We start from the raw sequence: 72,089 nt of genomic DNA on the forward strand, positions 1-72,089 counted from the left end.
GAGTATAGAGGGAACATCTACAATAAATAGCATATATATACTGCACCAAAAAGAATTACTTAGGTATGAATCTAACTAAATACATATGAGACCTAAGTGACGAAAACTACAAAACTTTGGTGAACAAAATCAAAGAATAAGTAAATAGAGAAATATCTCTTGTTCATGCATAGGAAGACTCAATGTTGTAAACATTTCAGCTCGTCCCAACTGGATCTATAGAGTCAACGTAATCCCAATCAAAATCCCAGAAAATTATTTTATGAATATCAACAAACCGATTCTAAAGTGGGAATCAGTTTAGATATGGGAAGGTAAAAGACCCAGAATAGTAAATTCAACATTGAAAGAAAAGAACAAAGTTGGAGGACTGAGGGTATACTCATTTTCAAGACTCACTGTAAAAATTTACACAACATTGTAAATCAATTTCTCATTTTTTTCTAAAAGGACTTACTGTAAGGCTCCAGTAGTCAAGACAGTGCAGTATTGTAGAAACAACTGACAGATCAATGGAACAAACTAGAGAGCCAAGAAGCAGACCCCAAATAAATATAAGACCATGCATGAGCCCTAATGTAAACTATGGATTTTGGGTGATTATGATGTGTCACTGTGGAGTCATCCTTGGGAATAAAAAATGCACCATTCTGTTGAGTGATGCTGATAATGGGAAAGACTATTCATGTGTGGGAACAGTAGATATATGGAAAATTCAGTCCAGTTACATACTTGGTACCTTGTTAGGGGATACTCAAAAACTAGGCTTAGGGCTTCTCTGATGGTACAGTGGTTAGGAATCTGCCTTGCAGTGCAGGGGACACTGGTCAGATCCCTGATCCCGTGTGCTGCAGAACAACCAGCCTCATGAGCCATAACTACTGACCCAGCATTCTAGAGCCCAAGAACAGCAACTTCGGAAGCCCATGTGCCTAGAGCCCATGCTCTGCAACAAGAGGCGCCATTGCAATGAGAAGCCTGCCCACCGCGAGGAAGAGCAGCCCCCACTCGCCGCAACTAGAGAAAGCCTGTGCTCAGCAACGGAGACCCACCACAGCCAAAAGTAAAATAAATAAATCTTTAAAAAAAAAAAAAAGAAAAACTGACTTAGCTGCGGGATTATTAACTTGAATGTCTGAATGTGGCCTTTCCATGTAGTATGAGCATCATCAAGCATGGCTTCTTCAGGATAATCAAGACATCTAGCACTGTGGCTCAAGGCTCCAAGTGTTCCAGAAAACAAGACAGAAGCTGCATGGTCTTTTATAACCTAATGACTGCAGTCATGCAGTATCATTTTATCTTTGTCTTTGGTCAAAGAGTCACAAGCCTATTCAGATTCAAGAGGAGGGACCCTAGACCTCATCTCTTGATGGCAGAAGTGTCAAAGCATTCATGACCATGTTTCAAAGCCATCACAGACTCAAAAGTCCCATTCCAGGTCATATCATAATTATATGATACTTAGTTCTAGGGATTTATACATTATTATTACTGAAGAAAGTAGGAAAGAGGTAGGTAACTGATACAAACTTACTCTAATAATGCAGCCTTAAAAAATGAAAGCGTATATAACTCAAAGACATTTTCATTTGAAACACAATGCCAACCTAAGAATATTTTTAAAGTCAATTCATTTAAAGCATAAGATGTTTACACATTTTTGTTCTTAATGAGAAATGTACCTAAAATAGAGTAAAAGTCACAGCAGAGACCAGTGCTGAAATTGTTGGCATCTGAATAACAAAAGGACAAAGAGATGATGGATGAGAGTATGTATATTAGCAAGTACCAAGCACTGTTAATAGCCATTTGCCTGCTTTGAAGGGCAATACTGGATTTGCTCCAAAGTCTTTACAAGGAGGAAAGCAACAGTGGATGAACAAGCAGAACCCCTCAGGAGTTTAAACCAAGCTTGGAGGGTTATAAATAGAGATGCCCAAAACCCCTCCACAGACAAAGGTAAACCCATCAATAAAACTAACTGTGAGGGAGGGGAAAGCAGCCTGAAAAGTTCCAGAGAAAAAAATAAGCTTAGAAAAAAAAATGAAGAAAAGTCTAGGCTATTCTTCCATGTGAAGAAGACCATCTTATTAGTCATGGCGAAGGGAAATGTACAGGGTATTGCTTTCATGGCCCACTGAGGATATTTTCTTAAGGCATTAAAAATTACTATGAATGTAAGTAAATAAAACAATTGAGGACTGTCAGGGTTTTTTCTAACTACAAAAGAAAACAATGAAACAGAATTTAGAAGAGTTGTAATTACTAATTGAACCCCCTTGAAACTAACAATAATTTATAGTGCAGGTTTAGTTTTTGTCAACAAGAATGACTAGAAAAGTAATCATGGCTTACTAAAAAACTGTCAACTTCCAGATTGTTTTATGGTTATTTTCCTATCCTATGTGCTGTAACAACTGTTTCAAACATTCCCTATAAAGAAACAAATTTGCTTTTAATATCTACTCTTATAATTCCACATAAACATTTAGGAAAGACAGAAATGTGAATTGATATACAAAAGAGTTGCTTTATCCATTTTTTATCACTAGGAATTCGTACTGAGTCACTTCGGTATTCCAGTTTTTTAAAAAAAAGTACAATTGTTTATAATAATGACTGCAAAGCTCTGAAAGATACTGAAGTGACTTCTGAGTCATCAAAAGAAAAACAAGAAGGTTGGCTGGTGAAAGATTATGAAGGACATCAAATACCAGCCTAAGGCATTTAAGTTTCATTTGATGGGCAAAAGGGAGATATTGAAAGTATTTGAACAAGGCAATGACATTACCAAAACAGCCCTGTAGGAAAATTAAACTGGTGGTAAAAGGCAATTCAGATTTTAATAAGGAATGACTGAAGACCAGATAGGAAACAACTGAAATAACACAGTAAAGGGGGGGATAAAAAAGAAGTCCCTTAACTAGGTTTTGTGATCACGAAAGAGAGCGATGACAAATATATTGTCCCACTTTGCTTGGGACTGAGGAGTTTCTGAGGGTGTGAAAGGTTCAGTGCTTAAACTAGAAGAGTCCTATGAACACCAGGATGATTAGTCACCCTAGCTGGATGTTAGGGCAATGGAAGAAGAGTCATTTTTTTGGTTCCAGGGAGGTAGAACTGGGGTGATCATTGAAAAACTAATAACTAGAAGCTTGGCTTAAACAAAATGCCTTCACTTACAGCTATTCCAAATAATCATAATTCAGTTCAGTTCAGTCGCTCAGTCGTGTCCGACTCTTTGCGACCCCATGAATCGCAGCATGCCAGGCCTCCCTGTCCATCACAAACTCCTGGAGTTTACTCAATTCATACATCGAGTCGGTGATGCCATCCAGCCATCTCATCCTCTGTCGTCCCCTTCTCCTCCTGCCCCCAGTCTCTCCCAGCATCAGGGTCTTTTCCAATGAGTCAACTCTTGCATGAGGTGGCCAAAGTATTGGAGCTTCAGCTTCAGCATCAGTCCTTCCAATGAACACCCAGGACTGATCTCCTTCAGGATAGACTGGTTGGATCTCCTTGCAGTCCAAGGGACTCTCAAGAGTCTTCTCCAACACCATAGTTCAAAAGCATCAGTTCCTTGGTGCTCAGCTTTCTTCACAGTCCAACTCTCACATCCATACATGACCACTGGAAAAACCATAGCCTTGACCAGACAGACCTTTGTTGGCAAAGTAATGTCTCTGCTTTTTAATATGCTATCTAGGTTGGTCATAATTTTCCTTCCAAGGAGTAAGCATCTTTTAATTTCATGGCTGCAGTCACCATCTGCAGTGATTTTGGAGCCCAAAAAAATAAAGTCTGACACTGTTTCCACTGTCTCCCCATCTATTTCCCATGAGGTGATGGGACCAGATGCCATGATCTTAGTTTTTGGATCAAATTAATTAATAATCCACCATTAATTTGGATCAAATTAATAATCCACCATTAATTTTAATCAAAAGGTATGGACACTGAAAATGAATGGATAGCTTTCTAGAAGACTTTCTTACATTTTACCTAAAGAATAAGGTACAGCAGGACAGAATCCAGAAACCTGAGAAAGTTACTAAAAAATGTTAAATGAGAGCAAATTTTAAATATGGCCTAAAAATTAAGTCAGTGATTCAAAGGATGAGGCAGTGTTGGCCAAAGATACAAGGAGCTGAGTATGAGTTGGGAAGCTGAGTCAAGAAAAAGCAATGGTGCAAGGGCAGGAAATAGGGCTTCATGAAGAAACGCAAGTAGGGGGCAGTCAGTAACAAATCTTAGCAAATTTCACTCAAGTTAAAGCTCTGACCTCACCCAGTTTCATGCTCTACCTGTGGCTTATTGACTATTCATTTCTAATGGAAACTACTTAAAAGAACAGTATATTTCTCTTTCTTGTAATTTACTTCTTCACCCTTTACTTCTTTTACTAGCATCAATCATTAATAACTCTTTTCCAAAACCCTCAACAAAGAAACTATTGTGGTGGCAAGATTGTATTTTTAAGTTTTATGCTTTATGTTACTTGTTTCCACTAGTTTCTCCTTCCTTTTGGCCATTCCACTTTTTAGTTAGGACATTCTCTAGTCACTGCCTCAGTGAAGGATGTCAAAACAGAATGACAGAGAAGAGCGGGTGAGAGGGAGTGTAACTGTCTAGTATTTAATATTTGGAGAAAGGGGAAGATGATAGATTTTGGAGAAGATTGATGATGATGATGATGGTGGTGGTGGTGGTGATGATGATGGTAAAAGAGAAGGAGGAGAGCAGATAGATTGTAGATTGATAGATAAGATTAACAGATCTAGATCTGTAGTCTATAAGCTTCCCAAATTTGGAATGCAAAGTGGAGAGAGGAAAGACTGCAATGAACTGAGGAGGGGTTGAGGTAGTGGATGCAGGGAGGGACTCAGACACAGACCTGGAGAGATTACAGTGAGAAAAGCAGTGTTGCATCCCAACACTCTGACCCTCTAAAAGTGTCCCCTTTCTTAGGACATGAGCTAGCATCACCACTCTTGTTCTAGGCAGAAACCTGGGAAAACTCCTTGACTACTCTCCTTCTCCACATCCTAGCCCTACTGATCCTGTTTCCTAAGGATCTCCTGAATCAGTCATCTTCCTACCATTCCCACCACCACTGCTCCAGTCCATCTCAATGAGTCCATGCCAGCCCACCTCTTTCCTGTGTTAGAACTGCCGCCTAACTGGAGGCTCTTGCCAGTCTCCAATATGTTAGTCTCTCTTATGGACTTTGTGGTTGATTGGCACATCAACCTTAGTTTAGACTGGTAGTAATCATATTTCAGTTTAGTCTAATCATTCTTAAAAAGGGAGTTCAGTAATAATACCTGACACATCAATTATATGGAGGATTCATGAGTTAATACCTTTAAAGAATGCTCTTATGGTAGCTTGTTACCCAGTAACACCCTGTGTGTGTTGTCATCATTGTTGCTATTATAATTTATTACAATTATAATACTTAGATTTTTTTCCTACCACTCACCAAAGTTTGAAACTGGTTTAGGAAGAGAATTTGGTTGAAGCTAATTGAAGGTGAGCTAACTTAAACCAAAGAGTACGCACCAGAAGTTCAAGGCCAAAAGTACCACTGGACTCACAGGGGCCCAGCGTGAGGCTCTCGGAAGCATTATGATTCAAAGCAGCTCTCTTTTTTTCCCATTTCCCAAACCCACATTAGCTTTTGCTCCTGCTTCTCACTATATCTGTTTCATTTTCTCTATGAAGACTGACTTTCTCTGCTGATTTTTCATGATGCTTATGAAAGCAGATGCCTGTCCTAAGATTTCCTACATGTGTTCTCAATTCAAGTTCCCAACAAAAACAGTTTTCAAAATTTTTGTGGACCTGGAAATGACTGGTCATCTTGGGGCAGGTGAGAGTCTAAGAAGGGCTGTAGGAAGGGCACACAGCCTGATTAATATGCCTCTTCATCCTGACTCCAAACTATGCTTCTAATCATGTCTCCTACCACTTCCCTGCAAAGTAGATACGGCTCCTGCCACACGGGATGACTCATCTCTCACAAGTGCTGTATCTGTCAGCCACTGTGCCCTTCCATGTTCATTGTTCCTTCCATCTGAATGTTCCACCCCCTACCTAACCAACCTCTACTGATCCTTCCAAGTCAATCCAAAACCACCATCTTGATGATACTTTCAGTTCCTTTGTATGTACTGAAAATGACTTTGTGTATTTTGTGTATTCTCCAACTATAGCTTCAAACATGTTGTATAAAATCATATATCAATTTTTTTCTGAACTTCTTCATGGCAGGGATCCTTATTTTTCACTCATCTGTATATATTCAGAACTTAGATAATTTGTTGATTGAACATGTAAATGAAAATGAATTATAATTTTTTCTTACAAAATTATTCATCCAGTTTATTCAAGAGACTCAATCTGAGCTTATGAAAAGTTTCAATGAATAAATATTTTTAAAGTACTGCTATAAAAAAACTTTTCATCATACACAGTAATGAAACTAAAGCTAATAATTTATTAAATAATGAGTATTCTGACAGATCTGTTTTAACTGAGTTATTAGATATAAGCATATTTGTTTCATGTAAATAGACACTGACAAAATGATTTTAACATTGTGCAGAAACAGTTTATTTCATTTAAACTAATCATTCACCTGGCTTTCAATTCACCTTATATTTTATTGTAAGAATAATGGATCTTTTTCAGAGATAATCCAGGAGTGACTTGCTTGTGCCTGAATAAGTTGTAATACTGAACACATATAAGTCTATTTTAATAACTGTTCTCTGTCTGTCCCTCTTTGTGATGAAGCTAAATATGCTTGCTGTTTTTCAAAACTAACTGGTGCTTTTAAAGTCATTTCTATTGAGGATACATTTGTCTCTTTAGCATTATTGCATATCAGTCCTCAGAACTGCCTTGAATCTTTTTCTGTCTCCTTTCTCTTTCTTATCTCATTCTGTTTCTTCTACACTGTGACTACAGTCTAGCAACACCTGCTGTTTGATTTGATTCTTCTGTTCTGATGACCTAAACATTTTTATTCTTCTTTCTATACCCTTTACTCTGAAATGAGTGTCCCACAAACATCCGCTCAACTTCCAAGCCATTGAGAGCACAGTTGTCCCTCAATATCCACAGGGTATTGGGTGGAAGACTGTCATTCAGTCAAGTTCGCTCAGTCGTGTCCAACTCTTTGCAACCCCATGGACTGCAGCACGCCAGGCTTCCCTGTCCGTCACCAACTCCTGGAGCCTACTCAAACTCATGTCTGTTGAGTCGGTGACCATCATGTCCATCGAGTCGGCAAGACTGTCGAGGGGTACCAAAATTCAAGGATGCTCAAATCCCTTATATAAAAGGGCACAGCACAGTTGGCCTGTGTATCCATGGGTTCCACATCTGCAGATATGTGGGACGACTGTACACTTTTTCACTTCACTAGTTGAAATACTAACAGATGTGCTTGAGTGTTTTGTCTGGCTTCTTGTGCCTGGTGATCCCATGACAAGAGCTCACCCCAGTTGGATGTGCTCCTTGCAACTGGGCCCCAGATCTTAAGCACAATGAGCCCAAGTGAACCTAATGCAAAATCTAGAGCTTACCACCTACCCCAGACCTGCAAGGATGAACCCATCCTAAATCCGATCTTCCTGTTTACCTGAAGAACTTACAGCATGACTGTAAATTCCCATTGTTATCAGTCACTGTGTTTTTAGATCATTTGTTACCAACAACTGTGGTAAGAGCTGGCTGATATAAAATTCTTCCTGGCACTATCACTCTTTCTGATTCTAAAGCATTTTTAAAAGTCCTCAAATTTATGGAATTTTAAGCATCTCTCCCAAGACTTACATGACTTGCACATGTAATGAGGAGATAAAAGAGTTAATTGTAGTCATAACAGAGCAACTCTGTGTCAGGCATTATTTATACGCATTATTTCTATATCACCATTTTACAGGTTAAAAAAGAAATTATTCAGAAAATTTAGATAACTTCCTCAGGGTCATGACTCTAGTGAGTTTCAGGACTGAAGCTCAAACCTAGGTTTCTACCTTCTCCTCTCTTACACTGTACATTATCATTTATGCTGTCAATTAAAGTGACAGTCACCAGAATTACTGTTATGTTCTGGTATAGTTTCTGATCAATAGGTGATGGATAGCAAATGACTTAGACTCCCTTCATATAAAAAGTTGAAAATATTTAAATCATTTAACTTACGCACATAAGCATAATTTGACTTTTTTTTATTTAATTTAGAATTTTAAGCTATTATGGAGGTTGTCAAAGCAAGTTTGGAAGATGGTTTTTATTTGCAGTGTTTCAAAAGCAGAGTGTGTTTAAAATAAAGTAGACTTAATCATTCGAGGCTTTTCTTATAACATGTCCTGTGATGAACAGTTGCATTGTTGCACAAAACAACTCAGCTTTGAGAAAGACCAAATGACCGTTATTTTACCATTACGTAGAAAGAAATGTTTGAAAATACAACATAAAAATGCTCCAAACAACAACTTTGTGAAATTATAGTTGAAAGATACCAATTGAAAGTAATTTACTCTTTGATTTTTAGTCCTCTCGCCATCCAAACAAAAACTTCTGTTTTGGGTGATTGGGTTGGTTTGGTTTGGTTTTCATTCAGGCATGTTTTATAAATACCATGGATTCCCTAATATAGAGAAAATCTGGAAAAACAGAAGACAATAAGTTTTATAACTCAAACTGTCATTGATAGGCCACAGAGTAGTTGTGAGCCAAAATATCTAATCACTCTGAGCAACAATCTACAGAAATACTTCGTGAGAATAAACAACAATGTTGTGGTCTTGCATCATCCTGTCTTGATATGCTAAAAGGTAGAACATTATAAAAATGCCAACACAGCTAGTTTTCCACTAGGTTTTATAACACATGGCACATCAAAACCTTAAATATTCAGGTGTCAGAGTTTAGATATTTAAGCTGGCAGAGGTTGAAATTTGTAATAAGGATAAAAGTCAAAGTTAGCAGCAGTCACAAATTAGGCTTGATGTTGAGAGCAACTCAAATTTGCTGGGGATCAGGGGAGAATCCAGAGCATGTGAGTGAAAAATGAGTGCTATATTCATTTAGTGATGATTAGCTACTGCAACAAATAAGTGCTAAATTTTCTATATCTTTATTGAGATATATGTGTGTGTGTGTGTGTGTGTGTGTGTACATGCTCAGTCATGCCTGACTCTTTGTGACCCCTTGGGCTGTAGCCCACCAGGCTCCTCTGTCCATGGGATTTTCCAGGCAAGAATACTGGAGTGGGTTGCCATTTCCTACTCCAGGTGATCTTCCCCATCCAGGTATCAAACCCATGTCTCTTGAATCTCCTGCACTGGCAGGCGAATTCTTTACCACTGCACCACTTGGGAAGCCTATATATATATAATTATTTTAATATAAAATTACATATATTATATAATTATTTTAATATGAATTTTATATATACATATATATATAATTTTCAATATCAGTATTGGGTTATGAAAGTTTTTTGCTCCCTGACAGTTCAGTGTGAGTGATCCTGGCGGTGACTGAAGCACCAGCTGCTGCTGTTGGACGTCTCCACACCCCTCAGGGCCCCAAAGTCTGGATCGAGAGTCCTCAGAAAGAGAGAGAACATGGAGCAAACACACTCCCTTCTTTACCACTTTGACCCTGAAGTGATAATCATTTGAACACACATTCTCATGTAAGAATAGTTGCAAAGGAGGCTGAGAAATGCATTCTAAGCCAGGTAGTCCATGATGAATCTACATTATTAAAAAATTACATGAAATTGATGGAGAGTTTGCCATATTTTTTCAGATAATTTTTACTAAATTTCATTATGTGTATACCATTATGGAAAGCACTATAAGCTATAAATATTGTTTTCTTCCTTCAAGAAGCATATAATCTAAATGGGAAAACAAAACAGATTCATGGTATATGTTGTGGGCTTTTATACCATCAATTTTTCATTATTCAGAGGACTATTTTGGATTTGGACTGCTAAAAACTGTTTCTTTTAGACATATTTTTAATATTGTTTTCTCCCAGTTTTACTGAGATGTGATTGACTTATATAGCATTGTATAGGTTTAAGGTGTACAGTAAAATGATCTGACTTACATGCATCATGATATGGTGATCACATTTGTACATTACATCCTTAGTACTTATTTATCTTTAACTGGAGGTTTGTACATTTTAACTTCATTCATTCAATTCTGCTCCCACCACCTCCCACCTCTGGTAAATTCAATGTACTCCTTAACTACTTAGTGTAGATACAGATGATTTTAACCTTTAAGGTTGTTTAAACTTTCTACCAGCCTTATACATGGTTAATCTGCTACCTTTACTATATATTTGCCTTTACTGATGAGATTTTACCTTTTGTCATTTTCATATTTCTGGTTTGGGCCTTTTCTTTTCCAGTTGGAGAAGTCCTTTACATTCTCGTAAACCTAATTTTGTGGTGCTAAATTCTTTTATCTCTTGCTTACCTGTGAAATTCTTTGTCTCTCTTTCAAGTCTGAAAAATAAACTTGCCAGGTAAAGTATCCTTGGTTGTAGAGTGTTTCCTTTTATCACTTTGAATATATTATCCCACTCCTTTCTGGCCTAAAGAGTTTCTGCTGAAAAGTCAGTTGATAACCTTAGGCGAGTTCCTCTGTATGTAACTAGTTGCTTTTTCCTTGCTGCTTTTAATATTCTCTCTTTATCTTTAAATTGTGCTATTTTAATTACAGTGTGTCTTGGTGTGATCATCTTTAGGTTCATCTTGTTTGGGACTCTCTGTTCTTCCTAGACCTGGATGCCTGTTGTCTTTCCCAGATTAGGAAACTTTTCAGAAATTATGTCATCAAATATGTTCTCTGCCCTTTTCTTTCTCTCTTCTCCTTCTAGGACCTCTATAATGTGAATGTTAGTATTCTTGATATCATTCCAGAAGTCTCTGAAACTGTCCTCATTTTTAATGCTTTTTTCTTTTTCTCTGTTCATCTTGAGTGATTTCTAATACTCCAATATATTGATTTCTTCTAGTGTATTTTCATTTTAATTATTTTCTTCATCTCTATTTCTTTCTTCTTTATATTTTCTAACTCTTTGTTAGAAAACTCTTTTCATCATGTTCATCTATTCATCTCCTAAGTTCTCTGAGCATCTTTATGATCATTATTTTGAACTTTTTATTGGGTAGATTGCTTATCTCCATTTCACTTAGTTCTTCTGAGGTTTTATCTTGCTCCTTTGTTTAGAACATATTCCTATGATGCTTCATTTTTACCTACTCTCTGTTTTACTTTTGTGTATTTGGTAGATTAGTTACATTTTCTGATCTTAGAGAAGTGGTCTATTATAAGGAATCTCAGAGGCTACAAGATGGCGGAGGAGTAGGTGGACGTGGAGTACATCTGTCTCCACGGATACATCAGGAATACACCTTCAGACACAGAAGTGCATGCAGAACACCAGCTCAGGGCAGACAGGAGTACCTGACCAGAGGAAAAGAATATACAGAACCACGCAAAACTCAGTAGGACAAAGGAACTAGGGGGAAAAACAGGAATGTCAGTAGGACTGGACCCGCCCTCAGTGGGTGGGGGAACTGAAGCAGGGGTCCGATCCCCACAGCGAGGCAACCGTCTGAGTCAGAGGAGAAACATTTAAGGCTGAGAGTGAAACAGCTGATCTGTGGCAGCCTAGATGGAATGAGAATCAGACAGTCCTTGTCACATCCATACATACCCTGGATGGGAACGCTGATCTCCTGGAAGCCGCAGCAGCTGGGAGCTGGAGTTTAGGGATTGTGGGGCAATCCCAGGGCAAGGGCAGCTGTTGACTGCGGAGAGATGGGTTGAGGGGGTGTGAGGGAGGAGATCATGGTGGGAAACGCCTGTGGAGGAAAGCCAGGCAGCCATGGAAGCAAGGCGATACTGCTGAGTCATGCGTAGGGGGTGGAGCATCACCATAGCCTCTCTCTCCCTACCTGCCAGCACTGGGCAGCTGAATAGAGAGGCTGGCCCATCAAATGCATGATGCACCGAACTGTAGAGTTAAGACCCACCCAGGGTGCTCTTTAAGTGACTGATTCACCAAGCTACAGAGTAGGACCCCAGTCAGGGAGGCTCCTCTATGTGCCTGAAGCACCAAACAACAGAGAAGGACCCCAGGCAAAGGAGCCCTCTAAGTGCCTGAACGGGCAGGCCTACGGAAAGAGACTGGCCGAGGAGACCTTCTGAATGTCAGCTACAAGAGGCTCAAAAGAAGACTCTGATAGGGCCATAAGTCCTGCGGTGGAGGAAGTCTGTGTCCCTGCACACTTGGCACTGCCAGGGTCCCCGAAAGCCAAGTAACTGTGCCACCTTCACACTCAACTCTCACTGGGGCAGAGCTGCCACAGGCAAAAAAGGTCTTGTATCTGCAGGGAGGGTCACTTCAGTCGTGTCCGACTCTTTGTGCCCCTGTAGACTGTGGCCTGCCAGGCTTCTCTGTCAGAGAGGGGGTTCTCCAGGCAAGAATACTGGAGTGTATTGGCCAAAACTGATTGCCATACCCTTCTGGAGCACTGTATTTCCTGCTGCCCCAGCTGCCAACCCCCATGAGCACCTGCTGCTGCCAGAACCCCTGTGACCCAAGCAGCTGCATGGCCTCCACCCCTGGGCCTCACAGGGGCAAACCCAGGTCCTCCAGGGCAGCCTCAGGAGCTAACCCCAGTGGACGACCCACATGCAAAGGTGGGAATAAAACCACAATGGAAACCCAGGGGCAGTGTGGCTAAGGAAGAAGACCCAAACCTTCCCACCAGCTGCACAAGCTGCAGATTAAATCCACACGATCAACTAGGCAGACTGGGTGTCTATGGAATATATAAAAGGCCACTGAGAGCTCCCACAAGAGGAAACACTAGTTCTGATAGCTGTGGACATTGGAGGCAAGAACACACAGGAGTGAGACCAGATTAGAATCTGAGCTGCCCCCACAGCAGGGCCAGAGATCAGCACAGCCTTGGAGGGCTTCCTAGGGAGGCGAGGTGGGCTGTGACTCCCAGCGAGGGAAAGGACTCTGACAGCACTGACTCAAGAAAAACATTTACTGTACTTATTTTTTAACTTGTTCTGTAGATTCTTTTGGATTTTTTTTCTCCCCCACCCCTGTTGTAGTTGTCAGTTTTACTGGTACTAAGAAATCCAATTAAGCTATTCAGTTTATTTTTTTTCTCAGTCACATTTTTTATTCTTGTCATAAACCTCTGCCTCTACTTGGGCTTTTGCAGGTCTATGGAGTTTTCCTCTTTTTTTTTCTTTTCTTTTTTTTTAATTTCAATTTTTTAAACCTATTATCTTTTGTACATTCATGTCTTTATTTGCTTTTCCTACTGTTCTTTTCCCCTTGCGGTTAATCTTTAACATATATATATATCTTCTTTATCTACCTCTATTTAACTTTCCATCTCTATTCTTTCCTTTCTCTCCTTTTTGCTTAACATATTTGTTAGTTTTATTTTCATTGCTTTATTCCCCAATTGGCACCTTGCTTTAGTTTTGTTTTCCAGTTTCTGCTTTAATTAGTTTTGTTCTGGTAAAGATAATTTTTGGTTTTCTTTGTTCGCTGGATCAATCTATTGTACTTTATTTTTGTTGGACTGTTTTGATTTTGCTTATGGGTGTATATGTATATGTGCATATTAACTCACACTTCCTATTGTTGTTATAAACCTCTGCCTCTTTGTTGGGCTTTTAAGTTCTATGGAGTTTTCCTTTTTTTTTTTTTCCTTTTTTCATTCTTCTTACATTTTTTCCCTTTTTTCTTTTCTATATTTTAATTTTTAATTTTCTAAAACCTATTATATTTTTTCTACATTTATTCCTTTGTTTGCCTTTCCTACTGTTCTTTTCCCATTGAAGTTAATACCTAACGTATATAAATCCTCACCATCTACCTCTATTTAACTTTGCATATCTATTCTTTCTTTCTTTTCTTTCTTTCCTTTCCTCTCAACATATTTGTTGGTTTTGTTTCATTGCTTTATTCCCCACTTGGCACCTTGCTTTAGTTTTGTTTTCCAGTTTGTGCTTAAGTTAGCTTTGTTCTTAACCAGTAAATATAATTTTTGATTTCCTTTGTTCACCAGCTCAATCTACTATACTTTATTTTTGTTGGACTGTTTTCACTTTGCTCATGGATGTATATATATATGTGTATATTCCATTATTTAATTAGTATTTGCCTAATTTTGTAACTTCCATTTGTCTGGGGTTCATCTTTGGTTTCTCATTTTTGGATATTTCTTTTAATCTAATTTAATGCCATAGAAAACCCTTGTGGAATCTTTGGTCCTGACCAGAGATTAAGCCCTGAGCCTTTGGAATGGGATCACTGACTCCAAGATCCTGGACTACCAGAGAACTAACCCTGCTGCTGCTAAGTCGCTTCAGTCATGTCTGACCCTGTGCGACCCCACAGACAGCCCACCAGGCTCCGCCATCCCTGGGATTCTCCAGCAGGAACACTGGAGTGGGTTGCCATTTCCAGTATCAAACACTGAGAACTAACACAAAGGGAACCACTTGAATACAAGACCCTGCATCACCCAACCACCAGTAGCCCCCTGTGCAGGACGCCTCATCTAAACAACAAACAAAACAAAAATACAAACCCAATCATCAGCAGACAGGATTACCAGCTCACTCAGCCTTGCCCATTAGAAGAAAAACAAACAAACAAACAAAAACTCAGCACAAATATCACCCTACAAACCTCACACAAACCACTGGACCAACCTTAGGGGGGCAGAAACCAAAAGGAAGAAAGAATTCAATCTTCATCAAGGAAACAATTCAACTTCCCTTGATGCCTGGGAAAAGGAGACCTCAAACACAATAACTTAAAAACATAATAATAATAATGAAAAGGTAGAGAAATACTGCACAAATGAAGGAACAAACTAGAAACACAAAAGTCCAAATAAATGAAGAGGAAACAGGCAGACACCTGAAAAGTCAGAATAATGATGGTAAAGACGATGAAAAACCTTGAAAACAAAATGGAGAAAATGCAAGAATTAATTAACAAAGACCTAGAAGAACTGAAGAATAAACATACAGAGACAAATAACACAATTACTGAAATTAGAAATACTCTAGAAGGAATCAATAGCATAATATCTAAAGCAGAGGAACAAACCAGTGAGCTGGAAGATAAAATGATGGAAATAAATTCTGAAAGCAGAATAAAGTAAAAAGAATGAAAAGAGCTGATGACAGTCTCAGAGACCTCTGGGACCACATCAAATGGACCAACATTCAAATTATAGGGGTCCCAGAAGAAGATGAGAAAAAGAAAGGGTATGAGAAATTTTTTGAAGAGATTATAGTTGAAAATTTCCCCAACATGGAAAAGGAAATAGTCAACCAAGTCCAAGAGGCACAAAGAGTCCCATACAAGATAAACTCAAGGAAAAACACGCCAAGACACATACTAACAAAACTAACAAAAACTAAACACAAAGAAAGAATATTAAAAGCAGCAAGGAAGAAGCAACAAGTAACATACAAGGGAAACCCCATACGCTTAACAGCTGATCTTTCAGCAGAAACTCTGCAGGGCAGAAGGGAATGGCAGGATACATTTAAAGTACTGAAAGGGAAAAATCTACAATCAAGATTACTGGACCCAGAAAGGATCTCATTCAAAATTGATGGAGAAATGAAAAGCTTTTCAGACAAGCAAAAGTTAAGAGAATTCAGTACCACCAAACCAACTTTACAACAAATGTTAAACGGACTTACGTAGTCAAGAAATACAAGAGAAGAAAAAAGATCTACTAAATCAACCCCAACAATTAAGAAAATGGCAATAGGAAAATAAATTTCAATAATTACTTTAAATGCAAATGGATGAAATGCTCCAACCAAAAGACACAGACTGGTTGAATGCATACAAAAACAAGACCCATGTATATGTTGTCTACAAGAAACCCACTTCAGACCTCAAGACACAAATAGACTGAAACTGAGAGGATGGAAAAATATATTCCATGCAAATGGGAAGCAAAGGAAAGCTGGAGTAGCAATTCTCATATCAGACAAAATAAACCTTAAAATAAAGAAGATTATAAGAGATAAGGAAGAACACTACATAATGATCAAGGGATCAATCCAAGAGAAAGACATAACAATTGTCAACATCTATGCACCCAACATAGGAGCACCTCAATACATAAGACAAACACTAACAGACATAAAAGGAGAAATTGACAGTAACACAATAATAGTAGGAGACTTTAACACCCCACTCATGCCAATGGACAGATCATCAAAACAGAAAATTAATAAGGAAACATAAGTCTTAAATGATACATTAGATGTGAGGGATTTCATTGATATCTTCAGGACATTCCATCCAAATGCAGAAGAATACACCTTCTTTTCAAGTGCACATGGAACATTCTCCAGGATAGACCACATCTTGGGTCACAAATCAAACCTCAGTACATTTAAGAAAACTGAAATTGTATCAAGCATCTTCTCCAACCACAATGCTATGAGACTAGATATCAATTACAAGAAAAAAACTGTAAGGAACACAAACACGTGGAGATAAAACAACACATTTCTAAATAACCAACAGGTTACTGAAGAAATAAAAGGGGAAATCAAAGAACTTCTAGAAACAAATGACAATGAAAACACAACAACTCAAAACCTATGGGATGCAGTGAAAGCAGTTCTAAGAGGGAAGCTTATAGCAATACAATCCTACTTCAAGAAACAAGAAAAATATCAAATAGACAACCTAACTTTACACCTACAATAACTGGAAAAAGAACAACAACAACAACAAAAAAAAAAAAAAAACAGAATTAGTAGAAGGAAAGAAATCATAAAGATCCGATCAGAAATAAATGAAAAAGAAATGAAAGAAACATTGTAAAGATTAATAAAACTAAAAGTTGGTTCTTTGAGAAGATAAAATTAACAAACCTTTGGCCAGACTCATCAATAAAGAAAGAGAGAAGAATCAAATAAACAAAATTAGAAATGAAAAAAGAGAGGTTACCACAGACAATGCAGAAATACAAAGGATTATAAGAGACTATGAACAACTATCTGGCAACAAAATGGATAACCCAGAAGAAATGGACAGATTCTTACAAAAGTTCAATTGTCTACGACTGAACCAGGAAGAAATAGAAATTATGAATAACCCAATTACAAGCATTGAAGCAGTGATCAAAAATCTCCCAAACAACAAAAGCCCAGGACCAGATGGCTTCACAGGAGAATTCTATCAATCATTTAGAGACGAGCTAATGCCTATCCTTCTAAAACTCTTTCAAAAAATTGCAGAGGAAGGAACACTTCCAAACTCATTCTATGAGGCCACCATCACCCTGACTCCAAAACCAGACAAAAACAACACAAAGAAAGAACTACAAAAAAAAAAAAAAAAGAAAGAAAACCACAGGCCAATATCACTGATGAACATAGATGCAAAAATCCTCAACACAATTTTAGCAAACATGACTCAGCAACACATCAAAAAGCTTATACACCATGATCAAGTTGGGTTTATTCCAGGAATGCAACGATTCTTCAATATACACAAATCAATCAATGTGATACACCATAGTAACAAATTGAAAGATAAAATCCATATGATAATTTCAAAAGATGCAGAAAAAGCCTTTGACAAAATTTAGCACCCATTTATGATTAAAAGTCTTCAAAAAAATGTGCATACTACCTCAACATAGTAAAGGCCATATGTAATAAGCCTACAGCAAACATTATTGTCAATGCTGAAAAACTGAAAGCATTCCCCCTAAGATCAGGAATAAGACAAGGGTGTCCACTTTCACCACTATTACTTGGCATAGTTCCAGAAGTCCTAGCTACAGCAATCAGAGAAGATAAAGAAATAAAAGGAATCCAGATTGGAAAAGAAGTAAAGCTCTCACTGTTTACAGATGACATGATACTGTACATAGAAAACTCTAAAGATAGTATCAGAAAATTACTAGAGCTAATCAGTGAATTTGGGGCTTCCCTGATGGCTTAGAGGTTAAAGCGCCTGCCTGCATCTGCCTGCAATGCGGGAGACCTAGGTTCGATCCCTGGGTCAGGAAGATTCCCTGGAGAAGGAAATGGCAACCCACTCCAGTATTCTTGCCTGGAGAATCCCATGGACAGAGGAGCCTGGTGAGCTACAGTCCACGGGGTCACAAAGAGTGGACACAACTGAGCGACTTCACTTTCACTTTTCACTTTGAATCAGTGAATTTAGCAAAGTTGCAGGATACAAAATCATACTCAGAAATCACTTGCATTTCTATATACTAACAATGGAAAATAAGAAAGAGAAATTAAGGAATCAATCCCATTCACCATTGCAACGAGAAGAGTTAAATATCTAGGAATAAACTTACCTAAGGAGACAAAAGAATAGTACACAGAAAGTTATAAGACACTATTGAAAGAAATCAAAGATGACATAAACAGATGGAGAGACATTCCATGTTCCTGGGTAGGAAGACTCAATATTGTGAAAATGACTATGCTACCAAATGCAATCTACAGATTCAATGAGATCCCTATCAAATTACCAATGGCATTTTTCACAGAACTAGAACAAAAAAAATCACAATTCATATGGAAACACAAAAGACCCCGAATAGCCAAAGCAGTCTTGAGAAAGAAGGATGGAGCTGGAGAAATCAACCTTCCTGTCTTCAGATTACACTAAAAGCTACAGTCATCAAAACAGTATAGTACTGGCACAAAAACAGAAATATAGAACCATGGAACAAGATAGAAAGCCCAGAAATAAACCCACACACCTATGAGTACCTTATTTTTGACAAAGGAGGCAAGACTATATAATGGGGCAAAGACAGCCTCTTCAATAAATGGTGCTGGGAAAACTGGACAGCTACGCGTAAAAGAATGAAATTAGAATACTTTGTAACACCATACACAAAAATAAAGGAAAAATGGATTAAAGACCTAAATATAAGACCAAAAACTATAAAACTCTTAAAGGATAGGCAGAACACTAGATGACACAAATCAAAGCAAGATCCTCTATGACCCACCTCCTAAAGCAACAGAAATAAAAACAAAAGTAAACAAGTGGGACCTGATTAAAAAGAAAAGCTTTTGCACGGCAAAGGAAACTATAAGTAAGGTGGAAAAGACAACCTTCAGAATGGGAGGAAATAATAGCAAATGAAAAAACTGACAAGGGATTAACTTTCAAAATACACAAGCAGCTCACACAACTGAATACCAGAAATACAAACAACCCAATCAAAAAGTGGGGAAAAAAAACCCAAACATGCATTTCTACAAAGAAGACATACAGAAGGCTAACAAACACATGAAAAGATGCTCAACATCACTCATTATTAGAGAAATGCAAATCAGAACTGCAATGAGACATCATTTCATACCAGTCAGAATGGCCATCATCAAAAAAATCTACAAACAATAAACGCTGGAGAGGGTGTGAAGAAAAGGGAACACTCTTGCACTGTTGATGGGAATGCATATTAATACAGTCACTATGGAAGACAGTATGGGGATTCCTTAAAAAACTAGGAATAAAACCACCATATGACCCAGCAATCCCACTCCTAGGCATATACCTGAGGAACCAGGGTTGAAAAGACACATGTATCCCATTGTTCATTGCAGCACTATTTGCAATGGCTAGAACATGGAAGCAACCTAGATGTCCATTGACAGATAAATGAATAAAGAAGTTGTGGTACATATACACAATGGAATATTACTCAGTCATAGAAAGGAATGCATTTGAGTCAGTTCTGATGAGGTGGATGAATCTAGAACCTGTTATACAGAGTGAAGTGAGTCAGAAGGAGAAATAAATATCATATTCTAACACATATATACGGAATCTAGAAGAATGGTGCTGAAGAACTTCTCTACAGGGCAGCAGTGGAGAAACAGACATAGAGAATAGACTTATGGACAGTCACAAGCCTCTGCATTAGGCAGGGCTTGGCAACCAACCAGGCCAGGAGCCAGCCATGCCTACCAGCACACCCACAGTAGTCAGCCCACCATAACAGAATGTGGCTCCTAGAGCCATATTAAGAGCACCCTTGGAGCATACAGCTCTGGTGGCCCAAGGGGAATATACTGTTGGGCCTCACAGCAGATTTCATTTCTTTTTTAAAAATTTATTTATTTTTTTATTGAAAGATAGAAACTAAAACAGGGGCTCTGTATCAACCTAGAGGGGTGGGATGGGGAGGGAGATGGGAGGGAGGTTCAAAAGGGAGGGGATGTATGTATACCCATGGCTGATTCATGTTGAGGCTTGACAGAAAACAGAAAAATTCTGTAAAGCAATTATCTTTCAATAAAAAAAATAAATAAATATTTAAAAAAGAAAGTGACTGTTGGAAAGTGTGGAGAGTCTTGACACAGTTGTCTGCATGGCCTGGAAGTTCTAGTCCTGTTGCTGCCTTCCTGCTGGGCAGGCTCAGGTCACACTTTCGGTTTCACTGCCCCAGGGCTAGCAGGGGCCCATTGGCCAGCAGAGCCAATCCTAGGATGGCTGACTGTGGGGCTGAAAATTCCCAGAGCTGGTGTCAGCCTGCTGACAGTGGAAGTCATGACTGGGGGTGTCAAGGCTGCTGTCAGACTGCTGATGGATGGGCTAGTTCCTGACGTGGCTGGCTGTGGGGTCTGAGATGCCTTTAACTGGTGTCAGCGGGCTGATGGGTGCAGCCGGATCCCAGGGTGGCTGGCTGAAGGACCCAAACTGTCCTGAAACCACTGCCAGCCCACTGGTAGGCAGATCCATGTCCTGAGAGCTCTGTTAACCATATTCTCTAAAGTTTTTTTTTGCTTTTGCTTAAAAAGTATTTCACTTTTATGTATACACACACAGATACACACACACACACACAAACATATACAAAATAATAGTGCAGACAGAAAAGTGGTGTGAAATTCAAGCCAGTTATTCTTGCTGTTTGTCCTTAGTTCTTGAAAAATGTTTGGTTGGGAAAATAGAAGATATTGATTTGTTGCAGCATTTCATGCTCATCTTGCCTTAGTACTACAAATATTCAAGTTTAATATAATAAGAAATGACATTTTCACGGACATAGTCGTGAAGGGAAAACATGTTTGAGATACATACAAGGATTAGCACCAATAGTAATAATATCTTTTATTTAATAAGTGTCCGTCATATTCCTGGCACTGTACTTGTGCTGAGTGAGTGAGTGTTAGAGGCTCAGTCCTGTCCGACTCTTTTGACCCCATGGGCTATAGCTTGCCAGGCTCCTGTGTCCATGGAATTCTCCAGGCAAGAATACTGGAGTGGGTAGCCATTTCTTTCTCCAGTAGATCTTCCCCAGCCAGGGATTCAACCGGGTTCTCCTGCATTGCAGGCAGATTCTTTACCATCTGAGCCACTAGGGAAGCCCTGTATTTGTGCTAAGCCAACTGTGTGTCATCCTAATACTGGGGCAGGTGGTAACTCAGCGCCTAAGGCAGGCCCAGCAGAGGGGTCCACTCCCCGTGGGGCCCTCGAGCTTCGCCCTCTCGGCCCTGACCGCCTCCAAAGCTGAGGCAGACCTGGGGGCCAGTCTATGGTGTAAGCGCGCCTTCCAGCCAGCTCTGCATGCCAGTGGACCGCTGGAAGCCCGGAGGGGCTCAGTTTTCATTTGGGGCCCTAGGAAAGGCCTTGAACTTGCTCAGTTGTGCGGTGAAGCCACAAATTTCTGGTGGCATTTGGGAAACGTGAAAAATGTCAAAGGCAAATTGGTGCCGGCAGTTACTATGTCATGGTTTTCACCCGCAGGCCATCCTCAGATAAAGAACTGAGAAGCAAAACAACAGAAATGGAGGTATGGACAACGGACCCGACATCTGCCTCTCCAGGATCTTACCTTGTGTACGGCAGTTCCTCTGGTGAAGTCTGGGGGAGGAATGCATGAAAGAGGAGCACAGAGAGGCTAGTTCTCGATGGAGAGCCGCCCGGAAGATCCTTAGCTGTGCCTCTTCATGGGACAGGGCGCAGCCGGAGGAAGGGGAGGGACTCCGTGTTTCTCCTGCTGCTTCCTGATAAGCCAGGTTATTCAGATTAAAAGAATAGTTATATAAATCTAGGAAGAAAAAACAAAAAACCTTGGACATTTCGCCTGTTCTAGTAGAGAGTAACTCTGGAATTAAAAAACATTGCCTGCAGCTGTCTTTCCCCGCCCCCTGATTTCCGGTCCCTCTGCAATCTGCTAATTGCTTCGCTATGCTACTGCTGGAACACAGCGTTCTTCCGGGAGGAACCGAAGACCAGTGTGGCTGGAAGCATCTTACCATCACCTCTAAAGTGGCCTGTTGTGGAGCAGAACCCCAGCTCAGAGGCTCTGGGATCTTTCCTCAGGCCTCCTCTGCCTTAAGCGTCCCTGCCCTCCAGAATCTTCTTACCGGCCTCTTCTTTCCTCTAGGGTCCCCAAAGTCTTTTCATTTGCTTGTTCATCCTCCGAGCACCTCAAACAGTGATCACCTTCCATGTGCCTGATGCTGCCAGATGCTTTCTAGCCATCATCTCATTTCACATCATAGTAATCTACTGGGTAGAAAGTATGGGGGAGGGACCTTGTAGAAAAACAAGACTCTGGTTAGATAACATGTCCAAGATCACACAGCTCTTTAAAACAAAATTTTTTTTATTGTGGTAAAAGTGACATAACATAAAGCATATTGTTTAACCATATTTAACTGTAAAGTTCAGTAGTACTAAGTACATTCTCACTGTTGTGCAACCCTCACCATCAGCCCTCTCCAGAAGTTTTCACCTTCCTAAGCTGAAACTCTGTCCCCATTAAACCCTAACTCCTCATACCCCCCATCACCACCCCACACATGGCCCTGGCATCTATGTTATCAACTAGTGTGTATGAATCTGACTATTCTAGGTATCTTCTAGAAGTGGAATCAAACAGTTTTTGTCTGCATCTACTGTATGTTGGAATGCATTTTTAAGGTTAACTGAATATGTCCTACAAACAGGTTGGACCTTCTTTTTTTCCCCTGTGCTATACAATAGGTTCTCATTAGTTATCTATTATACAAAAGACCCTGATGCTGGGAAAGACTGAGGGCAGGAAGAAAAGGGCATAACAGAGAATGAGATGGTTGGATGGCATAACTGATTCAGTGGACCTGAATTTGAGCAAATTTTAGGAGATAGTGAAGGACAGGGAAGCCTGCCATGCTGCAGTCCATGGGGTCTCAAAGAGTCAGACATGACTTAGTAACCAAACAACAATATATAGTAGGGGGCTTCCCAGGTGTCCCTAGTGATAAGGAACCCACCTGCCAATATAGGAACATAAGAGACACGGGTTCAATCCCTGGGTCAGGAAGATCCCCTGGAGGAGGGCATGACAACCAACTCCAGTTTTCTTACCTAGAGAATTCCCATGGACAGAGGAGCCTGGTGGGCTACAATCCATAGGATCCCCAAAGAGTCAGACACAACTGAGCACACATCCTAATACAACTGATAAAGTAGATTTCATTATTTGCATTTTGACAAGCATTGAAAAGTGAAATTGAAGTCATTCAGTCTTCTAGAAATAGAAAAGACATTTTTTAAATTACTCCTATAAAGATTAATTCTAGTACGCTGCAGTCCACGGTCACAAAGTGTTGGGCCCCCTTTGGTTGCAGAGTTGACTTAGCAACTGAACAATGTAAAGATTAATGTATCATCTTAAAAGTATTAGACTGTATAATAGCAGACCATTTCCTGAAAGCAGGCTTTGATACTATAGGAAAGGCGATGCAGGAAAAGAAAACATATCATACACATAAAATTTAGGCCACAGGGAGCACCCTTAGACTGCTTCATATTTTTTCCCAGGGCCAACCATGAACATGATTCAGGGGATTCGATCTGATAGATAGAGTGCTTAAAGAACTGTGGACGGAGGTTTGTAACATTGTACAGGAGCCAGTGATAAAAACCATCCCCAAGAGGAAGAAATGCAAAAAGGCAAAATGATTGTCTGAAGAGATCTTGCAAACAGCTGAGAAAAGAAGAGAAGAGAAAGGCAAAGGAGAACAGGAAAGATATAGCCATCTGAATGCAGAGTTCCAAAGAATAGCAAGGAGAGATAAGAAAGCCTTCCTCAGTGATCAGTGCAAAGAAATAGAGGAAAACAACAGAACTGAAAAGACTAGAGATCTCTTCAAGAAAATTAGAGATACCAAGGGAACATTTCATACAAAGCTGGGCGCAGTAAAGGACAGAAACAGTACAGACCTAACAGAATCAGAAGATATTAGGAAGTGTCAAAAACACACAGAACTATACAAAAAAGATCTTAACCACCCGGATAACCGCAATGGTGTGATCACTCACCTAGAGCCAGACATCCTAGAATGCAAAGTCAAGTGGACCTTAGAAAGCATCACTACAAACAAAGCTAGTGGAGGTGATGGAATTCCAGGTGAGCTATTTCAAATCCTAAAAGATGATGCTGTGAAAGTGCTACACTCAATATGCCAGCAAATTTGGAAATCTCAACAGTGGCCATAGGACCAGAAAAAATGAGTTTTCATTCCAATTCCAAAGAAAGGCAATGCCAAAGAATGCTCAAACTACCACACAACTGCGTTCATCTCACACTCTAGCAAAGCAATGCTCAAAATTCTCCAAGCCAGGCTTCAGCAGTACTTGGACTGTGAACTTCCAGATGTTCAAGCTGGGTTTAGAAAAGGCAGAAGAAAAAAAAAAGAAAAGGCAGAAGAACCAGAGATGAAATTGCCAACTTCCGTTGGATCATCAAAAAAGCAAGAGAATTCCAGAAAAACATCCAGTTCTGCTTCATTGACTACTCTAAAGCCTTTGACTGCGTGGTCACAATGAACTGTGGGAAATTCTTCAAGAGATGGGAATACCAGACCACCTTACCTGCCTGCTGAGAAATCTGCATGCAGATCAAGAAGCAACAGTTAGAAACAGACATGGGGCAACAGACTGGTTCCAAATTGAAAAAAGAGTACATCAAGGTTGTATATTGTCATGCTGTTTATTTAACGTATATGTAGAGACATCGTGAGAAATGCTAGTCTGGATGAAGCACAAGTTGGAATCAAGATTACTGGGAGAAATATCAATAACCTCAGATATGAAGATATCATCACCCTTATGGCAAAAAGTGAAGAGAAACTAAAGAACCTCTTCATGAAAGTGAAAGAGGAGACTGAAAAAGTAGGCTTAAAATTCAACATTCAGAAAACAAAGACCATGGCATCCGGTCCCATCAGTTCAGTTCAGTTCAGTCGCTCAGTTTTGTCCGACTCTTCGTGACCCCATGGACTACAGCACACCAGGCCTCCCTGTCCATCACCAACTCCTGGAGTCTGCTCAAACTCATCTCCATTGAGTCGGTGATGCCATCAAACCATCTCATCCTCTGTAGGCCTTTTCTCCTCCTGCCTTCAGTCTTTCCCAGCATCAGGATCTTTTCAAATGAGTCAGTTCTTCACATCAGGTGGCCAAAGTATTGGAGTTTCAGCTTCAACATCCGTCCTTCCAATGAATACTCAGGACTGATCTCCTTTAGGATGAACTGGTTGGATCTCCTTGCAGTCCAAGGCACTCTCAAGAGTCTTCTCCAACACCACAGTTCAAAAGCATCAGTTCCTTGGTGCTCAGCTTTCTTTATAGTCCAACTCTCACATCCATACATGACTACTGGAAAAACCATAGCCTTGACTAGATGGACTTTTGTTGGCAAAGTAATGTCTCTGCTTTTTAATATGCTGTCTAGGTTGGTCATAACTTTCCATCCAAGGAGTAAGCATCTTTTAATCTCATGGCTGCAGTCACCATCTGCAGTGATTTTGGAGCCCCCCAAAATAAAGTCTGACACTGTTTCCACTGTCTCCCCATCTATTTGCCATGAAGTGATGGGACTAGATGCCATGATCTTAATTTTCTGAATGTTGAACTTTAAGCCAACTTTTTCACTCTCCTCTTTCACTTTCATCAAGAGGCTCTTTAGTTCTTCTTCACTTTCTGCCATAAGGGTGGTGTCATCTGCATACCTGAGGTTATTGATACTTCTCCTGGCAATCTTGATTCCGACCTGTGCTTCATCCAGCCCAGCGTTTCTCATGATGTACTCTGCATATAAGTTAAATAAGCAGGGTGACAATATACAGCCTTGACGTACTCCTTTTCCTATTTGGAACCAATCTGTTATTCCATGTCCAGTTTGAACTGTTGCTTCCTGACCTGCATACTTCATGGAAAATAGATGGGGAAACAACAGAAACAGTGACAGGCTTTATTTTCTTGGGCTCCAAAATCACTGCAGTTAGTGACTGTAGTCATGAAATGAAAAGATGCTTGCTCCTTGGAAGAAAAGCTATGACCAACCTACACGGCATATTAAAAAGCAGAGACATTACTTAGCCAACAAATGTCATCTAGTCAAAGCTATGGTTTTTCCAGTAGTCGTATATGGATATGAGAGCTGGACCATAAAGAAAGCTGAGCGCCAAAGAATTGATGCTTTTGAACTGTGGTATTGGAGAAGACTCTTGAGAGTTCCTCGGACAGCAAGGAGATCAAATTAGTTAATCCTAAAGGAAATCAGTCCTGAATATTCACTGGACGGACTGATTCTAAAGCTGGAACTCCCATACTCTGGCCACCTGATGTGAAGAACTGACTCATTTGAAAAGACCCTGATGCTGGGAAAGATTGAGGACAGGAGGAGAAGGGAACAACAGAGGATGAGATGGTTGGATGGCATCAGCGACTTGATGGACATGAGTTTGAACAAGCTCCAGGAGTTGGTGATGGACAGGGAAATCCAGTCCATGGAATCTCAAAGAGTCAGACAAGACTGAGGGACTGAATGGAACTGAACTGAACCATGAACATAGGCATAATAAAATTAAGAGCCACATCACAAATATCACTATCCCAGATAGATATTGGGATTTCCCTGGTGGCTTTGATGGTAAAGAATCTGCCTGCAATTCAGGAGACCCAGGTTGGATCCCAGGGTTGGGAAGATCCTCTGGAGAAGGGAATAACAACCCACTCCAGTATTCTTGCCTGGAGAATTCCATGGACAGAAGAGCTTGGTGGACTACAATCCTTGGGTTCGCAAAGAGTCGGACATGACCGAGTGACTAACACTAGATATACATACGGACACAAATAGGATTTAAGGACTAATACATAATTTGAGTAGAAAGTAAATGGTAAATTAATGACCACTGTGGGAATTCAGTCTTAGTGAGACCAAGTTCCTTTTATTTTATCTGGCCAATCCAACGAAGGAGTAGGTTATGGACTGGTTGCTTTTAATGTGTCAGAAAGAAAACTTGGAAGGTCGGCATGAAAGGGAACTTCAGAGTTTTCTTTCTGCATAGCATTCTCTAAATAAAATTAAGTTCATTCACTTATCTAGAAAACCTTCATTATATGCCAAGCTATTTATTATGGGTACCTCTTTCAGCACAAACACAAGGAGAGCAAATATCAATTTCTTTCCTCAGAGCTATCCTTTCCTTGCCAGGCCATGGCAATAGCAGACATTTCTAATCAAACATAGCAATCCTTCCCACTGATGTCAGACATGGCCTCAGATTGATTCTCAATACATTACTCTAGGCAGTCACTAGCCCTCTATTTGCAATTGACACAAGAGATGAAATTTACTTGCTGCCCCAGTGCCAGGCAGGCAAAGACAGCAAAGACACAGTCTTATCCTTCAAGCACACACTTTAGTACTCATAGAAGAAGAGAAGATTAGGAGGGCTTTGGAAATAGTTGATTCAGTGACTACAGCTCAAAAATGCAGAAATAAGTGTATTTTTAAAATGCTGAAACAAAAATAAACTATGAGAAGCATAAGTTTCATATGAATATTTCCAGCTGTGTACCCGTAATTGGATAATAAACCTATTAAACAGAGTAAAGGTTTTCTTTAAATTTAACGAAGCAAGTAAAAATTGTAATTTCAACTAAACTAAATTCTTGAATAATGGCTGTTTTAGTTTAGAGATTATTAAGGAGCAGGCACTCTCACAGATAACTAACTGAACTGTTTTTTGAGCTGAACTGTAAAAATCTGGATCAAGGATTTGAGGTGAGTTACTTCTAAATCAAGGAGAAAAAGAAGTTTCTCCTTGGACTATGAGAAGAAACTACTGCATGGGTTTTAAACCTTCACTACTGGTTTCAGAAAGCAAAATATTGTTAAGGCAGTCAGCAATAGGGAAAATAAAGACCTGAAATCATGAAGGTGGATTTAAACTAATATTGAATAATAATAGGTTTAAATATCTTAGCAACAGATCATTGTTTTTCAGTTGTGTCTGACTCTTTGCAACCCCATGAACTGCAGCATGCCAGGCCTCCCTGTCCATCACCAACTCCCAGAGTCCACCCAAACCCATGTCCATTGAGTCAGTGATGCCATCCAACCATCTCATCCTCTGTCGTCCCCTTCTCCTCCTGCCCTCAATCTTTCCCAGCATCAAGGTCTTTTCCAATGAGTCAGCCCTTCGCATCAGGTGGCCAAAGTATTGGAGTTTCAGCTTCAACATCAGTCCTTCCAGTGAACACCCAGGCCTGATCTCCTATAGGATGGACTGGTTGGATCTGGCTTAGATCGCGTAAATCTTTCCTTCACATATCTATATTCCCTCAAATGTGAATGTTACTCAAAATTTTTGTATATACTGTAGTTTTTAAGGTAAGTTTCTTATTGAGTTTTATATTGCTATTTGCTTACTAAAATCAATTGCTTCTTCTTTTTTCATTTGAATGATTTAAGGAGAGATTCTTTAAGTAGTGGGCATTAATGTTTAAAGAAAATCAAATAAAAGTTATTTAATATTATAATAACTTTATTTTCCAGGCCTGGGTCTAGCATTTGAATGAAAAATTTAAATGTTTACTTTATTACACCCCCAGTATCAACAATGCTGCATGTGAATAAAAGATTAAAATATTATTTCTATTTAATTAGTTTTGAAAGAAAATAATGACAAATAATAAGGACATCCTTGGATTGCTAATATTGTTTGCTCTTATGCTCATCATCTTCTAAAGTAAACTTAGAACTTATTTGAAATTTATTTGAAACTTAGAACTAAAAGTAATGAGATGAAGAGGAATGCAGGAAATACTGATATTTAATTACTTTAATAAACTGGGCTGTTGATGACTCAAAAATATTAATACTTATAGATTGGCTAAAGTGTGGTATAGTGGCTTTGCAATTTAAACAATAATAATTTTAGAATGGACAGCTGTTAAGTTGGTTCTCTTCAATAACTGCCTTAAGGGGTCTCTTTTTCGTGGCGCCTCGGAGGCTGTCGGCCACTTCAGAATGAAGCTGAACATCTCTTTCCCGGCCACTGGCTGCCAGAAGCTCATTGAAGTGGACGATGAACGAAAACTTCGTACCTTCTACGAGAAGCGTATGGCCACAGAAGTTGCTGCTGACGCTCTGGGTGAAGAATGGAAGGGTTATGTGGTCCGAATCAGTGGCGGAACGATAAGCAGGGTTTCCCCATGAAGCAGGGTGTCTTGACCCATGGCCGAGTTCGCCTGCTACTGAGTAAGGGGCATTCCTGTTACAGACCAAGGAGGACTGGAGAGAGAAAGCGCAAATCTGTACGGGGTTGCATTGTGGATGCCAATCTGAGTGTTCTCAACTTGGTCATTGTGAAAAAAGGGGAGAAGGATATTCCTGGACTCACTGATACTACAGTGCCTCGTCGCCTGGGTCCCAAAAGAGCTAGCAGAATCCGCAAACTTTTCAATCTCTCTAAAGAAGATGACGTCCGCCAGTATGTTGTGCGAAAGCCCCTAAACAAAGAAGGTAAGAAACCTAGGACTAAAGCACCCAAGATTCAGCGTCTCGTGACTCCACGAGTTCTGCAACACAAACGCCGGCGTATTGCTCTGAAGAAACAGCGTACTAAGAAAAACAAAGAAGAGGCTGCAGAATATGCTAAACTTTTGGCCAAGAGAATGAAGGAGGCCAAAGAAAAACGGCAGGAACAGATTGCCAAGAGACGGAGGCTGTCCTCTCTGAGAGCTTCTACTTCTAAGTCTGAGTCCAGTCAAAAATGAGATGTTCTAAGAGTAACAAATAAATAAGATCAGACATCAAAAAAAAATAAATAAATAAATAACTGCCTTAAAATCTTGCATTTCATAATTCTTAATATAGACCAAAATTTAGCTACAACCTGGCTATAACCAGTGTATTAATCAGTGTTCTCCAAGAAAACACAACAAATAAGAGAGAGAAATAGTTAAATTGTCATATATGAGGAGATTTATTATAGGAATTGTATCACGCAGTTATGGAGGCCAGAAAGTTCTACGGTCTGCAAACTGGAGAAGAAGGTACTCTGGTGGTGTGATTTCTTCCATCCAGTGGCCTGAGGATTAAGGAGCCAATAGTGTACATCCTGATCTGAGTCAGAAAGCCCAGGAACCAAGAGCACCAATATCTGAGGGTAGCAGAGAGCAAGAATTCACCCTTCCTCTACCTTTTTGTTCTATTCTGCCTTTTTCTTCTAATCCTCAATCCTCTAATCCTCAGTGACTCAGATGATGCTCACCTTTGTTGGTGAGGACGATCTTCTTGACTCAGTCTACTGATTCAAATGCTAATTTCCTCTGAAGACACCCTCACAGACACACCCAGAAATTATGTTTTACCAGCTATCTGAGCGTCCCTCAGTCTAGTCAAGTTGAAACATAAAATTAACCATTATAGCTGATTATTGGAAAATGTTTGTTACAGGCATAAATGATAAAAATGAGTGCACCATGACTTGCTTTTTGAGAGATTGACCTTGTCAGTGGAAAAACTTTATAAACTGTTTGCAACCAAATGAGGACTGCATGAGGAAACCTAGCCCGGAGCTATAATCCTATACTTTGGTGTATGTGAAGTGAAGTGAAGTCGCTCAGTCGTGTTCAACTCTTTGCGATCCCATGGACTGTGGTCTACCACACTCCTCCATCCATGGGATTTTCCAGGCAAGGGTACTGGAGTGGGTTACCATTTCCTTCTCCAGAGGATCTTCCCAACCCAGGGATCGAACCCAGGTCTCCTATATTGTAGACAGACGCTTTAGCATCTGAGCCACCAGGGAATGACAGGGAAGGAGGCACTGCTTCCTGTCCATTCCTAGTTCAGGACATTGCTTCTTGTTCTGCCACTTCCCCCGTGGAAATCCTAGGACAGTGGGGCAGGGCATGATATGAACACGATGGTATAAAAAAGAAAAAAGTAACTTGATGATTTACTAAGATTTTCACGTTATATGGCATATCCAGATAGAATGAATGGAAATCCAGACTGTAAAATCACAGTTTTTCGCAATACACCTTGGTTTCTCATTTTAGTGTCATAAATGGGACTAAACTTCCAGTTCTCAGTTCTTTGCTGCCAGCTGAATAGCTGATATTTTCTGTAGTGGCAGACCAATGAGTCAAATAGTTCAAGTAAATTTTGCTGTGTGTATCAATCAGTTTCTTTAAGGCTAAAAACAAAGTGTAGCGTGCCAAGAAACAATTCTCTTAGGTGAATTTGACAAGAAATAATCTAGTTGAAACCAGAATATGAATTTAATTAGTTCATCATTAACAAAAGTTTATTATGTATTCATTACTATTTTAGAAGACTAGAATAAAACAGTGGACAAGACTGATTTCCTTTGATAAAGTTACAACATAGAGGAAGGAGGCAAATAGTGAATAACTAAGCAGATTAAAAAACCAAAAAAATTTCAAATAATGATGGGTGCTATGAAAGCAACTCTTTTCTAACAGGCAATAGGGTAAAGACTAGTGAGGGAATATAGGAAGGTGCAGTGTGGGAAAGACATCTCTGAAAAAAACCTTCCAACCAAGACCTGAAGGATGAAAAGTCACCAACCAGGCAAAGATCTGGGGAAAGAACATTTCAGGCAGAAGGAATGTGTGTGCAAAGGCCCTGAACAAATGGGCATAAATTCAGCCTGTTTAGGGAACACAGAGAGAATAGATACAAATGGATTACAAAGATACAGATGGAAAGCTCTGAGATGAGGTCACATGATAGGCTGCAGACTTCCAGGTCATTTGTAATCTATTCTAGCCATTCTCTATCTGCAATTGCCTTATGTGTTTCTACTTACTTATCTGTTACCTCCTGCTAGACTGTAAGCACCATAAGAACAGAGGCCTTATTTGTCTCACGCCCCATTCTGTCAATTAGGATACAGTAAGTCTGGCTTTAGTAACAAACAAGCCCCACATTTAAAGAGCTTAAAACAAAGTTTATTTCTCACTCATTCTGTATATTCATAGCAGCTGAGGGTTCACCAGAACTCAGGCTGATGGAATAGCTATTATCTAGAACATCAGTAATTTTCCTGGGAAAGGAAAAGAGCACTTGAGAATCTTAATGGTGGTGAATTAGTTACTAAGTCACGTCCAACTCTTGCGACCCCCTGGACTGTGAATGCTGGAGTGGGTTGCGATTTCCTTCTCCAGGGGATCTTCCTGACCTAGGAATTGAACTTGCATCACTTGTGTCTCCTGCATTGCAGGCAGATTCTTTACCAACTGAGCCACCAAGCTAGCATTCAATTGCTATCCTCAAGAAATGACTTTTGAGTTTCACTGACAACTCATTGGCCAGAAGTAGTCACAATTCTGCCAAGCACCCATAAAATGTAGCAAGATAGAAAAGTTTGATAACTAGTACAAATGAACACAGCCATCATATTCCCATTACCTATAATACTACTTCAACATTGTAAGTATGTAGTAAATATAAAATTGATGTTTAATATATACTGATACAAACAACTGTGCCAGTAACTGAGCTACTACATATTTCTGTTACTCAGAAGGGCATGTTTATCACACACAAAGTATATGATTTTGATTTGTATAATTTTATAACTAGAGAAGACTAAAAGCGATGTTTACCCAGTTCCCTTAGTTTTATAGAAACTAAGGCCCAGAGATGTGCTTTTTCCAAATTTCTGCTGTTAGTTTTCAACAATGAAAATCTGACCAAAATATGGAGTGTTTGCATCACATTGATAATCCCTAAACAGTAGTATACAATTTTGACTCACCTTACAACATTTTAAAATCTTCACAGCTCTATGTGCTGGCCTTAGTCACTCAGTCGTGTCCAACTCTTTGTGACCCCTTGGACTGTAGCCCGCCAGGCTCTTCCATCCATGGGGATTCTCTATGCAGGAATACTGGAGTGGGTTACCATGCCCTCTTCCAGGGGATTTTCCCAACCCAGGGAATGAACCCAGGTCTTCCACATTAAGGATGAATCCTTTACCATCTGAACCACCAGGGAAGTCCTCACAGCTCTATAGAAGTTTTCAAAAGTCATCATCACTTTAACCAATTGTACATACTGCTGTCAGATGAATTCTTTGCTGGTAAATCTAAATCAAAGGTATTGTGGAAAACTCTCACATTGTTAAAATAGCATGCAAAGCCCTTGCCACATCACCAAATTATAGGATAAACCAGACCACTGAGTGTAAACTTGATCTACTTTATTCTGACCTTTTTGACATCACGTGTGACTAACCACCAATATATTACTGGGCACAATTTGCTGAACATTCTTTTTTCCATTCCATTGAAAATTTATCATATTTTCTTTTTCAAAAGTTACTAAGGTAGTAAGAAGACTAAATTTATCATCACTGAACTAGTAAGCAGCTGGGATGCAGCAAGAACATTGTTGTTCAAGTTCTTGGTTCTTACTGTCCTACAGATAGGCTGCAGAGTCCTCCGAGGCCTGGTCTTTGTCTGCTTCTCCCAGCTTGTCCTCCACATCCACAATGGCCACCACCCAAATGTGCTTCGGTATTTCTCCAATAGGCAATACTTTTCTTGGTGCCTCAGGTTGGCTGATAATGTTTTTCTTTTTTTATGGGTGACTGCCTTCTTTCCTTCAAGTCCTGGCTGGTGTGTTATCTCTCAGAAAGCTTGTCCTGATCTCCTTTGTTTATGGAGATTGGGCATCAACTCTTTGTGTTCCTTTGCATGTCTCTTCTTAATTCAGAGAAGCCAGAGCTATAGTAGGATAATGCCTGGCCCATCAAAGAGCTTACAAAAATAAGATTTCATCAATGGATTAATGAACGAATGAATGAATTACTGACTCTGACTTGCTACATCATATTGGATTTATCACCTGATATTTTTCTGTTCCTTCCCTTTCATAACATGTTCCTTAAAGGCTGGGAGTGTGTAGTATTTATTTATCATTGAATCAGCACCTGTCTTGGCAGTCCACACAAAGAAGGTGCTCTGTAAATAGCTTCCCAAAGGGCTCTTAATTTATGAAATCCTCACAGTGATGTTTCAGAAGAAATAGAGTTGGAACCAAGACATATCTAAAAACCATTTGTGAAGCAAAACATTTGGTTCACCAAGGGAATTTAACAGTTCAAATGTGTTTTTGGTTGAAATGTTTACTCTACTAACAGGCGTTTCTAAAATGTGTTTTTGACGTTCAGACTGAAAAAAAAATTTGTTTTAAAGGCATTAGGACATTGAGTGTTAAAAAAACATATCTAGTCCTTACTTAAACTAAGAAAGTGATTATCAGTGGAAATGTTTGCAGGCAAAGTTTCAGCTTCACATGGTTTGAAAACATTTCCTTAGGTGAGAGGTACTTAGAGATGCTTTAAATGGAAGGAATTTTGTTTGCCAGCTTAGCTACTAACATCATTTCATTAATATAAAAGTAAAAATAATATTAATTTCAAATAACAAAAAAAATAAAATTAGCTCAATATAAGTATAAAATAACAAAACATGAAATAAATATCTGTCTCCACTCTTTAAGCTTAATCATCAATCATAAAGCACTATAAAGTGCTAAGATGCTTCAGTGGTGTCCAGCTCATTGAAACCTTATGGACCATAGCCGGCTAGGCTCCTCTGTCCGTGGGATTCTCCAGGCAAGAATACTGGAATGGGAGTGAATTAAAGGCCTTCAAGAGTATACAAAAGATACATCATGCCATGTATACTACACAAATCAACAGCCATGGGTCTCTCAGGGAGGCAGGAAAGGATGCAGAACTTCAGTTTTAATTCATATATTTACATTTTTACACAAATATACATTTGTTTTATTAGTAAAATTATAAATAACTGTTTAAAATATCTTTCAATGGCAAATTTTTAATGGGAGTTAAAATATTAAATAAGTGATTATACTGGGTGGTTTTTAGCATCCCTTCTATCATAAGATTAAATAATTACATTAATTTTATACTTCTGAAGGGAATTTAACAAGAATCTATCTAGTTAGTTGAGTTAAAATCAAGTGTTTCTTTTTATTTTTACATTTTTAAAAAGTGTCCAAGTGTTTCCTTCCAAACAAACAAAAAACAAAATATAATTCTGATGTAATAATATTTTGTTTTAAAACTATAACTCGATCCACATTTAATTATGGAATAAAAAGGTGGTTTCTTTAGTATACTTTCTTATCTGTCTGTTTTTCCCAGTTTCTAAATGAACATCTGAAATATAGAAAGTAAGATAATAAATCTCTAATTGTATTTTCAAAACATTTAGCAATTATAAATAGAGTGGCATTAATGACTAGCCATAAAGAAATACAAAAAACAGTAAATCTCCACCAGGTAATATTATGCCACTATTAGAAAGAATGAATCAAACTTATATCAATTAATTTAAACAGATTTCCATAGTGTATTGTTAAGCGAGGAAAGTAATATTTATAGGGAAATACTTATTACCTATTGCTATATAATAATTACCCCCAAAATGTAGTGGTTTAAAGCAACAGCAATTATAATCTCAGAGCTTTTCTCAGTCCAGAAAAAAATCCAGATATATCTTAACAGGGTCCTCTGCACTGGGTCTCTCACAAGATTGCATTGGAGGCATTGGCCCAGGCTGCAATTATCTGAAGGTTCAAATGGGGTAGGATCTGCTTCTAAGCCCACTTAGTAGTTATTGGCAGGATTCAGTTTCTTGCAGGCTGTTGGACTGAGAACCTCAATTTCCCACTGTTACCCAAGGTCACCCTGAGTTCCTTGCCACTTGAACCTCTTTAAAAGGCAGTTCTCAACACACCACCTGGCTTCTTTGAAATGGGAAAGCAAGAGAGCATGTCAGTGAGACAGAAATCAGACTTTTATGGTCTAATCTTGGAACTGATATGGCATCATGTTTGCCATGTTCATTAGAAGAAAAACACTAGCTCCAACCCTTATTCAAGGGCAAGGGATTAGTCAAGGGTATGAATACCAGGGGGAGGGATCATTGCAAGCCATTTTTGAAGGTTTTCTGCCCAATTTTAACATGATATTTTAGAGGTTATTTGTACCCTTCATTTGAATGGCTGTCAAAAAAACATGTTGATCATATGTGGCCAGAAGTTATGAAGAAAACTGAATACTGCCTATAGATAATGGCAGCCAGAATTGTAGATAAGTAATATGAATATCTTTAAGGTAAGCAAGGACAACAAACGTGTCCTTTTTAACCCAAGAATTCACCTGCCGATGCGGGAAACACAAGAGATGTGAGTTCGATCCTTAGGTATGGAAAATCTTCTGTAGGAGGAAATGGCAACTCACTCTAATATTCTTGCCTGAAATTTTCTATGGACAGAGGAGCCTGGCGGGCTACAGTTCATGGGACTGCAAAGAGTCAGACGTGACTGAGCTTGCATGCACACACAAGATTTACTGATTACAGAGAAATGAAAAATATACCAAGGACATAACAAATGCTGATATGTTGATTTCTCAATGAAGTATAGTTTTGTAGGAAAAACACATTGAGTTCCTCTTCCTTGCTAAAGAATACAAAAGATACATCATACCAGGTATATTACACAAATCGACAGTCATGGGTCTCTCAGGGAGGAAGGAAAGGATGCAGAACTTCAGTTTTAATTCATAAAATTAAATTAATTCATGTCTAAGGAAAACCTACTGGCAAAGTCTGAAAAGAGAGTCTGCCCCATCTACCCAAAGTGCCGATCTAAACTAATTAAGCCTCTAGCAGGCCTATTCTCATTTTTGCTTTTTGTGTGTGTGAATGACAAAACATACATAACTATTAACCAAATTCATTAATTTTTTTAAAAATTCTAAAAAGCTGCGGTGTCTTGAAACAGATCACTTAGCTGGGCTTCTGTTCCGGAGAATCTAGGGGGAACTCTAGGTTGCAGTCATTCTGATAACAAGTACAAATAATAACAGAGTGACTCCTTACCCTGTCAAATCACCAGTGCTAGTTTGAGAGACCCAGATTTCCTACAGTGAACATTTAAAGACCCCCTCACATTTGGAGGTCTTCTGGAACATTGTATTTTTCTTGAAAGAAAAGGTACAAAGAGGAAAGAGACATTAACCACAAAAAATAAATATAATAATAATAATGTTCTCTGAAAAATACAAATTGTTATTTAACCCAGGGTGTACATCTCCAAGGAAGCTCCTTAAAGAAAATGTTTACATTCATTTTTTTTTATATAAAAAGATTCACCCAACAATATGTTACAAAAACTACAACACTATTGATGATCTCAGCTGGAGTGAAAGGACAGAATGGGGACCAATTTATTACCAACTGGTTTAAAGAAGTGGTAGGCCCAGATACAGGAGAAAGGAGAAAAAGAAGAGGCTGAGGGCAGTAGAAGGTGGGAAACACATTTTCTGATCATCAAATATGAACAAGCTTTGTGTGTGGCACTTTACAGAAATTATCTTATTTAATCTCAAAACTAACTTTGTGGTAAATAAACCAGGTGTGCTGTCAAGGAAAATGAAGCTCAGTGAATTTAGCAGATTGTTCAAGGTGACATAGCTCATAGAAGGTAAGCCTTTCGTTTTTCTGGCTTCAAAGCCAGTGAAAGACACATAAAGAAATTCACCAGAGATTTCTACATCTTTATTTCAAAAACTAGAGAGCACAAATGGAAGTAATTTTAAAGCTCTCTCCCCTGCCCCTGCATATTAACTTAGATAATAATTCACAAAGTCTAAATACACAAGCCATGTGATTTAAGTTCAAGTTTGTTTAAGGTTGTTAGGCTGAGTGGGTGCCTTCTAGGACTATTTCTGACCCTGAACTCTATGATGTTATTCCAACCCCCTGCAAAAGTGGGAGATGCAGGATTAAATGCACTGACAGTTAAAATTAAGGGATTAGCCTCAGTGTTTATAAATAGGTAGCTAGTGGACCAAACATAGCCTTCAGCCCTGTTTTCTATCAGAATTGGGTTTGAATTTTACAAGTTCCGCAGTCTCTAGTTTGCTACAGGCTTTGCTTTCCCCCTCCCCATGATCTTAAGCACAGTCAGATTCACATATTTATGTTACCTGCCTGACCCTTGGAGGCATTTGAGTTTGTAATCCCCAGATACAATGCTGCAGAAAGTTTCATCCAGCTCTCATATTCTGTGATTGTTTGATTTAGAATTACTGAAATATGTACCCAGGGCCATCAAAACATTAAAGAAAAGATTTCTAACTCAAAATTTGATATGAAGAATAGGAATTTTTTTTAAGGCAAAGACTTTCTGATCCTCAGAAGACATCAGTATTTGTGGGAAAGGAAAATGAGAGTGCAGCATCTCTTTAACATTTAACTAGAGTGAAATCTTTAAGTTGAAATCACATACCAAGCCATCAGTGAATGTCTGTTAGATATCGGTGATGTGGGTGGTGCTAGGCTGGACTCTTAGAAAGATACAAAGAGGTATAACACATGTTTGTCATCATTCAAAATGAATAAATACATTTTTTGTTATAAATTAAGAATACAACAGCCTTTAAATATACTGTTTGCCTCAGTTTCCTAAAAAGTCTGGCAGACAGATTTTTAAATTACTAAATCAAAATTATGTTTCCCTATAAAACAAAAATCACAGAGACATATTTTGGGAACTCAAAACATTGCCAGACATGTCCCTTTTGGCCATACTGAGTTAAACGAATGGCAAAATCAATGGTTTATGATAAAAGAGGATGTTTTAAAGTTTATGAAATAAATTTATTCACCATGCCCCAAAGGCTCAATAGATGAACATGGTAATCATTAGCTGTTCTGTCTTACATCTTCTCGTCTCCATTATGAAAATTCTTGCCCAGAAAATCAGATTATCCTCTAGGTTCCAAACAGTACACTCTTCTAATTTTGGTGATACCAGGTAAAATTTGTCTATTGTGTCACAGCGGTGAAGATTGTGACCAAAGCCTGCTATCTTTTGTTAATGTGCCTGGTAACTGCTATCTGAAGAGTTGGTATAAAGCTCCTAGAACAATGACCCAGCACATAGTCAGTGCTCAATAAACTTTAGATGTTTATATTTTTTACAATCATCGTATCATTATTTTGGTTCTGGAGACTATATGGTCATTATGGGGTTCCTAGTGTTGTTAGCTGATTATTTTCCAAATATGATATCATTTTACAGTTAAAACACTTTGGGGGATCTCCAAGTTCACATGGGAAGAAAATTTAGATTATTGAGCAGAATATACATGTCAAAAGAAGTGAATGCTGGCCAAGAAGATGGTTTGCATTACTTACAGTTTAGAACTCTATGCTTCGAGGGTCTCTGGACAACCAAGCTTCACAGACAACATACAGCCTTACATGTTATAGTCTCAGCTTAAACTGTCGTTGTAAAGTTAGTTAATACCTCACAAAAGCATTAGAAAGTGCTAATGTCCTCATATATTCCCTGAAGGGGAATATTTCATCATAAATAAATTGGGAACGAGATATAAGGATAGAAAGTAATGACAAATATGGAGGGAGGGAGGAATAGGAGTGTAGACATGGAACCCCCCTGTGGACTGTAGTCAATATTTGTTGATTGTTCCCATAGCCCCATGTACTTCCATATATTACCACCATTGTTGTTTTTCAAGTTTCTTATCTTCCTTCCTGACTGTTCTGTAAGCAGTTTGGCTATGATTTTGCTCACTGTTAGGCCCCTAGGCCTTGCAGAGATTCTAGCACATGATGGGTTAGTGGTACATCATTATTGAGTAAATAAATGGATTAAATTGCAAATGTTATATTCCTAGTTTAACCCTGAAACTGACTGATCTTCATCAAGATTGAAATTGAGTTTCATGATCTCAAGTTCACTATTCAGCAAGCAAATATTTTTGAAATCTCTCCTTTTACTCAAATCATCATTTATATGCCCCTACTATGGGAAATTCTCTACACTCTAATTTTTTGGATTTCAGCTAAATATATTTGAATTGTCATAGCCAATAAAACTTACTGCAGATTCAGAGTCAGAAGGGAGCATCTGACAGACACATGAAAGGCCCTCAGCCAGCTGCCTCATGTATAATTTACTAATCCTCATAGTAATCCCGTAAAGAAAGCACTATGACCCCATTGTACAAATGAGTAAACTGAGGCTCCGCACGGTAAATTTAGCCTGAGTTTAAATGGATGGTATGTGGAGTAGCTGGACTTCAAGCCAGATCTCTAGTTACAAGTTCCATCATTTTTTCATGATAACCTGCTAAATAAACAAATACAATGAAAATTAAAATATATCAGTCAGGTTTATAAGTTTTAAAAACTCCTAACAATTGTAATCTAATCATTTAAAATGAAAAGCCCAGCCTTAGAGTACAAAGTCCATTGACTTTAATCCAAATTACTACCACTAAATAATCTCATTACAGATGTGAAAGAATATTTCCACCATCTGAAAAGTCTAATTCTGCAATGGATATAGATATGATGCATTGTTCTTTGTTATGACAAGCTGAAAACTATTTTACTGTATTTTGAAAATAATCTCTTCATAAGGTTAGAGAAAGATATGACTTTGTATGAAATTTTCAGGTGTAATTAATCAAGTATCATAAGTTTTGACTATCAAAATTTACTTCAAATAAGGAAAGAAAGTCATATTTCCCCAGAACCATTTCCAAATTAGGAAGTAAAAAGAGTTTTAAAAAGGTTGGAAGGAGGTGTCTGAGGAATTACTAGGCATTAGTGTTAACTGTATGCCCAGCTCCTGACTGAATAAAGATGCTACATCTATGGAAATATGAGAGTTGCAACTATAAAAATTACTGGGGAATGTCTATCATCTCAGAACTCTATTGAAATCTGTTCAGAGAATTGTCTGTGTTCAGCTCCCCCACCCTCGGGAATTCCTACAGCTCTGTCTCTGCAGAAGGCAATATTGTGCTTATCCATGGAGAGGAGGAAGTTAATCTGCTGAGCTGTTGTCCTGTTCTTTAAAAACACCAAATCACTGACAGTATTGATTTTTGGCTTTTTATAAAACTTTAACTCTTCAGAATTTAATATGGAGAAACTAGCGTTTAAAAAAAGAGAGAGAGACTTTGCTTTTTGGACAACCTCAGTGCTTTAAGGGTAAACAAGTATTTTGTAAATCGGTCCACTGAATGACAAGCCAACAGATTTGAAGCCAGCTGTCACCTTTGATTAGTCACACCCATAAATCCAGCCTGGTACTGGGATCGTTCCCAGTGTCCCCGCATCTCAGACAGGGTTTTGAAGGGAGTCCATTGAGGGAGGGTGTCCTTTGCCCCTTCTCAGAGCATTTTATTTGGAAATCTGAGCATCACTGTGTTTTGTGGATTAATTTCCTCGCAAATTTTCACAAGAGGAAATGGATGACATGTATTCTTTTTGCCTCCTTGTCTCAAATCACTGACCTTTCAATCCTATATTTAGACACTAGCCCTGACTAGCTCTTTACATCTAAAATTCATCAATCCCCGTTAGTATAATACTCCTGTTTTGTCCTTCCTCCCCCCACAAAGAATCCTACCTTCTTGTTAACAGATCTCACAGGCTCACAACATTACTAAATAAAGTATAATAACCAAAGCTGAGCCTTTATGTTTTACCATCAATATGAATTTTAAAAGAGCGTCATCAAAAAAATCATCTTCAAAGATATTTTCTTGCATGTTTAAGTACGACTGCTGAGATGAAACTAAAGTGACTATAGCAGTTCTGCCATCCTGGGCTTTTTGGTGTACTGATTCTTTCCTCACTAGCAGAGGCAGTGAATTTAACACTCAGATTTGCTCTGACAGGCTGACAACTGATATCACAAGACCACAGCTAAGAGTGGTTTATTACTTTTAGTGGGATTTATTTAATTCAGACTCACAGCCTGAGGGTGGGGTAAAGATTTAACTTGAAATTAAATTCCAGCAGGAGACCTTTTAATATAAGAAAAATGGGCAGAAGGATAAATGACATGCTCAATTGCAATGGTTTTTTTTAAAAAGCCTATATTTAACATGGAGGAAAGAAATCCCACAAAATCATTTCAGTTGTTTGACAGATATGGAGAGAAAAAGTGCAGATGAACCAGTAATGATGATATAACTTAAAAGAGAATAATCTAAAGGAAAGTTTTTGATATACTAGAATTTTTTCAATCCATCCAGGAAAAAAAATTCCTGTTTATGAATGTCTTCCATCAATGTCTGGATAAGTTGATAAGAAATCCCAAGTGTTCTACTATTGTTTAATGTTAAACTGTACAATATTTCTGGATGAAATACAAGAGTTTAAGCAAAGCCATGGGTAGGAATTGCAGGTTTTTAACCTGAACACAGGGAATATTTACACCCCAAAATTTGGCACATGAAAATGGTGTTCATTTGTATTAAGAAGCTGAGAAAAATGGAGTTATATTGTAACAGGTAACCCTGAGAATATCTTGCCAGATTGGAGTACGGAAGACATTGGATAGTTAGGGTCCTGTTCCTCTGATATAACTCACGAGAAAGGGAGATACCTTATTGTCAGTAGATATTTAAATCATATTCTGCTTTCTATGGTAATATTTTAGTGGCTTTGACTTCCTTTTATAAAGAAAAATGACTGTTTCATAAAAGTATGTTAAAGGCATATCTAATTTTGAGCCTGAGAAAATCAATGCCAAACAAAAAACTAGAATATAATAAACAAATGCTCATGGGCCTTGCTCTGTTTAAAGACATTCCAGTCTAGTTCAAGCTTCAGAAATATGTTCCATATCAGACAAGACCTGGGTGCCATCAGCACAGTACCAAACTTGACCCTGGACAAAAATCACAAAGGTCATTTTTGTTCACTAACCACGTTTTGTTTTTTTTGTTGTTATTGTCTCTCTGTTCTATTCTGGAACCTGAAGTTTTCATGACTCTCCAGGAAGCCCTCTTTGAAATCCCACACTCTTGCTAAGGAGGTGTTCTGTGTCCCTCTTCCTCATAAAAACCTTGGCTATATTCATGGGCTCTAAGTGGTTAAAAGATTGCTAAATGATTAATAAGTGATCATAGCTGAATGCAGAGGGTCCCCTATTGTCTTGGTTCATGGCATCCTTAATTGTCTCAGTAATTGTTTCACAGCATCTTTGGGCCAAAAGTAATATCTTACAGTTCCATTTATTAAATACTTAGGTCCACACACCTTCAAAAGCATTTACGTCCTAAAAGCTTAGCACCCATTGGGCACTTCACAAACTTCTCAAATTGTATAATCAGATTGAACTGTACTACTCTCTTTGAAACAAATACAGTCATCAATGAGCTAGTAGTTGACATGATGTCCAACAGACATTACTGTATTTTTCCTGAATTTTAAAATATCCTACAGTGTCTCTTTGAATTTGCACTGGGGCCTTATGTGGTCTCAATGATCAGTTTGAAACTGAGAGCTTAATGTATTTCTCTGTTAACAAATCTGCATTTCAACAGAAATGTTGTTTATGACCTAACTGTTGATGCCAATTTCACACAATATGATAGACTCAACCAGGAGAATATTTGAAGATAATGATTCTTTTAGCCTCTGTTGTCACCACTGACCAACTTCCTAATCCATGGAATGATGATAAAGCCCTAGTCAGAATCCATCACATTTTTATCCATATCCAAAGTCCTAAGATACCAGGGACTATTCCACTCATCCCAACTGACTTTCAAAGTATTGACACATTTTTAATAACTCCACTTCAATTTATCAGTGATTGTTTTCTTTAGAAAGGGTCTGAGCAGTAACAGTCAAACCTCTGAACTAGTGTGGGAATTAGCCTTCCTTCATAGGTAAACCACAAAAAATTACCATGATCATATGGAGGGCAAATATTTACCTGTCTCTGGATCCCAGCATTCCTCTTCCTCCTTTCGCCTACCCATCCAATCTGGACATGCATGATATGGTGTATTGAGCATCTTTTCCCATTAGGATCTATGTTCTTGTTGGACTGTTTGTCCCTTAGATTTGCCCTTGATATGATTCTTCTACCAGCGTCCTTGTCTAGAATCTTGCTTGTGTGTATTTGAAAGCCATCAGCTCTGAGTGACTTCATACAAAACTGCCTTAATTCAGTGGCTCTTCCTCCTTCCATGAGCTTTTGTCTTGTCTTCTTCCTAGGTGAGCTACACCCTCACATTGGTATCTGAAATGTCTGTTGTGGCCCTAGGACTCATGGTCATCAATAATTTCCCTAAGAAGAGAGAGGGGATCACTTCCAATATCTCTCCCAGAAGAATGAGGAAGAACTTTCTCAAAAACCCCAGCAAATTTATTATATCTCACTCTTTTTGATACAATGATACATTTTTACCCAAAACCTCACTATATGAATGCATTTTAAGAAGTGGTATTTCAGACAGAAGGTATTTTCCTGTCTACTAATATGATTCATAAGTGCACATTCAGTATAGAATAATTATTTGCCAGCTCCCAAACAGGTTGAAGAAGTGACAAATAAAACTATGTAGAAAGAAAACTGCCTTTTCTAAGGATGCCCCTTTCCACCTCTACTTACCTACCACCAACCACTTGGAAGTCTCATTTATTTTGTTGGCTATTACATTGCATTTAAGATACAAATTATATGTATTTGTCTTAAGTGATTATTTCCTACTTATATTAAATTGTTTCCATTGTTCAGTGATGTTTGTCTATTTGAAGTTGGGATGGAACTCTTCATAAATTTCCCTACTAGAATTAATAGGGTTTTGACTTTTCACTTAGTGGCAGGTTTTTCGGAAAAGAGTTAAAGTCATTAAACAAGGAATAGGTGTATACTCAAAGCAATTTACTTCTTAGGTGATTTGATAATTGAGATATCACTGTATTTTCTTTCTGCAGCGAAGTTAAATTGAAGGCCCATCTGCTGATGAATAGCATAACCAGATTTTAGGTTAATTAGCTCCCAAGTGCCCTGTATGTATTTATACCATCAGAAGATCAAAAGGTACACAGTCAAGTGTATCTGAAACCAGAACTCCCTTCTACTAAAGTCAGGTGTATGCATTTTACTGAGTCTCCTCTCTGCTAATAGTCGGATGGTAATGGTGTGCTTTTACAAATATACTCTGGAAATTCTTATGCTGAAAGCTACTGGTAAGGAATGAATTAAATTTATTTTCTTATCATCAGATTCCTAATGATGATACATATTTATTTATTTCTCCTAAAAAATCATTATATCAAAACATCCTAGAATATAAGTTCCTTGAATGAAGGAAACGCATCTTATAGAAAGAATCCAAGTCTCAGACTGAAAAGTATAATATGCACAGAATTATTCCTTCTAACTTGTAATTCAATTCAGTCTCTACTGTATTTCAACCCCCCTTCCAAACAAGCTGATAGGATATTTTAACCTCATTCTTGTCCCCAGGATTGTGTCAGGGTTTGGAGGAATTTATTCAGTGCCAGAACATGGGAGGAAGGGACAGATTGCTTCCCTGAGTCATCTGACCACACATTTTCACTAACAGAGTCATCCTCCCAATCCAGGGCACAGGAATCTTTCTGCAAGGAGGTAACATCCTTGAATCCTCTTACTACTTACCCCATAGGATCTCTTCTATCTGTCAACTGATGCTGGAAATCCCTCCTTGGAAGATTCACCCACATGGCTTAAAAGAGTAAACCCTGTTATAACACAAATATACTCATCAGAAGAAACACTGCTTAAAAAAGCAACCGTTTTCTAATCGTGTGAATTAGTGCTAGAATTTTTTCCTTAGGAGCATATTCAGACACGGAGAAAAAAAAAAATGTGTAAGTTCCTAAACAAGAAAGGAAGCTCTCCCAAAGTTCTGGGCTATCAATATACTATGCTTCTCATCCTCCTATTTTTTCACACACAACCTAGGATTTTTATTTAAAGCCTAATAACCTGGTAGGGCTTCCCAGGTGGCGCTAGTGGTAAAGAACCTGCCTGACAATGGAGGAGACTTAAGAGACTTGGGTTCGATCCCTGGGTCGGGAAGATCCTCTGGAGAAGGAAATGGCAACCCACTCCAGTATTCTTGCCTGGAGAATCCCATGGACAGATGAGCCTGGTGGGCTACAGTCCATGCGGAAGCCACTTAGCACAGTGCAGCACACAACCTGGTAGATGGGGATTCTTTGCATTTCCTGTTGCACTTATGTATGTTTTTTAACAGAAAGTTCTTAACTTAGAAGTTTTTTAAAATTTCATCTGAGTATTTTGATAGAATTAATTTTTTGAAAGACCCAGTCATTCAAATAATAAATATTGAGCTCATTAATACTACTTTCAGAGGAATATTGTTTCTAAGTTTTCCAGTGTTTAGGTCTTTTTTTTCCTTTATGAAAGGCCTAGTTCTCAGCATACGCCTGCGCGCGCGCACACACACACACACACACACACACACACACACACACTTGCATTCTTTCCTCTCCCCCTCTCCCTCTTTTTCCTCTCTCTCAAGGCATAAAGTAAGAGATGAAGAAGTAACCATGTTGAGATAAATGTGAACATATTGGCTTTTATAAAGGAACTGAAGCAAAGAGGATAAATAAGTTATGTATTTCAATTTGCTTTCAATAATGGAAGATTTTTGAGTGAAAATGGAGAGCAAGATGTCTAGGGTACTAGTTGCAATTGAAATACAGTGAAAGTCTACTTTGAATAAGTCACAATAAAAAGTAGAACAATGTAAAAAAGTAATTTATGTTTTAATATAGTATTTGCATTTATCTACCCTTTACAATTCACATCAGTTCTGCACATTTTAGTGCAGTTTTTATCAGTTCTGCATAGTATACTCTGAAAAAACTAATTAGGTCACATGATTTCTTCTGCATAGGTTAACCACCTGCAAAGCAGCACTTGGTAAGAGTGCATCAGTCAAAAGGGGTAACCTCAGAGTCAATAGCAAGGGAGATCTATTTCATCATAGAACTTTAAATACTGCTATCAATTTCAAGTTTTTTCTTCTCTTGCCTCACTTTTGCAGCCCAAAGATGTTTTTATACCTTCTAAGCTATTTGCCCATATGCTGTAAGTTAAAGTCAATAATTATTTTTCTATATTCCTGTTATAAATTTCCACTTGAATCTTATCTCAAGTTTCTCTATTTTTCTTAGGATTGGGAAAAATGAATGAAGTCTTTGGAACTATATTAGAAACTAAACTTAAATGTAACCACTCTGATTTAGAATCTAATATGGTGCTGACCAAGATGAGCCCGGGGTTAAAATATAGCCAGAGGTAACATTCTATAGTGATGGGGAGATTGGTTGAAACCTAGGTTCAGATTATTCTCAGGGACACCAGGCATCATAGCATTCCAATTATATAAGAGTACCATGGACAGAGGAGCCTGTTGGGCCACAGTCCACAGGGTCCTGAAGAGTCAGACACGAATAAAGGGACTTAGCACAGCATGCATGCTTACTTCATGGAGACAGAACTATAGCTTGGAAGCATAATTACCTCACTGGTCAATTAAAATCCAAAGATTCTAGGAATATATGTGCAATAATAAAGATTAACAAAACTTGCTTTTAGCATGTTGGCTAAGTCAATGCAGGGCTCTCTCTACATAAATGTTAATGAAAGAAGAGGTGCTATAGCTTAAAGGTCTGTTGAGGAAATACGTGTTCAAATGGAATGCTTAATGTAGAGCTGTGCAAGTAATAGTGAACAGGGCAGAAGGGTCAGGAATGGGAAGACAGAGGAGAAAATGATGGACGAGCTTGACAGATGGGCTGAGGTACAACAAGATGAAAGTTCTTCATTGGATCAGTTTTCTTTCCGAGCATGCCTGGTGTCATTGATGGTCTTCATTGGAATGTCTCCTGTTAGTTGGATTCCTAATCCAGGCCTAGTTCACCCCAGCTCACCATCTTGCCATATCAAATATAACAAATTAACTTCCTGCCCAATTATCTTCCCAGTGTGTAATAGCTAAGTACTTGCTACTTCAAGGTGAGCCTCTCACTACAGTAATATCAGACTGTAAAAAGCCAAACTCACGCAGAGAGAGACAGGATTTGAATACTAGAAAAGTGTTTAGGGATAATATTCTCCTTGATCTAACTGCTACTCAAATTTTTTCTAGTAATGATATTCTTCCAGTTACCTAGGGAAGAAACTTTAATTTCTTCTCATCTTTCTATCTTACTTTCCACATCTGTTGCTAAGTCTCAAGACTTTTTGAGTCTGGCTTCCAGATATCTCTTGGTTCTGTCATTGCTTTGCCATTCCCACCAAATCTTCTGTGGTTTAACTAACTCATTCCTAGATAGCATGGCTAGCTTCATGAAAGACCAAGGTCTCTGGAATTAGGTAAACTGGGATCAAATTCCAACTCTTTCACTTGCTAGGTATGTAATGTTGGCCAAGTTTATTCATCAATTCAAAGTTAAGTTTCCTCATCTATAAAAAGGGACTAATATTTTCTGATAGTGTTGCTAAATTAAATAGCATATAAAAACCATTTAGCATGTAGTCAGTTTCCCATATATCTTAAATACCTTCTCAAGCTGATTTTAAAATAGTGCATTAATTTTATTACTTCCTTAGTCGTATATATGTCATTATTCCCAAATATCTTGAAACAACCTCCAAACTTCCTACTCTGACATTGCAGGTCCTCCCCACTTTCTTCTCCAGTTAGGGTGAAGTCCCACTCACCTGCATCACCCTTCAGCTACAGCCAAGGCAGTCTTGCTATCTCCCAAGCTCAATAGCATCAATCTCTGAAAGTCCCCATTATTTTATTTCCATAAGAAGAAAGCTTTTTCCCCTACTCCCCATTTCAGGCACATTTTACAAGTAACACAGTAATTCTAGATTTAGCACTTCTAGTCCTTGTAGACTGAAAACTACTCCCATCATATTTGGTGCAAGAATAGTCTTTTTTGGTAACTAAATATCCAGTCCAGTGTCATAATCATGTAATGATATTCACTTTGATTATCAATTTGAAAAACTGTCCCTGCTTACCTCCATTTCAAGCCATACTAAAACTAAAATAGAAAAATTAAATGACACAGAAGAGGCAAGCTCAGTCACTCTGTCTGAACTCTGAAAAAGACTGAGTAGCTAGTCTCTGATCACTCCTCAACATCTGAGAACAATAGTGTACTCATCAGTAGGAAGAGATGTAAATTCTACTTCTTATGTTGCCATAGAAGTACAATTGTAGAGCATCCAGGGGGAAGTCTGCAATGAAGCCTAACGGAGCCCACCAGGGACCTCCAGTTCAAGGGAGAATCCACTGGTGCCCAGAGGCAGAGCTTTCATTCTCCACTGGAAGCTGAGTATGAGGATCTCTGGGACTGTTAAATGGTACTAAAATGTGACCTGAGCACTTAATACTTAGGACAAGTAGGAATTGTGGAACATATAGACCTTGTAAATTTGTAAGTAGGAGATGCTGCAAAGATCATGGTTTAAAATTCTAGGTTGCTCTATTCACAGTAGAAAAAGCAGATTAACCACCTTCAAATTTAATTTGCAATATGTCTGTAATCTTCCAGAAGCCCTAATTTAAAAATCTTCAATTCTCGCCCAATTACTAATTTAAGTACCTCTGTGTTCACAAACTCTGAATAGTTTATCTAAAAGGGAACCATGAACTTTTTACTTAAGAGAACAATAGAAAGGAAGCTTTGAAAGGGCTATACAGTACTCCAGATATTGCCCCCAAATACTGGTCTTCAAATACTGCAAAGAAATCCTCTACATAGAGCTTCCATGATACCAAACACTTAAAAAGGAGCCTTGTTTTGCCTCACTCTCTACCAAGGGTCAATTCTAGATAATCAACTCCCAGATTCCAAGTTTTATGTCCTTGTACAGTATAGCCAGTCTCCAACATCCCTCAGAGAAGCTCTGAAGAATACAATTTAAATGATCTAAATCAAAACAGAGAAAGTGTCATGTGGGGTGTTTTCACCCATCTCCCTGTCAGAAGGGGTGCATTAGCTTAGTTTTCATTTCTTTCAAGGCGTAAACACTCAGACTCCTGGGTTGGGTTCATCATTTCCCCTAGGCAGTTGCATATCCCACTATGAAAAACTCTGATTTAGGAACACAGTACTTTGGGTTATAAATATCTGCTCATTCATCTAAATCTCTAAAACTCTCTACCTTTTCTTCACTCCCATCCTAAACTGTAATCTTTGGGGGACCATCCCAGTTATCTATTGTTGTATAATGTGTTGTTGTCGTTGTCATTGTTGTTTAGTTGCTAAGTCATGTCCGACTGTTTTGTGACCTCATCGACTTAGCCCACCAGGCTCCTCTTTCCATAGGATTTCCCAAATGACAATACTGGAGTGGGATGCATTTCCTTCTCCAGGAAGGATCCAGGGGATCTTCCTAACCCAGGAATCAAACCCACGTCTCCTGCACTGGCAGGCAGATTTTTACCACTGAGCCACCTGGGAAGCCCCACTGTTGTATAACATTGGTGGTGTTGTTGCTCAGTCGCTAAGTCATGTCCGACTCTTTGCAACCCCAGTCTTCCTTGTTCTTTACTATCTCCGGGAGTTTGCTCAAGTTCATGTCCATCGAGTTGGTGATACTATCTACCCATCTCATCCTCTGCTACTTTCTTCTCCTTTTGCCTTCAACTTTCCCAGCATCAGGGTCTTTTCCAATGAGTCAGCTTTTCACATCAAGTGGCCAAAGTATTGGAGGTTCAGCTTTACCACCAGTCCTTCCAATGAATATTCTGGGTTGATTTCCTTTAGGACTGACTGGTTTGATCTCTTTGCTGTCCAAAGGACTCTCAAGAGTCTTCTCCAGCACCACAGTTTGAAATCATCCATTCTTTGGCACTCAGCCTTCTTTATGGTCCAACTCTCACATCCACACATGATAATAAACCACACCAAGATTTAGCAATTTAAGATAAGAACCATTTTATTGTCCCACAATGTCGCATGTTAGGAATTTGGACAGGACTCATCTAGGCAATTTTCTTCTTCTATGCGTCATTGTCTGAAGTCTTGCTAGATATCAACCAGTGCATGAACTAGTCTGGACAACCTAAGCTGGCCTCTCATTTGTCTGGTGTCTTGGAGGGGTTGACTGGAAGACTTGGTTCTGCTGATATCTCCCTCTGGAGAGCCTACAAATGACCTGTCTTCAGAGTGGTCTCAGAACGGCAGGACTTCTTCAAGGGTTTCTCAGGGCTCTCAAAATAGTTGTTCAAATGGGGACAAGGAGGGGCTGCATCGCTTGTTATGACTTACCATCAGAAGTCCCACACTACTAATTCTACCTTTGTATTTTCAAGTAAGTCACTAAGACCAGTCCAGGTTCAAGAGGAAGTCAGATGTTACCTCTCAAGGGTAGAAAACCAAAAAAATTATAGTCATGTTTAGTGTGCTTTAGGGACTTTCCTTCATTTATTGAATCCTTCTTATACTTAATTTTTTGAAACTCTTCCCACCCCACCTTAATGTGTGCTGGCCACTGTGCTAAACAATACAGATAGAGCAGTGAACACCTAAAAAGAGGAGACTTGCTCTCCTGTTGCTCCTCCTAACACCCTCTGCACGCCACACCGAGCACAATGCCTGGAACATTATAGACGACCGGTACATTTTTAAGGAACTCAACAGATAGGGTTGGAGAGTTGCAGGAATAGACAGCTCTTCCTTTCAGGACTGTTTAGCATGAGGTGACTGAGAGGGAATAAGGAAAAGCACTTTACCATTTTGACTCTTGCCAGGCAACTGTCAAATCTTCTTGTGTGCTTAATGAACATGTTCACATTGCCAGCCCAACTGAGTCCAAGCTAAGAGTTTGCCAGTCCAAATCTACCATACACTTTAGAGTAATGTATACCATAGAAAACATCTTTGTGCCTTACATTGAAGAAATAATATTTTGCATCCAAAATTACTTTTTCATTTTTCCAAGGCTTGGGTGCCTTTGTCTTACAGGTTAAATTTATAAGAGTTATGGAACCTTCCCTATTCAGTATCAAAAACTCACTAGAGTGTCAAGTGACAATGATAGTACCCTTATACATCTCTGAGAATAGGCTGTGCAGATATAACCTATCCAGGGTATTCTTGGATATTTTTTCATTTTATTTCTGTGAGACTTATCTTAGATTGACTTGGAGGGAATTATATACAGTATAGGGAATAACCTATCAGTATAGTTTCCTTTCATGGTTTTCTAATGGCATAATATATTTCAGTGTTCACGCATTCCCCAAAAGAAAATCAGTTGCTCCGACAGCATGAACTTAAGACATAATTTTAATGATAGATTGATTTCACAAGGGTTAGATGTAATGGTTAATATAATGTAAAGATGGTAAGCTTACAATAGTTTTCTTAAAAGTCACATCATCTTTACAAAAGATTGTTTTAAGCAAAACTCTGTTTCAAAGGAATTTACAAAGAGGAATCTTTCGTTGTTGTTATTACAGTAGTTTCTTTAATATAGGCAGTTTTTTGTCTATAATAAACTATCAACACAAAAGGGAATGTTCCCTTGTTAACATAATTTAAAGCAAGTTTGCAAATAATAAGGCATGCTGATAAAATCCAATAGTATACATACTTTTTAAAAGTTGCTAGTAAGTGTTGTCTGGGACAAGGGGTGTATCTTTTTTAATTTTTCTTTCTTCACAAAAACATATGATTCTAACAAAATGAATCCTTCTAAGAAAAAATTTTGGATTTAATTAATATCCCATGTAGTGATGTACCTTTCCAAGAGGAAATAATATTCTATTTTCTAAAAATTCTCCTTAGAGAATACAAAGAGAAAAATCTAGTGCTGAAAGCAAGCTCTGCAAAATTGCATGTTCAAAGAGCTTTGATTTGTAAAAGGGTAAGAACAAGATTGCTCCAGACCATTCACACTTGTAGTAAATCAAACTGCATATATATATATATATATACATATATATATATATATATTCTATTTAACAACTCCATTGCTCTTTTTATCATCTTTATGGAAATATTTTTACAGATGATTAATAAAGAACTTCAAAGAAGAAAAAGTGATTATTTTCAGAAGTGATGATTTACTAGAACCAAATATAATGAAAAAAATAATATTAATATAAATTATCAATTATAACCTCTATTTCTCTACCTCTGAAAAAAATGAAAGTAATATGACATTCTGTTCACTTCATTTCAGTTTTGTTTTATAAGTATGCGGTGACCTAGATGCCTCTCATTTAAATATTATGAATGATTAGATAATTCTCCCTAGAAATGTGATATGAATATCATACATGATAAGATAAAATAGAAAGAAATTTGGACTTTTTTGTAAGAAAGATTAAAATAAATGTTCATCTTTAGAAAGATACAAAGATTGATATCTTGTCATCCATAGACACTTTCTGAGAGAATCAATAAAGGATATTCATCAGCAGAGTGAAAAGTGAACACAAAGGATTAAATAAATGAATGAATAAATATATGTTCATTAAATAAATGAGCAACATATAATCACAGAACCTGCTAAAAATATGTTGGCAAATTCAATCATATGTTCATTAAGAGGAACAAATGTATTTAAAACTAAAACATTTACTCTTGTTTAAAATGTGGGGAAGTCTAAACAAATGGTATATTTTTCAATGGGTAGTTAAAACATGAAACATTTCTTATATTTTTCAGAAGAACAAAGATTTTTATAATTTGACCCTTGTTAGAAAATGTAATAGCAAATTGTGTAGTTAAAAATTTAGAGTAAACATTTAAATAAGAATGGTGTATGTGGTTGAATACCAATTATACAAAGTTTAAAAACAAAATAGTAAAATAGAGTACTATGGGCACACAAATATGAAATAAAATATAAAACACAGTCAAGAAGGATACATGCCGACTTCCTAATAGTGTTACCTACAGGAGAAAAGGGTATTTGGAGACAAGTTGAAAAACATCTAAAGTTTATATGGGAAAAGTTAAATTAATATTAGCTAATACTGGGTACAAAAGAGTTTGTCACATTCCTTCTCTGTGGTTTAGATTCAAAATAAAATTATGAAAATACTTCAATGGTTTGTATGTTTAACATCTCCACATTTGAAATGTATCAGATTTAACATCTCCACATTTGAAATGTATGTATCAGAAATAATTAAAAATACCTAAACTATTTTTTGAAAGAAAAATTTCATTCACAATCTATTTATTTACTCATTCAAGTATTTATACCTTATCTTGTTCAAAAGAAGAGCTGTTACATAAAAAATTTACATTTGACATATGAATAGCAAAAGACTATTGTTTTATAAAACAAATAATTGTAAATTATGTGGACTTTTATCCGTTTTGAGGGTACAATCAAAAAGAAGCCCTAACTGACAATTGCTTTATTATTGAAATGTTTAAGACATATTTAAGTAATTGAAAATAATGATGATATTACCATTATTAATATTAATATTATTCATTATAACTACTTATTCTTTTGAAGCAATTTCAATTTCATAGAGAAAGTAGAACAAGGATCACAGGTGCAATGCCTAAATTTCAGATTACATTAATAATACAGAGATAAGTTTATGGAGTCTTTTAAAATGTGGCCTTGTTTGTAGCTTCCTTAAATAACTCATCTTAAAGGCTAATTACATGATGGACTCTCTGACAGCATATAAGTTAAGCTTGAAATCACTGACATTTGCTTGAAACACACCTTTCATTCCGTGATTGAAGGAAGACCTGCATGTTCTATTAACAGATGTCAAGTGTGTCTGTGGTAAATGGCATTTTTTGTCTTAAAATTTTATTATATCCGTACCTTAATGCTATGAACGGTGAGAAGGAAGGGAACTCTCTTTGAAGAGATAGGTAAATTTGCCAATTTTAACTAATGACACTGAAGCCTTTAATATTTCTTTAGAAGCGGTTAGACATGCAAACTCTTTCTCCCTGTATAGTCTGTATCTTAGGAAACTAATCTGGATCAGTCCAATAACGGCTGTGACTCATTGCTGTGACACTAAAATGCACATTCTATTATTCACAGCCCTTTTTAAGAATGAATAAGAGTGTATTCGTTTTTTTCGACTATAGCTATGTCTATTGCGTTATGCCAGTCTAGTTGGAGAATATGATTTACTGAACAGTTCTGGGCTGGCAGAATCAATGGTTCATCACAATCTGCTTAGTCATGTCTGTTAAACAGTTTGTTTACTGGCATCCTCAAGACCTGGTCAATTAGAGATTTTTCAGTATGAGGGATCTACTTTTCCCATGGAAAAGAAAAAAAAAAATCTCATTAGACATGGTCTTTTAATTAAAAGCTATTAAGTACCAATTCCTTCTAACTGAAGCAATAATTTTCAGAAAAAGAAATCTTTATTAAGGGATGAGTTCTTACTCAGTCTGAAATGGAGCCAAATTCAGCCACTAATAATAAAAATCACTGTTAACTTCATTAAGGACCATTTACCTCCATGTTGTATTCTCAGTCAATGCTACTGGCTTGTTTTGTATTGCTGGCAACATTCATCACCCAGATTTTTTTAGTGTTTTTCACTGTTAGTCATTGCCCCCTCTCTTTTATTTTTCATCCAAAAACTAGTGGGATGTTTCTAGTGATTTTGCATTTCATTCCAATGTTCTAACTCAGCAGAAAGCAAGGCAGATCCACAATGGATTATTTAACTCAAACTGGGGGTGAAGACGGGAGGAAAGTTTAGATTCAAAGTAAAAGTGTGAAAATGCTTCAATGGCTTGTATGTTTAACATCTCCATTAATTACATCAACCTATTTCTGTGACTCCATTTCCTCCGTACAAGTGGCAGAGATAATACCAGACAGAAACTGGTATAAATCCCATGCAAATGATTTTTATTGAACGTGTACCGTGCACATTTAGGGACTGTATTCTACCTAAATAATGCAGGAGCATGCGATGCCTGCCAAATCCCACACAATGTTGAAACCCCAGTTAGTGTTTTATCTTTAAAGAGAGAGCTCTGCGTCCTTTTGGCAGCTGATGAGTTCAGATAGAAAACATGCCAACAGCGTGGACCGATGCATTATCACACGCACACCCCTGCCTCCTCATATGCCATAACATTGGCAAGCAGAGCCCAGAGCTCTTTAAGAACAAGAAGAAGCTCATAAATAATGGTTGAATCACACAAGGGATAATTAAATGAGACAACTGAATGCCAATGGACTCCCCAGCGGAAAATACTCTTCAGTGAGGAGCATTCCTGCCTCTTTTTTTTCTTTCTTTCTCAGTTTTAGTTTTGACTAGCAGTTCATTACTGTAGATACTTTTCAAATGGGAGTGTTTTAAAAAATTGTCAAACTCTGCAAAACATTTGGAGACATTTTCACATTTAGGAACATTTCTTCAGGACAAATAAACATATAGATATATGCATATCTTTCAATGTTTAAGCTTTAATCTCACCCTTCTAATGATATATACCTCTTTGACAAACCAACCGCAGATACACTCCTGAAAAGCGGAAGGAAAAAATTCTATAATGTGCAAAATCTCACTGAGTGTGTGTCCTAAAATGTGAGTAGAATTCATTCATTCTTTTTATTTAGGATAAATACACATCAATGTTATAGCTGCCTCCTCATTCTTAAAAAATGAGATTCACAATGAATTTCAATGTTTCTCCACCAACCTCCTCCGAATTCTTTTTCAGAAATGCTTAATGTTTCTGGCTTGACAGCTTTGTGCTCAAGGTTGACAGGATATTTTTAGTATCCCAAGTATTTTAAAGGCTTGGAAAAGTCTAGCTCTGGTTTTCTTGTTTATGAAATAACATTTAGCAGACAATTACAGTTGGTTTAATATGCATTCATTGCTGTCTGAGGGGGAAAAAATGCCTCCAGCTTTCTTGGCAAAATGAAGAGAAATATGCATTCTCTCACACTGAGGCTATTCAGAATTGGCCGTGCTTGCTTGCTGATCACTGAAGATTGTGTATCTTGCAATAGTAAAATGAGGAAGCTATAAGAAAGAGGTAAATCTAGCTTAGCTCTACTTCTTGATCAATACAAGGAGCCTGGGGTCCCAGCCCTGACCCATTTTAATTTAGTAGCAAGAAGATAATTCAGCATAGCAGTGCAAAGCTGCACCTCACTTTCAAGCAGGGCTCTAAAAAGTTAGTGAAAATCCACTTTGCCACTTCAGTCAGTCATTCAAGTGTTTATTTACCACCTATAATGTGGCAGGCCCTATAGTCACTTCTGGAGCTAAACATGTAAATGGAATGAAGCTTGTCACTGCCTTCTTGGTGATTTCTATCCCGCAAGGAAAACAGACATGACAAAATAATTAAAAGATCGAAGATATTGCTAACGGTATCACTTATAAAGTAGTCTAGCTTGAAGCATCCATCCATCCCTCATGAGCTCAGTCATGTTGACTCTTTGCAACCCCATGGGCTGTAGCCTGCCTGGATCCTCTGTCCATGGGATTTTCCAGACAAGAATACTGGAATGTGTTGCCATTTCCTCCTCCAGGGGATCTTCGGACCCAGGGATTAACCCCTCATCTCCTGTGTCTCCTGCATTGCAAGCAGATTCTTTACTGCTTGAGCCATCAAGGAAGCCCATGGAACATAAGTTAACTATGATGAAATATTAGACAAAACCAAAATTATATCAGCCTATTTAAAAAAGAAAAAAAAATGACTTTAAAAAATATATATTTAAATTTCTTAATAAACAAAAGAAAATCTGTGGATATTTTCTGAACTAAAGAAGGCTAAAGAGTAACTAAATGAGCCTAGGCTGCATCCTGTCCTAGGAGGTGAGTGAGCAAAAATAGCATAACTGAGAAGCTCAATCTTCCACTATCTGTATAGAAAAAAACCTAGGTCTTCCCTACTATGTCTTTCTTTCCTATGAGTCTCCTTTACTACTCACACAAAACACATTCTGGTTACCAGATGTGTAGAGGTTTTTCTCTATATCACCAAGAAATTCTCAGCTGCAAGCAGGGTGTCCAAGAATTCAACTCAATTCTGACACTATCTACCTAGAGATAACATCAGATCCCACAGGTTAAGGATTCACTCCTACAAGGCTGCTCCCACACTTCAAACACCAGACACAAATGTGTGGCTTCTGGCCATAAAAGAAGATTATAGACTGGGAGTTTCCAATGACCCCTTCCTTGAATTCAATTAATTTCTGAGAATGGCTCACAGAACTCAGGGAGACACTTACTTAGGTATACTAGTTTATTAGAATATGCGATAAAGGAATATAGATGAACAGCTGGATAAAGGAGATTTGTAGGGCAAAGTGTGTGGGAAAGGGGCAGAGGGTCCATGCCCTGTCCAGGTACACCACTCTCCCAATACCTGCATGTGTTCAACCATCCCAGAAACTCTCCAAACCCCATACTTCTGGGATTTTATAGAGGCCCATCATATAGGCATGATCGGTCATTAACTCCATTTTCAGCCCTTCTCCCTTCTCAAGAGATTGGAGAGTGGGGTTGAAAATCCCAAGCTTCTAATCATTGCTTGGTCTTTCCAGTTATTAACCGTCATCCAGGAGACCATCAAGAATCACCTCATTAAAACAAGACGGTCCTACAAACCAGGAGATTATAAGTGTTTCAGGAGCTCTGTGTTAGGAACAGAGATAAAAGATCAATATTGGAACTAGAGAGGCTCCTAGTGTTCGTATCACTTAGGAAATAATAAGGAGCTCTGTCCAAAAACAGGGAGCACATAGTGTCGCATGCCAGAGCAAACGCGGCCCCGAACCATTGCCTGGCCTCTGCCAGTAGGCTGCAGGCACTGAAGCGGGTTGCACAGTGGAAAAGAAAGAAAAAAAAAGGGGGGGAGCAGAAACCAATATATATTTTCTGTTATTTCATAAATAATAATTAAATAAAAGTAATTAATTTAATGTTAGCTTTACTGACTTTGATAAGTATATTTTGGTTATGAAAGAGAATATCTCTAAGGAAATACACTCTGAAGTATCTAGGAATAAAAAGCTATGATGTATGCAATTTACACTCAAGTGGTTCAGTTCAGTTCAGTCGTTCAGTCGTGTCTGACTCTTTGCAACCCCATGAACCGCAGCACGCCAGGCCTCCCTGGCCATCACCAACTCCCGGAGTTTACCCAAACTCATGTCCATTGAGTCGGTGATGCCATCCAACCATCTCATCCTCTGTCATCCCCTTCTCCTCCTGCCCCCAATCCCTCCCAGCATCAGGGTCTTTTCCAATGAGTCATCTCTTAGCATCAGGTGGCCAAAGTATTGGAGTTTCAGCTTCAACATCAGTCCTTCCTATGAACACCCAGGACTGATCTTCTTTAGGATGGACTGGTTGGATCTCCTTGCAGTCCAAGGGACTCTCAAGAGTCTTCTCCAACACCACAGTTCAAAAGCATCAATTCTTCTATGCTCAGCTTTCTTTATAGTCCAACTCTCACATCCATACATGACCACTGGAAAAACCACAGCCTTGACTAGACGGACCTTTGTTGACAAAGTAATGTCTCTGATTTTTAATATGCTATCTAGGTTGGTCATAACTTTCCTTCCAAAGAGTAAGCGTCTTTTAATTTCATGGCTGCAATCACCATCTGCAGTGGTTCAGAAAAACAATATTGTGTGTGTGTGTTGTGTGTTGTATGTTTGTGTGCATGTGAGAGAGTGAGAAGGGGGGAGGGAGAAAGGATACAAATGATAAAGCTAATGGGACAAAATATTAACAACAGTTGAATCTTGGTTAAAAACAGTTTTGCTTACTATTCTTACAACTTCTCTGAAAGTTTGAAATTATAAACTTGTAATAAAAAGTTTTTTTTAAGATATTTGCTGTAAAGGAGTTTCATAGGATTCTCCAGAACATGTACAGTCCACTCTCTCAGGGGGGCTTGCTTCAGAGAGTAGTAATTAGGATTGTTCCTGAGGGAGACAGAGGAGTTCAGGGTGAAGTAAGTAGGATGAGGTGTTAGGAAATCATTCTAAGCACAAATATTTATGCAGACCTTACTGTAGTTAACTGTTCAAAATGACCAGAGTCTAATAAAGCTAGAGCACAGAGGTGACAGGGAAATGGGCTGAGAAGAAAATGGAAGAGGTGGCAGGCAGGAACTTGATTACATAGTCTTATAGACCAAGTTATAAGAACTAGTAAGTCTGGGAATGGCTTGATAGCAGTGTGATGTAATTCAAGGCTAAGGGAATAAATACAACAATTCTTTTAGGATAATAAAAAATAGGAGAGGCAAGGAATCTCAAAGGGTAAATGTTTGTTTTAGTGAATCCAACTTGAGATCACAAATGGTGAGGGTCCACACACACAATTCCCTCCTCCTCTCTCAGGATCCAAAGAGCTCAATCCTATTCCCACCTCATCTTTCAATGAAACCTCAAGTCAGAAAAGCCCTTGTGCCATAGCTGGTGGGGAAGGGTCATAGGAGGATGGGATGCTAATGACTGGTTGATTGGAGTCAACTGGCTCAGGAGGAAAGAAGAATACAGAGAAAGCTACTGGAAGGACATTCTCAGCAAACTTCCAAAGATGGCCTCAGAGAGTAAAGTTGCAAACTCAGGCTTTTTTTTTTTTTTTTTTCAGGGGAGAGTCAGGATAACGAAGCCCTCTCTTAAATTTCCATGACTATTTAACTGAGATCATCACTTGAATTTCAAGTGAAGGGCTGACTGAAACTTTCTGTATTTCCTGTGTGTTTCACACTTCAAGGTAAGACCTCATTATGTGTCACCTTTTTATTCCATGATAACAGCTTTAGTTTGTGATAAGAATGAGATGGTTGGATGGCATCATCAACTCAATGGACATTAGTTTGAGTAAAGTTTGGGAGATGGTGAAGGACAGGGAATCCTGGCAAACTGTAGTCCATGGGGTCACAAAGAGTCAGACATAACTGAGTGAACAACAACAGTTTTAGTTTGTGATTACAAATATTTTACATAGATATGTTGACTACAGTGAGGAAAAGGCATTGTGGTTGGGGTTAGGGAGATGAAGGGAGAAGACTGACTTTCAGGAAAAAAATTAGAGGGGCTGCTGAATTATCCATGGATACTAAGCTGCACCTGTGGAGTGCGGACATTCCATTGTGATTATTTTTTAAGGCTTACCCACCTAAATATTTGGGAGAGAAATTTTTCACATTTTGAACTTGTTTAAAATAAGATACACTTATCAATTAGCGACCTAACCTTGTGGAATTTAATACCCTGCGACAACTTCACCTAGGCACAATTATTATACGAGGAATTTAGATACCAAGAGCATTCTGCTAATTGAGATTTCACCCATTACCAAAGCAAAAATGGATAGCCTATCCAAGCAATTAGGCTATCAACCACAGAGCCTCCTAAAACCAACTAGAATATATGTTACTTTCCCTAAGGAGACAGAAAGGGTCATAAAATGAAGATGTTGGCATGGGTCTCTGCTCTAGGAACTGAAATGACTCTGACATCTTTGAGATTTTCCATATATTCCACCAGGTACTGGCTCTAGATGAAACTCATAAAACTCAAAATGTGTATTAGACTGACAAGTCTCTTTCTTTGACTTTTAGGAGTTTTAATAAGGTATTCTGTTTATTAAAAATTCTTCTCAAAATGGTAAATTTTTATTTATGAAACAAAAGAAATGATTGTTGTTGTTACTCAGTTGCTAAGTTGTGTCTGACTCTGTAACCCCATGAACTATACCATTCCAGGCTTCCCTGGACTTCACTATTACCTGTTCAAACTCACGTCCATTGGTCAATGATGCCATCAAACCATCTCATCCTCTGTCTGAACAGTATGATAAGGCAAATAAAGAAATACCTATTTTTTAAATAAAAATTAATGCTTAATCAAAACATAATGGAAATCCTCTGTGTTATCCAAAGTTGAATCTAGGAATTTTAGTAAACTTTGAATAGTCATTTTCATTAAAAATATGAAATATTAGCATAGTAGAGAGAAAATTAATTTCATAGATGAATCTTTCAGATTCATATATTTATTGTTAATTAACATGGGAAGCTAAAACAAACACATAAAACACATATTCTCAGTAAATCTTTACAGTATGCCTTTAATTCACCCAATTACTTACCTTTAAAGTGACATCACAAATGCATTAACTAAGAAAAATGCAGATCAAAACCTGTAACTAGAGGTCAGAGATTTTGCTTTAAGAAATTTGAAACAATTTACAGATTGTTCAATCCATGCTCACACCTTGCCATTGAAACAGTAATAAGTTTGATAACTTTGATCATAATAACAGAAGGTACAATGTGATAAATTAGGAACACGAGAGCAGAGCTGTCAATGAACAAAGGGCAAAGCAAAACTCTACACATTTTCTTCCAGTTTCTTATTCACTGAACTTTGACAATACTCGGATGAAGTACAATGCTTGTAACCAAAACCACACCTCTGCCTCTGTCTGTAAGAAAGATCACACCCATTACATGAAGACTCACTGACTCCTCACCGCCCCTCCTTCCACTGGTCACCAGACTAGCTCATCTTTTCCCATGGAAACTCTTGAGCTACTCCATCTGACTCCTCCTAAGAGCTTGCCTGTCCCCTGTGTAACTAGATAATCTGTGGCTGGTTAGCAGCTCTCGGATATGCAGGAAGGGGCTGGACTGTTGGGCTATACCTCACATGTCATGGGAACCTATATTTTGAGAAAGAAACATTCTATTTAAATTGGTTTATTTTTGTTAAAGTTCTGGATGAGTTATTTATTGCCCATTTGATTTTTTAAGCACTCAATAAAGTTACCTGTTTATGAAAAAAGCAATTTTAAAAATATCCAATTCTTTTTTTGAAATTAACTTTTATTGGAGTATAGTTACTTGACAATCTTATGTTAGTTTCTACTATACAGCAAAGTGAATCAGCTATACGTATACATATATCCCCTCTTTTTCGGATTTCCTTCCCATCTGGGTAAAGCACTGAGTCGGGTTTCCTAGGCTATACAGTAGGTTCTCATTAGTTTTTTATATTTATATATTTTATACATAGTTTAGAAAATTAAAAGAATTTACTGGTTCCTTAACTCAATATTTTGCAGGAGGATTGGCTTCTTTAATGTAAATCAAGAGCTAGTTCTCTGTATTTCTCTGCTCTACCTTCTGTGGCTTTGCCTTGATGCTCAGGTTCCACTGGGTATTCCCCTAGTACAGGAGTCTTGCCATCAGTTTCACACTTCGCATCAAGATGACTGCATTAATTTTCTAGGTCTGCCATAACAAAGTGCCACAGATCAAGCAACTTAAACAAAAGGAATTATTTCCTCGCAGTTCCAGAGGCTAGAAGTCCAAAGTGAAGGTAACAGCAGGGCTGGTTTCATTCTGAGGCCTCTTCCCTTGGCTTATAGATGTCTATCTTCTCCCTTAATTTTCACATGGTTATTCTGTGTATGTCTGTGTCATAATCTCTTCTTTTTATAAAGACACTACTCACATTGGATTAGAATTTACCCACATGACCTCATTTTACCATAATTATCTGTTTAAAGGCCCTATTTCCAAATACAATCTTATCAGTAGAGGGTTAGGACTCCAATGGATGAATTTTAAGAAAGCATAATTAAACCTGTAACAGTGGTACTTGATGGATGGTCAAAAGTGCAATTTTTTAGACACCTAGAATGAAGTTCCTGGGAAAGAGTCATGGTTACTTCTGGTGCTTCCTGTGAAAGAGAAAAAAATTTTGAAGAAGTTCCAGCAAACATGTAGTCATTGCTCTCATCAATTGCTTGAGATGAAATGCGTTCTTTCAGCACATATTATGGCCAGACAAGTGGGATTAGACTGTAATCAGGATCCATCATCAGCATTAAAGAGGAGCTCCAAATCACATGGAGGAGAATAGGGGAGCAGTGGTTTCCTGAAGAAAATTTGGGATACTATTAGACAGGGGCAAGGATTTTAGACCATCCTAAGTAGCATGTGTACTACAGTGTGTGTGTGTGTGTGTGTGTGTGTGTGTGTGTGTGTGTGTGTGTGTGTGTGTGTGTTTTCAGTCGCTCAGTCATGTCCGACTCTTTGCAGCCACATGGACTGTAGCCCACTAGGCTCCTCTGCCCATGGGATTTTCCAAGCAAGAATACTGGAGTGGGTTGCCATTTCCTAATCCAGGGGATTTTCCCAGTTTAGGGATGGAACCCACATCTCTTGCATCTCCTGCTTTGGCAGGCAGATTCTTTACCACTAGCACCACCTTGGAAGCCCATGTACTACAATAACCCAACATAAAAATGAAAAAATAACTCAGACAATAGAATTAGAAAACCACTCTACTGCATCCACTGCAATAACTATTGGCACAAACAAGAAAACCAATGGGTGTAGAAATGCTGGGGAACAAGATATTCACTGGATCAAAGTGTCACTTTACAGGGTATATATTCAGTACAATGGAAAAGTCTGATCAGTACCACTGGAACCCAAATGTTCAAATTTGGCAGGAAAATTTTGAGACAGGGAAATTTTATCACCTACACAGTATTTCCACCAAAAAAAAAAGTGTTTAACTTGGATTTTTTTGATCCAAAATGAGAGTATTTTTCAGCACAATTAGCTGGATGTTTTTAAAAAATGCCAATATCATGAATGAAAGACACAGAAAGAATGGAAAATCATACTAGATTAAAGAAACCAGAAAGACATGACAAGTGAAATGTAGCATATGATTCTTGATGGGATTTTGAATCAAATAATACAGCAGCAAAAAAGTTATGAAAGATACCATTGGAACAATTGGGGAAATTTGCATATAAACTATATGACAAATTAGTGAATTGTCAGTGTTAAGTTTACATAGTGTAATATTTTATTTTGTTTATGGAGGAGAAAATCTTTGTCCTGGGCAATACATGCTGAAATATTGTGTATATTTAAATGCTAAAAAATCTTGTGTGTCCCAGTGTTGGCTTCCTCTTTGGAAGTGAGATAGATGCTAGTCTATCAAAAATAATAAAGGCTTTGATGTTTATTTTCTTGAAAGTTTAGTCTTTTATGATGTCAAATAACTATTGATATTCCTTTGGTTTCTTGAATTTTTCTTCTTCTTTAAAATGAAAAGTGTATAAAGTATGAAGGGTCTGTCACTGTTAAAAAGTATACTGCTTTCACACCAGAGAGAAAATGAAAATTGGAAGAACCTGTTTGTAACCTCCTCAAGAAAACCCATATATTTTATGCAAGAGGCAATTGTGTCAGTGAAAAAAATTAGGGCATACCATAAAAATCTATCTGGGATTTTTTTTAATGCTAAAGACCTCACTTTTTCTCTCTGCTTCTCTCTTTTTGGCCTCTTCCCTCCCCCCCTAAGAAATAACACCCCCCCCCAATTTCTTTTGTAACTTTTTTCTTTAAGCAGTAGTTACTGAGCATCTTCCTTGTGATTTATAAGTAAACTTTTCTTTTTCTATGGGAAAATAACCAAGAGGAAAAGGACTTAAATCAAATTTTGTTTTTGAGAAATTCCATAAAAATAAGGACTCAAAACTACAGCTAAACTCCATAAAATACAATGCCCATTCATGCTCATTTCTGATTTTATATTATGTGCCATATATATAGCCTAATTCTGTAATAGAAATCACCTTAACTTTCTATAGAAATAACAAAGATGTCTGTTACAGGCCAAATTTAATTGATAGCCCCATGTTCAGAGATGTATGTAATTGGTAAATTGCATTAGAGGGTTCAAAGTGTGTCCAAGAGTTTCCAATTATTTTGAAACAATCCAGCTAATTTTCATCCATGATATCTTTCGTTAATCTAAAATTAGCTTTTTTCTTCCTAATATAATGAAAATTTGACAAACATATCCAGGTAACTACCATTACATCTCAACACTATGTTTTAAAAGGTGTATATGTGTGGCATGGGGCTGGGTGTCATGGATTTATGAATTCATTCAGTTCTTGAATGCCAGCATCAGTTCTGGTAAATGATATGATATTACAAGCCACATCAACATTTTGTGGTTTAAAGAAAAGGCAACTTTTGATTCAGTTCAGTTCAGTTCAGTAGCTCAGTCGTGTCCGACTCTTAGCGACCCCATGGAATGCAGCACACCAGGCCTCCCTGTCCATCAAAACTCCCTGAGTTTACTCAGACTCATGTATGTTGAGTTGGTGATGCCTTCGAAACATTTCATCCTCTGTCATCCCCTTCTCCTCCCACCCTCAATCTTTCCCAGCATCAGGGTCTTTTCAAATGAGTCAGCTCTTTGTATCAGGTGGCCAAAGTATTGGAGTTTCAGCTTCAGCATCAGTCCTTCCAATTAATATTCAGGACTGATTTCCTTTAGGATGGACTGGTTGGATCTCCTTGCAGTCCAAGGGACTCTCAAGAGTCTTCTCCAACACCATAGTTCAAAAGCATCAATTCTTCGGCACTCTGCTTTCTTTATAGTCCAACTCTCACATCCATACATGACTACTGGAAAAACCATAGCTTTGACTAGATGGACCTTTGTTGGCAAAGTAATGTCTCTGCTTTTTAAAAAGCTGTCTAGGTTGGTCATAACTTTTCTTCCAAAGAGCAAGCATCTTTTAGTTTCATGGCTGCAGTCACCATCTGCAGTGACTTTGGAGCCCAAAAAATTAAAGTCTGTCCCTTTTTCCACTGTTTCCCCATCTATTTGCCATGAAGCAATAGGACCAATGTACCATGATCTTACTTTTCTGAATGTTGAGTTTTAAGCCAACTTTTTCACTCTCCTCTTTCACTTTCATCAAGAGGCTCTTTAGTTCTTCTTTGCTTTCTGCCATAAGTGTGGTGTCATCTGCGTATCTGAGGTTATTGATATTTCTCCTGGCAATCTTGATTCCAGCTTGGGCTTCATCCAGCCCAGCAGTTCTCATGATGTACTCTGCATATAAGTTAAATAAGCAGGGTGACAATATACAGCCTTGACGTACTCCTTTCCCGATTTGAAACCAGTCTGTTGTTCCATGTACATTTCTAACTGTTACTTCTTGATCTGCATACAGATTTCTCAGGAGGCAGGTCAGGTGGTCGGGTATTCCCATCACTTTAAGAATTTTCCACAGTTTGCTGTGATCCACACAAGTCAAAGGCTTTGGCATAGTCAATAAAGCAGAAATAGATGTTTTCCTGGAACTCTCTTGCTTTTTCGATGATCCAACAGAAGTTGGCAATTTCATCTCTGGTTCCTCTGCCTTTTCTAAAACCAGCTGGAACATCTAGAAGTTCACGGTTCACATATTATTGAAGCCTTGCTTAGAGAATTTTGAGCATTACTTTGCTAGCATGTGAGACAAGTGCAGTTGTGGGTAGTTTGAGCATTCTTTGAAATTGCCTTTCTTTGGGATTGGAATGAAAACTGACCTGTTACAGTCCTGTGGCCACTGATGAGTTTTCAAATTTGCTGGCATATTGAATGTAGCACTTTCACAGCATCATCTTTTAGGATTTGAAATAGCTCAACTGGAATTCCATCACCTCCACTAGCTTTGTTTGTAGTGATGCTTTCTAAGGCCCACTTGACTTCACATTCCAGGATGTCTGGCTCTAGGTGAGTGATCACACCATCGTGATTATCTGGGTCATGGAGATCTTTTTTGTATAGTTCTTCTGTGTATTCTTGACACCTCTTCTTAATATCTTCTGCTTCTGTTAGGTCCATACCATTTCTGTCCATTATTGTGCTCATCTTTGCGTGAAAAGTTCCCTTGGTATCTCTAATTTTCTTGAAAAGATCTCTAGGCTTTCCCATTCTGTTGTTTTCCTCTATTTCTCTGTGTTGATCACTGAGGAAGGCTTTCTTATCTCTCCTTGCTATTCTTTGGAACTCTGTATTCCAATGGGAATATCTTTCCTTTTCTCCTTTGCCTTTTGCTTCTCTTCTTTTCATAGCTGTTTGTAAGGCCTCCTCAGACAACCACTTTGCCTTTTTCCAATTCTTTTTCTTGGAGATGGTTGATCGCTGCCTCCTGTACAATGTCACAAACCTCAGCCCACAGTTCTTCAGGCACTCTTCTCTATCAGATCTAGTCCCTTGACTCTATTTCTCACTTCCACTGTATACTCGTAAGGGATTTGATTTAGGTCATACCTGAATGGTCTAGTGGTTTTCCCTACGTTTTTCAATTTAAGTCTGAATTTTGCAATAAGGAGTTCATCATCTGGGCCACAGTCAGCTCCTGGTCTTATTTTTGCTGACTGCATAGAGCTTCTCCATCTTTGGCTGTAAAGAATATAATCAATCTGATTTCAGTATTGACCATCTGGTGACAATCAACTTTTTATTATCTTTCACAATTCTACAATATAAGCTGAACTGAGTGGTTCTTTTCTCCCTGTGGTATCAGGTAGGAGTGTGGTCCTTAAACTCAATGCACCATGCTCAAGATGGCCCATTCATATGGCTAGCAGGAAGTGCTAGTTATGGACCAGAAGATCAGACTAAAGTGCCTCCATTCTCCTCCTCTTAGCCTCTCCACGCAGCTTGGCTCAGCATGATGGCTGGCTCTAGCAAATTCCTTAAGTCTAGCTTTGGATGGTACACACTGTCACTCCTGTCGCATTCTATCAGTTGAAACAAATCATAGGCATAGGCCATATTAAAGGGAACTACAGAAATAAAAAGCATAGTATTAACCACTTTACTTATATGTATACATGACATATAGTACATTGTTGTATATCTGCTATATATGTATGTAAATATGTGCATATATATTATACATGTATGTAGAAAAAGCACAATATTTACTATCATGGATACGTATATTCCTTCTTACTTCATATATGCTGTTGTTGTGCTGAAGCTCCAAGCCACTAAAATAAGGTAAATAAATAAATAAATGTAGAGATTGGAAATGAAGATTTGTGATATTTGCAAATGGTTTGATGGTTTATGTAGGATATTTAAAGGAATCTACAGAAAGTTATTAGAATTATTGCAAGAGTTTAGTAAGGCTTCAGAATACCAGGTCAATATCGAATGTCATCTTTATTCCTACGTACCAACCAAAGAATTTGAAAATTAAATTTTATGAGTACAACATTTAATGTAACATTGAACATATTAAATATCTGGGAATAAACCTAACAAATATATGAACATTTCTAACAAAACTATAAAACATTATTTTAAAAGGCTAAAGAAAACTGAGCAAATAGAGAAATAGATCATGTTCATGGATTACAAAACAATAGTTTAAAGATGACCTTCCCTGGTGGCTCAGACAGGAAAGAATCTCCTTACAATGCAAGAGACCCAGGTTCAATCCCTGGGTCAGGAAGTTCTCCTGGAGAAGGAATTGGCAATCCAGTCCAGTACTCTTGCCTGGAGAATTTCATGGACAGAGAAGCCTGGCAGGCTACAGTTCATGGGAATGCAAAAAGTCAGACATGACTGAGTGACTAACTTTCAGTATAAAGATATCAATTCTCACCAGATTTATTTATCAATTCAATTCAATCACTATATGAGTGTGGAAATTGACAAGTGAATCCTAAAATTTGTATGCAAATGCAAAAAGCCAAGAATAGGTAAGTCCAGACTGAAAAAGAAGAAAATAGAGGTAAGTGTTGCTACACCAGACTTTAAGACTTACTTTTAAAGCTACAGTAATTAAGAGTGTGGAATTTTGCAAGGATAGCTAAAACCAGAACAGAATAGAAAATACAGTTCAGAAGCAGATGCACACATACATGACTGCTTGAATTGTGGTATGTGTGGCACTGGTGAGCCACGGAGAACAGGTTTTTCAATAAACGGTGCTGAATCAACAGGATACACATACGGAAACAAAAGAAACTTGATCTCTTCCTTATTTCATACATAAAAATCAATTTCAGATGAATTGTGTAATTAAAAGTTAAAAACTAAACAGGAAAGCATCTAGAATATCATCTATTAAAACCGCCTCATGATCTCAGGATGAACCATAATTCTTCCAATACGATAATGTTATTTACTAAGTCCACACTCACTCTGCTTGCCACACAATAGGTCAATAAATCTGAGACAGGGGTTTAAGACAATGATGGGACTTTGTTCAGGGAGCTGACTGATGGAGAAGATAGCAGACTACCACCTCAAAATAACCATCTTATCGGGGTCTGGATGCAAGGTTCTTTTGCAGAGTCGGGGGAAAGAAGCAGTAAGGAACTAGTCAAAAGGCAGCATCAGAGGGAGAAGCAGTGGGAAGTAAAGTGAAAGCATCTTCAGTCTTGCAAAACATCACCAAGGGAGTGACCAGCCTTTGGAAGAGGTGTGTTAATTCTCTTCTATTCACAGATAAGCAGAGTCAGATTATCTCTCTATGAGCTGAACAAAGGCACTTTAGTTTACAGGCAGGTATAGGGGCAGGGTCCTCTGAGGCAAGCTATTAAGTATGATTATAATAACAAAAGCAATGAAAACCAAGTCAAAGAAACAGTCCCCAATGGAATCAGAATTGGTTCTTCTCTGCAACAAAGGGAACATAAAAAGGGTCTGAAAATACTTGAAAGAATGCTTAACTTTAGTAATCATTATGGAAATACAAATTCAAACCACAAAAAAAGATGATAGTACACCCCCACCAAAATAACTAAAATTAAGATTGACAATGCCAATGTTGTTGAAGAGGAGAAGCACTGGGAACTATCATAGAAGGCTGATGAAGGATAAATTGAAACAACCTCCTGGAAAATAATTTGTCAGTATATGCTGAAGTTAAATGTAAACATATCTACTGACACAGAAATTCCACTCCTAAATATATACCTATATAAATGCATACACATGTCCAACAACAGACATGCACAAGAATTTCATAGCTGCATAAATCGTATAATAACCCCAAATGGAAAACAGCCTTCTATTGTGCTGAGTCACTTCAGTCATGTCTGACTCTGTGCAACCCTATGGACTGTAGCCCACCAGGCTCCCCTGTCCATGTGACTCTCCAGGCAAGAATACTGGAGTGGGTTGCCGTTTCTTCCTCCAGGGGATGTTCCTGACCCAGGGATCGAATCCACATCTCTTAGGTCTCCTGCATTGGCAGGCAGGTTCCTTACCACTAGAGCCACCTGGGAAAATGCCCATCAACAAAATTGTCAAATAAATTGTGGCATCTTCATTTCATGGAATACTATATAGCAAAGGAAATGAACAAATAATCTAAGACACCACAGCATGGCAAAAGTGATAAACGGTTAAATAATAGGTTTAATAACAGTTAACAGTTAAATAATCTGTCAAAAGATTCAATGAAGATTAAGTTAAATTATCCCTATGAAGTTTAATCTCTGGGTTGGGAAGATTCCCTGGAGGAGGGCATGGCAATATACCAACTGCACTTCACTGTAGAAGTGTATTCATGGTTACATTTCTTGGTGAAATGACCTCTTTGAGGCTCACTCAGTCTCCTGTCATTACTTGGAATCTATCTGATGCCCTTTTGAAGCTTTCGTGGTAGCTCAGATGGTGAAGAATCCAACTGCAATGCAGGAGATCCAGGTTTGATCCCTGGGTCAGGAAGATCCCCTGGAGAAGGGAATGGCAACCTCCAGTGTTTTTGCCTGGAGAATTCCATATTCCCTTCTAATCCTCTGGCCTTAAAGAAGAGTGGTCTCAGGAGGAGACAAAGGACTCCATGAACACTGACTGTGGGGTAGGTCTGAGTTAGAATCTGAAGACTAAGACCAAGCAAAGAGTAAGGGACATTTCTTGGGGACTGCAGACTTAGCAAGAGAATTAT

At 38.2% G+C, this 72,089-nt stretch overlaps 1 non-coding gene and 1 pseudogene across 2 annotated transcripts; both read left to right on the forward strand.

The window, feature by feature from the left end:
* Nucleotides 1–29,380: 29,380 nt before the first annotated feature.
* On the forward strand, nucleotides 29,381–30,218 carry LOC122686181 (annotated as a pseudogene). Its single transcript, XR_006338643.1, has one exon. The product of XR_006338643.1 is annotated as a 40S ribosomal protein S6-like (transcript).
* A 28,813-nt stretch (nucleotides 30,219–59,031) lies between these two features.
* Nucleotides 59,032–59,168, forward strand: LOC122686360. The gene has a single exon (XR_006338729.1). It is a non-coding gene; the product is annotated as a small nucleolar RNA SNORA42/SNORA80 family (small nucleolar RNA).
* Nucleotides 59,169–72,089: the final 12,921 nt, after the last annotated feature.

The sequence above is a fragment of the Cervus elaphus genome, chromosome 29, assembly GCF_910594005.1.
Source record: "Cervus elaphus chromosome 29, mCerEla1.1, whole genome shotgun sequence".
Classification (NCBI taxonomy): Eukaryota; Metazoa; Chordata; class Mammalia; order Artiodactyla; family Cervidae; genus Cervus; species Cervus elaphus.